Genomic DNA, 72,089 nt, shown 5'->3' with positions numbered 1-72,089 from the left:
GGTAAATACCAAGGAGCATGACTGCTAGATCATAGCCTCAGAGAACTTTTGGTTTTGTAAGAAACTGACAGTCTTCCAAGTGGCTGTCCCATTTTGCATTCCCACCAGCAATGAATGAGAGCTCCTGTTGCTGCACATCCTCACCAGCGTTTTGTGTTTTCAGTGTTCTGAATTGTGGCCATTCTAGTAGGTACGTAACAGCTTATTATTGTTTTAATTTGCGTTTCCCTGATGACATTGATGTGGAGCTTCTTCATATGCTTATTTGTCATCTGCATATCTTCTTTGGTTGAGATCTTTGGCCTATTTTTCAGTTGGGTTGTTTGTTTTCTTATTGTTCATCTTAAGAGTTCTTTATATATTTTGGATAACAGTCCTTTATCAGATCTACCTTTTGAAAATTTTTACAATGATTTTTGCTCCACTCGTGAAAGGCATGGATTTGGACAAATTAAAATCCTCACAGACATCACTTTCCCCCATCTGCAGCATGAAGCTAACGTAACTCACTGTCTATGGTTGGCAGTCTATAAAATGGTTCCCAATGGCCCCTTCTTGATATTCAAACCCTTGTGCACTCTCTTTCCCTTCAGTGGTGGATCACTTCCAAGATTAGATTATAAATTAACTGTGGCTTCCATTTTAGGTTCTTTTTCATCTCTGCCGGATCACTTCACCTTAGAGAAACCAGCTACCACGTGGTGAGCAACCTGTGGCGAGGCCCACATGGCGAGGAACTGAGGGCTGCCAACAGCCATGTGTGCCATCTTGGAAGTGGGTCCTCCCAGAGTCGAGTCTTGAGATGCAGTCCCTGCCAATGCTTCGGTTGCAGGCTTGTGACAGACCTTGTGTCACAAACCATGTGACTAAGACTCTTCCAGGTTCCCAACTCATGGAAACCCACAAGAAATAAGTGTTTGTTGTTTTCAGCAGCCAGATTTTGGGGTGACTTGTTACACAGAAACCAATAACTAATATATTTGTCAATGGTATTAATATTTAAAACCTATATGCTAAGCCTTTGAGAGAGAAAAAATATATAGGAAGGAACAGGCCTTGGGAAACTCACAAAATTAGGAAAGGATACAAATGCAGACATATGTCAATTTTGAAGCATACCTACTGCAATTTTCTTGTAGTTCGCCAGTTAGTGAGGTGCCACTTTGCTGATGTGTGGGGTTTTAAAGAAAAAATGGCAGATATTTCTGTTACAAAGATATCTGCGAGATGCCGAGCTAAGGAGAGTGCCTAGTCATGTAGGTCTCGATGGCTATGCATTCATTGAAAGGACTGATTACCGCTAAGGGTTACCCAGTAGGTCATCTGAGGTCTTTGTTGAATCTCTCTTAATTTTATTTCCACTTTTAAACTTGCATGAATAGTTCTGATGATAATTACCAAACGTTGATATGTATGGAAAATCAGCATTCCACAAATATCCAACTCGGGCAGCTTTCATACACGTGTGGCTGCTTGAAATTCAGCAAATTTCATTAGAATCACATGTTTGCTTAGAGAAATAGTAACCAAAAACTGTACTGAGAAAACACACACACACACACAAACACACACACAAGTAGATGCAGAAAAAAAGAAGAAATGTTGAACTTATAAGAATTGCAAGCTCAAAGTTGGATTTTCTGAGATCCCTCTCTGCTACCATTACTACTAATATATCCTGGATAGATCTCTTAATAATCTGCCTCCGTAGATTGCTATATTCAATGAGACAATAATATTACAAGATTGCTCACTGCCTTACATTTTACTTATTCTTTTATGGATTCTACGTTAAAGAGCATCTTTGCTCAATTGCTAAAATATTATTTTAATTATTACCAAGTAAATATATTTAGTCTCCATGAACTACTGCTTTCAAATGCTTTTCATATATATACATACATATACATTAATATCCATATATCCATATATACGTATATATATCCATATCCTTTTCCCCATCATACACTAGCCTTTAGGATGTCGTCAAGAAAACTTGCCTTATTCCTTACAATTTCACTTCCTTCTTCAAGTTTTTCTTCCTAAACCAAAACCCGGCCCTTGGCTCTAATAACCTCAAGAATCTTGAACAAGGGTAATGTTTAGAACCCATATTGCAACCTGAGGCTCTTTAATCTTAATACTGGTTGACCTTCAAATCTTCTTTTGGCCTTCATTCATGCTTTCTTCATGCTTAGAACTCATCCACTTTCAGGACCACGATTAAACTTAATGTGCCAAAAGAGAATTCTTAATTTTCTACCACTGCTCACACCCTTCAAAACCTACAGCTCTGTAGTCTTCCCCATCTCAGAAAAAAGGGTCACCTGTTATTTAAGCAAAACATTCTGGAGTTATCCTTGAGGCTTCTCTTCCTTATGTTTATTCCCTGAACGTAAACCTTTCTTGTGAACTCTTGTCACGTGGCTGCCTCCTTCTAGTCATTCAGACCTTGGCTTACATGTTCTTTCCTCAGAGACCTTCTTTTTCCATTCAATGTATGGTAACCATAACCACTTGTAATCACATCACTATATTTAATTCATCTATACCACCTGATATTTTCCCCTTTTAATTTTTATTATTTGTCTCTTCCTGCCTTTTGCCCTTACAGCTAGCATATAACTCCAAAGGGGCAGGGACTTTGTGTGTCTTATTAACCATAATGATCATGCACATAGTTGATGAGAAAATTTTAGGCCTCTTCTCTTCCAATTGCAATAAAGGCCCCTTGTGGGAATCTCGTGAGCATGTTCTACTCTCTCATTGTGACTTGTTATCTCCCAACATATTGCTAATTTCCCAGTTGTCCCATTCACTTCTGATCCTGACATGACCCTATCAATGCTTCTTTCTCTAAAACTCTGGACACTTCATATCCTTGACTTTTCTTCCTACTTCTAGTGCTAGCCTCTGACTCTTGCTTTCTCTTTTCCTACTCCCCAGCAGCCAATAGTAGCTCAAGAAATTTACAACCTGGTGCAGATTTGATCCATAATAAATACTCTATCTAAAGCCAGTTAACCCCTCACTCTTTCTTAGTTATGTTTTTTCAGCTTGTTACCTTAACTCCTGCGGGGACAACCACAAAATGTTATTGCTCTTTATAATTCTATTTCTTCCTCATCTCTTATAGCAAGAGGTTGGAGTCATCTATGAGGGCTTCTTTCCTACCTTTTCACTTTTGACCTTCCTATTCTTGTTGCTTTGATGTCTCAGTGCCTTTATCCCTGAAATCCTCCTTCCTTCTCTAAGGAACAGAGTGATCCCTTTTACTTTCAAAATGTCTTCCTCGACATCCCCACCAAGGTTCCCTTGGCATTTTATTGCATCAATTACTTTTTCGTCATGTATCATGAATTTCTCCCCTCCCTATAAATGTGTTCGGATCTCCATCATTCTAACAAACATGAAATATCTTACTAGCATGGAATATCTTCAGTCCTTCCTTTTACCTTTAGAAAGATAATGTCTATAGTTTTGGCCTCAATTTTCTTACAATCAATTCATTCTTTGAACCTGGCTGCTGTACTTTATTGATCTTCTTGACTATTTTGGAATTCCTCTTTCCGTTGAATTCTGTCTAATTTCTACCTGTTAAATTTCTCCAATGTTTTGTCTTTAATCCCCTCTCCTTCCTCCTTTCTCCCTTGGAGATTATGCCCACTCCAATGGCTTCAGTTATTTTCATTTGAACAATTCCAAAAGCTACGTTTGTGGTTCTGATTCTTAACCTTAACCTCAGTACTATGCCTACAATTATTCACCAAAGATCTAATCAAGGATGTGCCTCTAACATCTTAAATTTATCGGATTTCAATCCAAATATATTATTCTTAATTCAAACCTACCTCCTCTTCTTCCTAATTTTTATTAATGGTTCTCTCAAATACCTGTTCATCCAAGTACAAAACTTTGGAGTGATCTTTTACACTACTTTTTTCTTCTAGCCTCATAGCCCATCACATTTTCAGGTAAGCCTGAAACCCACAGGTTATAGATGCTGGTCTCAGGACAATATTGGACCTGTATATAGTGGTTACTGGTCTGTGATGCAAAGAGAAAAATAAGACAGTCCAATTAGTTATACACAAAATTAAAACTTATCAACCTAGAGGACTCCCCTTTGTTCTGAGATTATGTTCTTCTACCTTTTCTTGTGTTAAAATGGCCTTATTTTCATAAAGTAGAGTGACTGTAGTGTTTAATTTGTTTTAACATCCTCATGTGGCTAACTCACACAAGGTTTTATTTTTTAATCCTATGTTAAATCTAAAGATTAAGGAAGTTCTGCTCTACATTCCTCATTTGCAGTCCCTCTTTTCCATTCCTACTGCCACCACCTAGTTCAGAACTTTATTATCTTTTTTCTTGATAGTTACAACAATCTCCTAACCAATTTATTGGCTTCTATGGCTTTACTCTTTTCCAAGTATCCTACTTACAGACCAGTGTCAGAGGAAACTTCTAAAACCATGGCGTTGGTTGTGTCACTCAACATCTCAACATGCCCCAACACTGCCACCACTATGGCCATCTTTCTTGTCTGCTGAGATTCAAGACCAAGCTCAATACAAGGTCTTGCATCTACAGCTCCTTATGGTCCCCACACTTCCTTGTCAAACCTTACCTAGTCACTCTCTCACTCACTACCTTGCTTTATTTTCTACATAATGTTTATCAGTATCTAGAATCTTCTCATGTATTTGTTTGTTTACTATTGGCTCCTTCCCACACGTGTACTAGAATAAAAGTTACTTGAGGGCAAGAATTTGATTTTTTATAATTTTATCGAGGTCATACTGGCTTATAACACTATGTAAATTTCAGGTGTACATTATTATATTTCAGTTTCTGTATAGACTGCATCATGTTCACCACTAATAGTCTGCTTTTTTATCAGTCACCATACATGTGTGCCCCTTTATCCCTTTCATCCTCCCCTCACCCCCTTCTCCTCTGGTAACCACTAATCTGTTCTCCTTATTTATGTATTTGTTTACCTTCCACATATGAGTGAAATGATATGTTATTTGTCTTTCTCTGTGTGCCATATTTCACTTAGCCTAATACCCTCATGGTCTATCTATGTTGTCACAAATGACTGTATCTTGTTTTTTGTATGGCTGAGTAGTATCCCATTGTATATATATATACCACATCTTCTTCATCCTTTCATCCGTTGATGGGCACTTGTGTTACTTCCATGTCTTGGCTATTGTGAATAATAATGCTGTGTTGAACATAGGGATGCATAAATCACTTTGAGTTGTTGATTTTCATGATTTTTTGGGTAAATACCCAGAAGTGGGATAGCTGGATCATATGATATTTCTATTTTTAATTTTTTGAGATATCTCCACTGTTTTCCATAGTGGCTTCATCAGTTTGCATTCCTACCAGCAGTATATAAGGGTTCCCTTTTCTCCACATCCTCTCCAACACTTATTATTTCTTGTCTTGTTAATTACAGCCATTCTGATGAATGTGAGGTGATATCTCATTGTAGCTTTGACTTGCATTTCCCTAATAATTAATGATGTGGATGGAACATCTTTTCAGGTGCCTGTTGGCCATCTGTATATCCTCTGTTCATATCCTCTGCCCATTTTTTGATTGAGTTGTTCATTTTTTTATTGTTGAGTTGTATGTGTTCTTTATATTTTTTGGAAATTAACCCCTTGTTAGGTGTATGATCTACAAATGTTTTCTCCCAGTTGGTGGGTTGTCTTTTTGTTTTGTTGGTAATTTCCTTTGCTGTTTAGAAGCTTTTTAGTTTGATGTAGTCCCATTTGTTTATTTTTTTCTTTTGTTTCCTTTGCCTGAGTAGATCTGGTGTTTGAAAAGATACTGCTAAGACTGATGTCAAAGAGTATCCTGCCTATGTTTTCCTCTAAGTGTTTTAGGTTTCATGTCTTACATTCAAGTCTTCAATCCATTTTGAGTTAATTTTTGTGTATGGTATAAGATAATGGTCTACTTTCATTCTTTTGTATGTGGCTGTTGTTTTCCCAACACCATTTGCTGAAGAGACTTTCCTTTCTCCACTGTATGTTTTTGGCTCCTTTATCAAAGATCAGTGTCCATAGATGTGTGGTTTTATTTCTGGGATCTCAATTCTGTCCATTGATCTGTGTGTCTGTTTTTGTGACAGTACCACGCTGTTTTGATTACTATAGCTTTGTAGTATACTTTGAAATCAGGGAGCGTGATACCTCCAGCTTTGTTCTTTTTTCTCAGGATTGTTTTGGCAATCTGGAGTCTTACGTTGTTCCATATAAATTTTGGGATTCTTTGTTCAATTTCTGTGAAGAATGTCACTGGGATTCTAATAGAGATTGCACTGAATCAGTAGATTGCTTTAGGTTAATATGGACATTTTAACTATATTTATTCTTCCAACTCATGAGTATGGAATATCTTTCCATTTCTTTATGTCTTCTTCAATTTCTTTCAATAATCTCTTGTAATCTTCAATGTACAGTTCTTTCACCTTCTTGATTAAATTCATTCGAACATATTTTTTTCTTTTTGTTGGAATTGAAAATGGGATTATATTTTTTACTTCACTTTCTGCCAGTTCATTATTAGGATATAGAAATGTAACTGATTTTCGTATGTTGATTTTATACCCTGAAATTTTACTGTATTTGTTGATTATTTCTAATGGTCTTCTCATGGATTCTTTAGGGTTTTCTATACATAGAATCATATCATCTAAAAATAGTGACAGTTTTACTTCTTTCTTTCCAATTTGGATCCCTTTTATTTCTTTTTCTTGCCTAATTGCTCTGGCTGGAACTTCCAGTACTATGTTGAATAAGAGTGGTGAGAGTGGGCATCGTTGTCTTGGTTCTGTTCTCAGAAGGATGGTTTTCAGTTTTTCACCATTGAGTAAGATGTTGGCTGCTAGTTTGTCCTATATGACCTTCATTATGTTGAGGTGCTTTCCTTCTATACCCATTTTATTCAGAGTTTTTATCATAAATGGATGCTGTATCTTGTCAAATGCTTTCTCTGCATCTGTTGAGATGATCATGCGATTTTATGCTTCATTTTGTTAATGTGATATAGCACGTTGATTGATTTGTGGATGTTGAACCATTCCTGCACCTCTGGAATAATCCCACTTGATCCTGGTGTATCATGCTTTTAATGTATTGCAGTATTCAATTTGCTAATATTTTGTTGAGGATTTTTGCATCTATATTTATCAGTGGTATTGGCCTATAATTTTCCTTTTTTGTGTTGTCCTTGTATTGTTTTGGTAACAGAGTAATGTTGGCTTTGTAAAATGAGTTAGGAAGCGTCTCATCTTCTTCGATTTTTCAGAATAGTTTGCGAAGGATAGGAATTAAATTTTCTTTGAATGTTTAGTAGAATTCACCGGTGAAGTGTCCTGGACTTTTGTTTTTTGGGAGGTTTTTGATTATTGTTTCAATCTCTTTACTTGTGATTGGTCTATTCAGATTCTTTAATTTTTTTTGATTCAGTTTGAGAGGTGTATGAGTCTAAGAATTTATCCATTTCTTCCAGGTTATCTAATTTGTTGGCATATAGCTTTTCATAACATTTTCTTATTATCCTTTGTATATCTGCAGGATCCATTATAATTTCTCCTCTTTCATTTCTAATTTTATTTATATGAGCCTTATCTCTTTTTTTCTCAGTGAGGCTGGCTAAGGGTTTGTCAATTTTGTTTATCTTCTCAAAGAACCAGCTCTTAGTGTCATTGATCCTTTCTATTGTCTTTTTAGTCTCTTTTTCATTTATTTTGAGAATTTGATTTTTGTTTACTACTGATCCCTAAGACCTACTCCAGATTATAGGTCTTCTATAATTAGTTGTTGAAAAATATATATGTGAAAAAAGAATGAACAACCAAAAAGGAAGAAATAAAATCTTTCCCACTTTCCCACTCCCAACGCCACTCCTTCGGTCAGCAGGGATAATTTTGCTCCCAGGGTCAGATAGGGTGCATCTCTTCCGTTCTATGGCAACAAAGGGAAACTCAGCAATGTGTGGAGGAAAATCAGCACCAAATGATCTTTGTGAATATCCATTTCAGGGTACAAATAGTGTCATTTGGTACTCAGGGGCCATAGGGGAATAGATTTGTTGGTCTCACTACCAGTAGTTGAGAGAAGTCAGATAAGTTATGAATAAAAATATGCAAAAAGGGTGAATGTGTACAGAGAGAAAGGAGTAGTCAAAGAAGAGACTGTTACTCTGGAAAACCAGTCAGCCCTTCAGCAAAAGAACTCACAATGAATCAATTGTCAGTTCAGCTAAACTATTTGTGAATGGAATGCTTTCTCTTGAATGAATGAATGCAGTTCCATAATTTACAATGTCTGACTCAAAATGGGCTCAGGGATATGAGCATGATTTGACTGGGCAGTTACTATACATTTTCCCTCCTTTCAACCATAGTCATCTTGGTTTCACTCTGTCACCTAGAATTAATAAGCCACAGCCAGGTTGTAGGAGAAACCTAGTCATTTATAATGTGACTAGGTAAGTGTCCATTGTCTATTTTCCACACTGATAAGCATTTCTGATCTGATGACTAAGGTCTTCAGATCAACGAAGACCTTGTCACTTACAGCTTTCTTCCACTCAGAAGAATCTTATGGCACTGCATTGTGCAATCCTAGAATTAAGAAAGTCTATAAAATGTCATTTAGTTTTCTTTTGTTGTCTTTTTGGCTGCATCCAGTTCATTAGGATTATGCTTATAAGAAATATGATTAACACTTTCTGAAAGGGACATCCTTGGTGCTTTTAGGTAATGCTTCTGGTCTCTCAAGTCTTACAATCAGAAAGCTTTTTTGTTGCTGTTTTGTTGTGTTTTCTCTCCTATATTAGACTGACTGATCCCCTCTCTGACTTGTTCTTTTTTCTCTCATTCTCTGTGGAGCCGGCAGAACTACTGACTCTTATTAAGGAAAGAGGTGTACAGTATGGCATTTACCCTACTAGTTCCCTCTATCACATGCAGATTCTGTTTAGGGAGTAGGTTTTATTTCACCAGAGGTGTTCAGCAGTTTTACTACAGCCTCATTTTCAAAGTATAGTTTTACATAGTTTTCAATCCTTCCAGAAATAAGGAAAAGATGCAGAGAAATTGCCCTAATATTCTCAAGACATTTTATACTCATAAACTTAAGATGCAATCTATCCTTACGTTTATCCTTAAACTAGAAGCTTACATGTAAAGTAAAATTGAATCCTTGTAAAAGTTCCATCTCCAATTGTCTTCCCAGTCTGGGTCAGGGCGGAGACATGTGTTCTAAAATCATGCCACTAGAGGGAGTACAACCCAGCAATCTGCGCAGTGCTACGCCGCCAGAAGAGCAAGGACGGCTCTTTACCTTTCTCTTTAAACAAATGATCCCCAGCTCAGTTGCCCCAGAAAAACACCAGCATCTGGTGTGCTGTGTTTATTCTGAGGTTACTCTTTCTAAAAATAGTTTTCTGAAAAATTGCCCTCACCGGCTGGGAAGCACACAGGCAGAATGGTGAACGAGAGTGGGAGGTTCTCCTGCGGCAGAGGGACCCTGGAGGCTGGGAGTGCGGGACAAGATTGTGCCAAAAAAGCTCAAAACTGTTTTTTTACATGTGAGGGCTCCAGGTGCCCATGAAGACCGTGGCAGGCCAGATTCACCAAACCTTCTAGAAGCAGAAGGTTGGCTAGGAGCTATGAACATCCTGCTGAGCCCCAGAGGTGGTGAAGCAAGCTGAGGCTGTGCTGCCTCACACAGCTGGCAAGTCGGGGGCAGCTTCAGGTGAAAGACTTGCTTCAGCCAGAGGGTGGCAGATCAATGAGGCCTTGCCAACCTCTGTTGGTTTTCCAGACAGCACAACGGAGTGTGTGTGTGTGTGTGTGTGTTCACATGCACAAGCTAGAAGGTGGAGAGTGGAAACAGCCAAAATTTTAGGAGTTCTCTGAATTTTTCCTCTCCCGAGTTTTATCCCTATCCAATCTTCCAGTTGCTAGTAAAGTGTTACCATTTACAGAGTCATTTTTACTTTTCTGTAGATTCCTGTCTAAAATACCCTAAAGACCTAAAGTAAAGAACTTCAGTAGAGGAATTTCTGAGCCTCTCAAGGGTATTTGGGGCGATATTGTTGGCTATCCCAGTAGGGACGTATGTACTCTTTCTCCTCAGAAACCAGCCCTATATCCAGTAGCTCCAGCCTTCCTTTCCTGTCTGTGGTCCCCATGTTCCCTTACGCTGGAGAGTTACACCTGGCTGGCCTTCAGTAGATCGGGGACAGGCCACAGCAGTCAAGTCTTGGATAATGCCATGTCCATGGGAGAATCTGGTGCACAGATCACACTCTAGAGCGAACTCAGCTGCTTCCCTCTCACACAGACCTCACGTCATGTAGGAAGCAGCTCTATTTGGTCTCCTCCGAGGCGGGTTCTCTGTGTTACCCCGATGAACCATGGGAGAATTTAGTCTACATGGATACTGGAGAAATCCGCTATTTGAACTTTCAGGGTTACTGCTGAAATTGATAGTTTCTGAGTCTTTGTGTTAAAGCAGAAGGAATACCAGACTGAGTGTTAAGAGAATTCTGGCTTTTGGTGCTTGCTCTGTTCATACCCAACTCTGATTTCAGACAATTCGTTGTCCTCCTTCAGATCTCAGTTTCTTCATCTACAAAACACGAATGTTAGATGACACTTTCTGATTCAAAAGGTCCATGATTTCTGTCTGTTGAACGTAGATTCTTCTGCCCTATCTAGCCTACTGCCTACACCTAAGAGTCAATAGAGAGAGGTCTGGGGTAAAGTGCGCTGCCAACCCCAGGGCACAGAGCCATGCTGTGTGGGAGGAAGCAAATTTAGAAGGAAACAAGCTTCATTTATTCTGCCTGATATGGTTATCTCTCTGAGGCTTGTGCCCAGGCAAGCGAGATGAGGTGAGGAGCGGGAGGGGACACACTGCTAAATGTCAAATGTTTAGCAAAGACTTTGAAGTCTGACAATTGAGACGTCCGGTAACTTTTGTCTCTACTTTTGCAAAAAGACAGGGAGGGAGGGAAGAAGAAGGGAGAAAATGGGGTGGGGAGACAGAGAGAGAAAGTGAGAGCCAGAAGACAACAATGGATCCAAATGTGAGACGATAATCATGTTGGTTTCATGCAATGATTAGACAAATAATATCTAAATTACTTGCAGGTAATCTGGGACTCTCTTGTTTGGCTGGCTGCCTTTAAGACAATTCCTGGCTAAAGCTGTGAACTAGCACTGAATTCCAAGCTATCATGACACTCCCATGCAGCCATGACACTTGTGCTGAGCAGAAGCATGAACGGCCCAACCTGCTGAGAATTGTGCCAGTGTAGGATGAGAATGTCTGAAAGCCTTTTCCCTCAGGGGCCATGTAGTTGTGTGAGGAAAACAAGGAATACACAACTAATGAACTGTGATAAAACACAACAGTACAAAGTTTGATACAGGGCTATATTTTATGTAGTTCAAACACGCATAAATAGAAGACACATCTGTGAGTTATGGTGGTCTAGGAAATGTTCACGGGTGAGGTGGGAATTGAATGCTGAGGTGGGTATGAGCTTGTGTGTATATACAGAGAGGTGTATTTTGAAGAAGAAATCATTAGAAAAATTGCAACTTATCTACAAGTTTAGCCAACCAAGGGCATAAAATTTACCATTCTGTGGCCCAAGTCTCCACACAGTAACCAGGAAAAGGCCCAGAGAAACCTTATTCAGTTTAAATTCTGATAATTAAGTGTGGAAAATTGGTGAGATGGTAAATTAATTATGTATGAGGTTCCCTCATTTTGTCTGTGAAGCTTGGGCATGCCCAGCTACTGTGACAAATGGCCAGGCAACCATTACAACCACTCTACGTGAATATGATGTGTATAGGCAATTACAGGGCCACCTCTCTGGGATTTTTTTAAATACTTCAAATACATCATTGAGTTAGTTGGCTTCTCCATCAAGAGGACAGCAATGCATGGTAAAAAATTGCTGGCCCCAGGAGGACCTCTGAGACACCAGGCTTGGTTAAATGTTGGCTTCAGAAAAGAAAACTTGTCGGAAACTTCACATACTGGAGGGTTTCGGGAAGGGAGGGCCTCATTTGAGACCATCGAGGGACTGCCGACAGTGTTCTTGTTCATGACCCTCAGTTCAAGGAAATTGACATTCCCAGAGTGCATGATGGAGAAAAGGTTCTTAACTATTTCCTCTGGAAATCACCGCTGAATGATTGCCAGCCTATTCTAGAATCTCCACTCACTGGTGCTTCTTGCCTGTTGGATGAGTGAAAGGTGAAGTACAGACCTGATAGAAAAAAATAGCAGAGACCATGGCTATTCTTCTAAACCGTCTACTCAACTGCCAACTGGAAAATTCTCCTGTGTCAGTTCCCATAAGTTCACAAGGATTTCTCATTCATGTAGACCAGAAAAGAAGCTACTGTTGAAAGGCTAGAGGAGGGGGTTTCCAGTGTGGTGTGATTTCAGGGACCCCTTCTGCTCCACGAAAAGTAGTTCACAGTCCTCCAAATCCTCTCCCAAAGAGACAAGGGCAGAAGCTGCAGATGTCCCATTCCAGTCTTGTCCAGACTGCCTGTGGACTGGAAAATCCGTTAGAAAATTCCTGGGACTTCAGGTTTCCATTCCTTCTCTCCTTGCTCTGCCTTAGTACCTCCTCAGTCCTTGCAAGAAAAAAATAAATAGTTCACAAACAAAGGAAGGTGAGTGGAGGTGTGGTAGATTGTGAGCAGGTTTGCTTGGTGAGAGGAGGGATCTGTGGAGAGGGTTCGGGCATCGAGGTTGGGGGCATGATGAGAGGGAGTGGGCCTCCAGAGCCAACAGGGCCATCCAGAGAGCTTGGAGCGATACAGGTCCCAGGAAGTCTCAGGAGCAGGGGGCGAACTCTCCAACCGCAGGGATCGCAGAAGCCCCCACTGGGGTCCTGGCCCCAGAACCTCCAGTCGCATCCACTCCACCCGTGTTCCTTTGTCTCCTGCTCCCTGCCTGCCCTCTCTGCTCCTTGCTCTGTCTTCATCCTGGGGAGCCAGCTGCAGCATGTAGGAGAAACGGGCCCTGTCACGGCTGTCTCTAGTGTGTTATTGTTAGTGTTACATTACAAATCCCGTTTCCATGCAGGGGTCCCTCGGGGGTCATAACCAGGAGAGGCCATGACCCTGTCAATAAACAGAACCCCAATCCTTAATGTAACCACTTTGCATTCAGTAAGCCTGCTCCATGGGTTTATATATCAGATTCCTCTCCCAGACAGAATCATTTCAGAGAGGCTCCCTTAGATGTGCAAGATATAGGGCACATGGAAGTAGCTCAGATGCTGATCCTGGTGGCAGGTGGAAGTCAAGCATAGATTTGGCCCGTGCTCCCCGAAAGCCCCCCACTTATCTTAGCAGGGTGTATTACCTGTATTACCACTAATCTGAAGTTTCTCTTGCTGCTGACTTCCCGCAAGAGTAAGGCCAGGACATCAGTCCTTGCTAAAGTTCTATTTCCCTTAGAAGACCCTCTACAATAGAGAGGCCTTAGCTGACTTATCAGATGTTGAGCATGCATGAGCGTCAGAACACTGAGCAAAGAAGAAGCAGAGCATGGAATAATCTGGCACAGAGACGTAGTTGACTTTGGCCTACTCTCAATCTTTTTTCCAAATTAATCTACCCAACATAGTGTGTTTTCCCTCCCAGAGCAGAGCTGCTGGAGTGTGGCTGGACAGTGTGACTGGGGCTATGGGTTGGGGAGGATTTTTTCTTTTGGTTTTGCATTGAACACCCAAGTATCTCCAAAGCTCTTGGTGTCATTACCTTGGCCTTCTTAGCTGTAACTCTCAATCAATCCCCTGGCTAGGCCTAAAGAGAAAAACATTGTTGATTGTCTGTCATAGGGACTGAAAGATTGACATTTACAGAGAGGAGTAGTACTAAACTTTGCTAACAAACATAGCTTCGAAGTTATACTAACATTTTGTGGCTTGTTTCTAAGACACCACAAAGTGTTTACTTGGGTATGGAGGGGGAGGATGATGAGATAGTTGAGCTAAATGGGGTGGTATTATTTCTGCTCAGTTAATTAGACTCAATTCAGAGCTAGAGATCTAGAGTCCAACTCTCTTCTTACAAATGTGGAAACTAAAGTCTAGAAAGAGAAAGGCACTTGTCTGTAGTCACAGGCTCAGTTCCTGGTTTTGTAAAAATGTGTAAAGTAGAGAAAGAAGCAACTGAAAAGTTGTGGAAGGAGACAAAAGGAAGGAGCTGGTGGCCAAAAGCAAGCTTTGCTTTTTTTGTCCTGGATCTTCCCAGGAATCCTAGCCTCAGAGACGAAGGGCCATCTTTGAGAAGCCGGTGATCTCCAAACTGAGACCTCAGAGGTGTGGGTTTACTAGAAAAGCATGGAGTTTGTTCCCTGACAAACCCCAAGCGTCTAGAACAGTGCCTGCCTACAGTGGGTGCTTAGTAACTATTTAGGAATAAACACAGCTGCCTTGGAGTTCTTTCCTGGCCGAAGGATAGAAGTGAGGAGAGAGAAAGAGGAGATCTTAAATAGCGCCCCCTCTGTCATTTATCCAGAGCTTCTCTGAGGACATCCATTTCACAATTTAGGCTTCCAGATCCACCTCTGTTACCAAGAGGGATCTATAAAAAACAACCATTTGAACCTGTGGCTCCCACTCTGAGAGGCCGCAACTACTGGGGGCTGCAGCTATTGCATGACTCGCCAAACATCGTCTGTTGTCTGATAAGTAATGTCTCTCAGACAAAACAAGCATGACTATTTAAAAAAAAAATGTAAATAGGGCGGGGATTAATAAATATTAATCCGTTTTTTAAATTACATAATATATAGAAACCGTTTGTCATTGCGTATCAATGAACACTGCAAGTATAAATCCAAGCAGGTATTTTATTATTTTCTTGATATTCAAAAGGAATCCCCTGCTCACAATGTGGGGAAATCACTGCTCTGGACCTATCCCCTCATTTCACAGGTAAGGTTTTATAGATTCTTCCAGAGAAGGCGAGGGACTGGTCCAGTCACTCAGCCCTTTGGTAGCAGAGCCCGGTGTGAATACAGGTCATCTCCGTCCTTTTCACTACACCGCATTCCCTGAGGGGGCATTTTCCCTAACACCTTGATCTGAAAGGACCGTCCAATTCAACTTATTTTATTTCTGAAACAGAAATACTAATAGCACGGACTGTGTGCCAGGCACTGAACGCTTCACGTGCCTTATGGCCATGGCCCTCACATTAATTCAACGAGGCACGTGCCATTGTTATCCCCGTTTTATAGGTGGGGAAAAAAAAGGGACCTGGAGGAGTTACAGTTTGCACAAGAGACGATGTGATTAGTAAGTTGCAGATATGGACTGTTTGACCCCAAAGCCCAGATTCTCAGGCTCTTTGCTAAACACAACTTAAGGGGTAGACATTTGTGGAAATCACCGGTCTCAGTTGAAACAAAATCCAAGGGCATCGAAAGGCAGCGCTCAGTAGTGCTAGCTCTAGTCCCATAGCAATTGCTGTGGGCCAGGAGGGGCAGGAGGCAAGGAGCCCTAGGAGAGACCAGTCCAGACAGCCATAGCTCGAGTGGAGAACATGGAGACTCAACAGCAAACCACTGAAGTGTTTCCTAAAAATCCATTCCCCAGGCCCTACTCATCAGCAATTCAGAGATTCTCTGGTGTAGAGCTGGAAAATCTGCAGTAATTACAAACATCCCAGCTGCTTTTGAGCACACCCAAGTTTGAGAACCAGAGGCCTGGGAGATCCCAGACAGCGGGGAGAACAAAGCAACCCAGAAAGCAAGGGTCAGCAGCTGGACCACCTCCAGGCTCAGAGGAGCCTAGCTGAGCCCCAGAAAGCGTGCTTGATATTTCACACACCAGCCGCTTCCCTCGGTCCAGTTCTCTGAAGACGGGAGGAGGGGCGCCTGTCACGTTTCTGGGTGTGCAGAAAGTTTGCGTGTGTTTGTTTAGAACAAAGCCTATACTTAACTGGCACAAGTGAAACAGATTTTATAAATAGATGTGAGCATGAATGGTTTTTATGATTAGCTTGTTTTCAATCACCATGCTTGACCGGTGTCTGTGTTCAACTAAGTAAATATTTCTATGGTGATAGTATACACAATACAATGGCCATTATTTAATGTTAATACAAGTACCATATGGGAGGTCTTATCATGCGAGAGCCCCAAAGCATAATAAAAGCAGATATGAGTAGATAGGCAAGGGTGGGCCTTGCCGTCCAGTAGGCTTGATAAAACATCTGTTCTGGCAAATGTCGGCCATGCGAGTATTTATGCAGTGATGGTTCTGCCTGGGGGATCTTTAGGAGCAGCTCAGATTGCCAGGCGCTCCATTTTTTTCTTCTTACTCACTTGGTGACCTTGGATAAGTCTCCATGCTAATTGTTTAAACATTCATCCCTCAAATTCCCAATTCTTAGGTGTTTGCATGTCTCTCCTGAGAGTAAGGAAGATTAACACATGGTGGAATCTTGAGTTCTTTATTTAGAACAAAGAGACGGAGAAGAGTGGCACTGAAGTAATGCCTCATTATTTTAAGCTGTACAAAATATAAAAGGGAGATAATCTAGTACATTTTTCATTTGCAACTGGAAATCTGAGAAAACTTGAAGTTTCCCGAGATTAGTAAAGCATCTTCATAAAGAACAAAGCCTCCCAGGAAATGACTTTCCACTCAGGAGGGACAAGTGTGATGACACAGGCGTGAAACCAGGATTATTCTCCACTGGCAAAGGGCAAATGAGAATGTTGAAGCTTTTAGTGTTGTGGAAAGGGACATTTTATCTTTTCACAAAAGCCTTAATTCTTTGATATGTCTTTTGTGTCTTAACCTAAGAATACCACAATTTTAGTGCGATGGAATGTTCACAGTCTGTTTATATATTATCTGGTGTCACCCTCAGAGCTTGGCATGAAGAGATAACAGTGTTCAATTCTAGGCCTTAGTGTTTTGCATCTATATGTCCTACTGAAAAATATCAGCAATAAGGGGCTGGCCCCGTGGCCGAGTGGTTAAGTTCGCGCGCTCCGCTGCAGGCGGCCCAGTGTTTCGTTGGTTCGAATCCTGGGCGCGGACATGGCACTGCTCATCAAACCACACTGAGGCAGCGTCCCACATGCCACAACTAGAAGGACCCACGACAAAGAATATACAACTATGTACCGGGGGGCTTTGGGGAGAAAAAGGAAAAAAATAAAAATCTTTAAAAAAAAAAAATCAGCAATAAGAACTGTTAATATTTGCTTTACACTTTACGTCGACAAAATGCTTTCACATCCTTTATGTCATCTAGTCCTCACAATCACAGCAGGTGGGCACTCTCAGCATCCCGTTTGAATGATGAGCAGACAACCTCAGAAAGTTACGATTGGTCCAAGTGCAGAGATGAGTGAATGTCGAGCTAAAACTCAAACCCAAGACTTCTGCTCTCTAAGCCTCACGTTTCTGAAGACTCTTCTCATCTGTAATTTAGAAATCAGAATTTGGCCTGGGGAAGAGGAGCTCTCCTGAGCAGTCGGGTGTGCTCTGATGAACTCTAAGATTAAGTTTGAGGGCTCTTGTTTCCTTCCTTCTGGAAAACCAAGCCCCCGTCAATGCTGGCCTCTCACAAGCACTCTGCCATCTCCCTGACTTCCCTGGGAATCAGTCTGGCTGAAAATGGAGCACAAATTTGTCTCATTTACTATCAAAAAGGAAGTTAGACATAGGTGAGAAGAGACGCTGCCTGACAAATGTTTAAGGAAAGAGATTTGAACTCCCAGCTGTATTATCTAATGCAATGGGATTCCTTCCAATTGATTTACTTCAGTCACCATAAATCTAGGAACAATATGTTCTTAAACATTTTTGGAATGGCCACTAGGGAAATTGGTTAATACAATATATAGCATGTGGGCTAAGAAGGGAATTACACGCATCTCGTTAACCAACTGTTCGATCTGAATCCCTGGCTTCCATGTGCTAGTGAAAACTGAGGGAGGGAAAGGCACATTTACAGGTTCCAGGCAAGACCGTCTTCCAGTCCCTGCCCTGAAGCCATCTCCCCTCATGCCTCCTTCTGAGCCTGGAACCAGGAATATCACCCCATCTGACCCAAGAAACAGCTCACCCTGGTCAGGACCAGGGGCTCCTTTAAATGGCTGTGGGAATTCTGTGTGCACATGTGTTCACATGCTTGTGGCCTGTTTGTTTAGTCACAGAAGGAAAGGGGAGGGGATGGCAACTCGGGGTCTTAACAGTAGAGGCTGAATAGTACTGGCCTGTCTGTTGCTGATTTCGACTCTACTCTGCTTTCTTGACCCAACTGCCATGCATGTTTCTTATTATTCTGTGGATTTGTCTTGCACTGATGGGTGGGAAAAGGCTGGTGAAGCAATAATCATTTAAGTGAAAGCAATGACTCTCTGGTGCCCTCTACAAATTTCCCACAGTCTTCGCTAATGCCTTGGGGCCCTTCAGGGTTTAGAATTACAGCTTTCAGTAAATATTCTTAGACTCACACTCACAGGGGCTGCAATGAAGCAGCACCATCTGTCATGACAAGCCTTCATGAAGCTGTGCTTCCAAACGTTGATGAGAACTGAGGAACAAGCATCAGAGCAGCACTAGCGTTTAGCACATGGATGGCACTATTCTAATCCCTCTACATGTATTCACTGATTTAATCCTCAGCAGCACGAGGAGGGAAGTGCTATCATTGTCCACTGTGATAAATGGGGAAACTGAGATACAGAGAGGTTAAGAGACTGCCAAGGTCACACAGCTAGTAAACAGAGGAACTGGGACTCAGACTTGGACAGTCAGACCTCAGCATCTCTAAGCTTTATCTCTTTTCAGGAAGCTAAGAATGGAAAAAGAACGAAGTTAAGAGTTATTATTTTGCACTAACCCTAATGTCACTAAGTAAAGAGATGAAACACTCATTAAATAAGTACTCCTTCCTTTACAAATGGGGACATTCTGAAGTAAGACTTGTGCTATGTTTCTATGTCAATACCGTTGCCAGCCATAAGCTCATGGGATGATTATCGTATTTCAAAGGGTTTGAGTGGGAGACCTGTGGTTTCTCCACTGAGTGGAGAAAGCTGTTGTGTTCTGTGTATCAAGATGACACTCCTAACCCAATGTAACTTGGGCTTCTATGCTACGTAATTTTTGTAGTTGTGGTGACAAGTTGTCCTGAGCCAGTCAATCCCATCTTTTCTTCCATGATAACTGGCTGGGGGTGAGAGAGAGGTGACCTGGGTCTATGGAGGAGTCTTTTATTTTCTTCTAATCAAAGTAAATAACCCAAATGAGGTGGCTTTGTCTTTGCTAATTCTGTGTTCTCACCAGCTAAACCATCATCCTGGCTTTCATAAGAGAAGAAGAAAAGAGAAATTTGGGGATGATGGCCAGCAGAGTCTCTCAGGTGTAGAACATAAGCAGGGCGCCTATGGGAAGCATTCGGAGAAAGGTGGAGGAGGTAAGGTTGGAGAGTCCAGTTAGAAGGCAGAAGCCACTCTCTGAAGACTGGCTTGCATTTCAGTATTTTCACACAGATTCTCTCTGGCCCCTTTTTAAAAATAAGGATATATACTTTGAGGATTCTTTTCTCATAAGTGATAATATTGATTTAACTCTCACTGATATAAATATCCTGAAATGATACTATTCTGACCTGATTCTAAAGCTTATGTTAAACAAAACAAAGTGGTGCAGTGTTATAACAATCAACTTTGGGGATAGATCTGATGAGTAAGTTACTTCCCCTAAATCCTTCTTATTTTTTAACAGTAAGTATTCTTAAATGTTAGGAAAATGTGTGTCGTGTCATTTTTCAGTTATAGCCACACTTCTCTTAAACTAGAAGATACAAGGCCCATCTATATACTGCTAGCAGAAAAATAGATTGCATGATATTCCCAGAAGACAATATCAACAGAAGCCTTAACAACAAGCATAACCAAGAAAGAAGGGGGAAAAAAAATACTGTGGAGTTAGCCTAAATATTCATTAATACGTGACATATATTACACATAGATATGATACATAAATATAATGAAATAATATATAGCCATGAAAGATAGAGAATATTTAAATAACATGGAAGCATGGCCTGCTATACTGTCAAGTGAAATAGCAAGTGTGTTGTGTATGTGTTGTGGTTGTAAAGAAAGACAAACTCAAAGGGTACCTAGATAGAACACTGAGACAGCGGCTTTATTTCTTGGTGGTAGGACTCTGTGATTTTTGCTTTTGTCTCTTTTCTTGTTTATATTTTATAAATTTTTCACAATAAAATATCAAATAAATACAATATGGTGATATTTAGAATTTTATTGTGATGTCTCTACTGTACTCCTTAGTGTTGATATAAAGCTGCTTACATTTACCACCATAATTAATTCCACACATTTCTCCCCACCCCACCCCCCCCCACACACTCATTTCTATTTAACATTTCTTATCCTGACCAGGCCTTTTAATAAGGAGGCTGTTATCTGACCAGCTGGATCATTTAAGTTATTTCTTCTGTTATTATTTATAATTAGGCTTCCATAAACTAATACTTGTCATTGGCATTTATGATTCTTTTTTGTTTTTTCAAGGTTCATTAAGTCATTAATTAGTCCATCTTTGCAGTATGTTTTCCCACGTCCTGAGCTGAGATTTTGCTTTATCCGCAGTGTCTTTGAGCAATATCTCCTCAAATCAACACAGTGATTCAATTCAATAAATAGTTTTTGAGTATCAACAAGGTACAGAACATGACACCAGGAAGAGTGGGAATGCACCAATGAACATGACAGAGCAGCTCAAAGTCTAGGGATCGAGAAAACACAGACGTAAGTCACCCCAATGCAATAATTTCACAAGCAGTAGACAAGCTCCCACTCCAACTCCTGGATCCATCCTGCACCTCTTCCATCTTCTTACTAAATGCTCACTTGCTTTATTCCTGTTAAAATATCACAAGTTGGAAATAACAACAAACGGGAAAGTGCGATGTTATACATCTTTGATAGATCTAAATTCCCTGAAAGCAGGAAAGTGGTTGCATTTTGATGGTGATTTCCTAATTAAAATCCAAGCCATTCGCTAGGAAGCCAAGCTAGATAAGTTATCTCTTTGTGTCATCCAAGTTCACTGGCTTATCCCCGAGTGTACACCCTCATGAATTCAAGCCACGTAAACATTTCATTTCACTTTGCAGGTGAGGAGTGGGAACACAGGGGCTACAAATTGTCTTCTTTCCCCAGAAGCCCATTTGGAAGTCCACATTAGGCCACAGGATTACTGCTTAAGGGGTGGGGTCCAGATCTCTCAGGTATTTTTCCAAATGCAGGCTGCCCTCCACTACAATTAGAGTTTGGGGCTGGAGACTGGATGTGAGATGAGCTTTTGAGGCAGGGTTTACTCCAACTGCTGCTACACCATTGGGTAGATGAAAAAACCAGGCTTACTGTTTGTCACCAGTGTCTTTTTCCATCTCTTACATGTACAATGATGATCGGTATCTTGTTGCCTTAGAGACTGTCAGGCCTGGCATCTCTGTTTATCTGCAGAACGCTTGGTGGTTTCTCAAAACAGGTGTGGCCTGGTTGAGCAGAGCATAGCCACAATTTTTTTTTTTTTTAAGAAGTTGCTTTGACTCTAGCAGCTTTCACCAACTTTCCAAATGTCACTACTCTCCTTCAGGGGCTATTTGTCAAAGTTGCTGGTAAACTAGTCTCCTACCTGTTTTTTCTCTGTATTTTAAGAGATGCAATACTAGATAGACAAAAAGTTTATTGAAGCAAAAACTGGTTCCAAGTGACAAATTAGTTGTGGCCTGCACATTGACAATTAATGGTCCTCTTGCTGGTGATGTGGCTTCTGAGGTAAATTACATGAAGCAAACCAGTTCTCATTTGGTAAACTCCAGTGGGTTACAGAGCCGAGGGAGCTGATCTTATCACTAACCACCATATATATAGCCCCACTAGTGTGGAGCTTGTGACCAGTAAAAGCACTGAAAATGTGTTAACATTGGGTCAGCTTAAGCAGGAAAAACAGACCCAATTCAGCAATGGACATTTCACTAAAAAAGGAAAAAAACAATGTCCAAATGAGACACCATCTGGAGAGAGGCCTGAAGATCAGTGGGTATGGAGAGTTGGAGGCGCTGCGTATGCTTTGCTAGAGAGGAGGTTTTAAGAAAGCTAAGAGAGTTGACTTCAAATATGGGGAAAATAATATGGGAATGCACAGGTAGCCATATTTGTTAAGGCGCCAAAGGGCAGAACTAGGTCAGAAAGGCAGACTTACCATTCTAACAACGAGAACCCATCTTACAGTAGTAGAATGGTTGCCTCAAGACAAGTGAAAATCCCTATTCCAGGAGCAAATTTGTCAGGCTTGCTGTGGAAGGAATCCCATACCAAGAGGGAGATTGGATTAGGCCTCTAAGGTCCTTTCCAAATGCAAGATGCTGTCTGTCTAATTAATTGCCGGTCATAGGCTCAGGTGTTGTCCTGACCTCTCATCTCTGTGTCATTGAAACTTGGATTCACTTCTCCTTAACTGTTAGATAATCAGTGGCTTCACATCTTTAAATCAGCAGTCTGCAGGAATAGAGATGGAGAATAGCTAAATTCCGGGACTTCCAACCTGATTAAATAGCGCCCCAGCGCCTTGGCTTAGGAAGATCCAGGAGATCATGAGGCCAGTCAGACGTGAGTGTTAACACCATGTGAAAGCAGCCAGGTGCCCATCTGTATTTGCCTCCTCGAAGGAAAAATTAATTGCTATATTTTCTGGGTGTTTGAATTAGAGATGTTTTAATCTTTAGTAGGGGTTTTTGTTTGTTTGTTTTTCAGCCTGGAGTTCCAAAATGCATCATGATAAATACTTGGGTGGCCAACCCTCTTTTGTCTCTGTTGTTGGTGAGAGTTAAAAGTGTGCAACCTGCAGTCAGGTTTTGGTCTCAGCCCAGTCCCCTGTGAACTGTGCGGCCTGTGCATGCTGCTTCACTTCTCTGGGCCTTCATTTTCTCATTTCTGAAATGGAGTACCCACTATTTTCCAAGTTTACAGGAATCACATGAGAAAATACATGTGAAAGCCCTTTATATGCTTTGAAGCACCTTTCAAAATTTAGCTAGAGTTATTCAAATTTTCTCAACCATGTGTTGTGGTCAGTGTAAAATATAAAAAATTCATTTTTCACTCTTTGCATTAGTCTTTTTTTTTTTTTTTTACCTCAGAAGCAACTCTTCTTGGTCTTGCAATAAGTTCTGTAGAAAGACAAAAGATTGATGAGAACCATCGTTCTGAGTTTACACTTGTAAGTGAAACAGAACATGAGGTGAGCATCTGGAAAATTATGTTTTCCTCAAACTCTCAACTTTAGGTTGGCATAGATGAGCAAATAGACAAGCACATTAGAAACTGGTTTATTAAGCAAGACTAACAACTAAGGGAATAAGCCTGGAAATGCACAGGGAATGGAGATTTTCTCTCAGTATCAAGTCCCATGCTTCCATTATTTGTGGCTATTAATTATGAGGACCTCACATCCCATCAGAATTTGACCCTGAGGGTAGAATGTTCATAGAGAGTCCCTCCAGTGCCAAGCAGAAAAAAGAACCTTCCCCAGAAGAGATTTCACCGAACAGGATTTAGTAGAGCTCATGACCTTCTGGAAATAAGGCTGTGTGACCATGCTATATTAATAATCTCTGCCAATAACTATCTTGTTTCTTGATTCAGGCCTTTTCTGCATAACATTGAGGCTATATTTTTTGTTTTCTTTAAGCACAATCATAGAAGATAAGGAGCCACAAAACTTCACTCTATTTTCAAAGTTGCAGTCAAAATATTACACTCTACACTGTGGCAACGAGACACGCCCTGAAGACAGAGAGCTTTACAACTTCACAAGAAAACAGAGAAACCAAGATATCTTGCGATATCAGGTACATACCAAGAAAAATATGTCCTAACCTTGAAATCCCATCTTAGGGGTGGGCAGGACCAGGCCATGACAAAACCGAGAACCTGGTTCATCCTCATCCACTTTCCCCCTTTTTTCCAGAAGGACACTCAAGACTTGGAGCTACTTCACCCAACAAGAGTTTCACACTGGGGTCTCCCATCTCTACCTGCTCAATACTTCAGGCCCATACATTTCCTGACATCAGATTCTTCACCAAGAACCTTTTTGTGGTCCATTCTCTTAGGGCACAATTCTCTAGTGATAGGAAATGATCCTGTCAAACCATCCATATTCATTAACCTTGATGATGATACCTCTGTTAGGCACCTGCTTTGTGTGTAAAAAGCGAACTTCTGGAGATACAATTGTACGTGAAAAGACTATTTCAGTTGCAGAGATTTCATCCATAATGGCAAGCTGGCAGAAAAAAGCAGTTGCTAACAAAACTTTGGGGACCTGTAAAATCATGCCAAACAGAAAGTGGCCCGCATTGCCCAGGCAGGAGTCAGTGCATGGGGAGGATATACTCTTCCACTTTTGCAAGTTCCTGCTATGCTGGTTCACTCATAGGAAATGGGCAATGCTTTTTTCTGACACTTTCACTCCAGGTCTCCAGCCTCTGGAGTGTAAAACTAAACTGAACGCTAGGTAATCAGGCCTTTATAAACAAAAGCAGAAAATATATCTTGGCACACAAATGCTCTCAGTTTTGTTTCTCTCTCTCTCTCTCCATATCTATTAAACACTTCCAGTGGTGCCGATGTATGAGCATGGCAACTGAAAACTGGGCTTAAGTTGAGCACAAAATCGATGCATTTGGGCATTCAATCATTCATTAACTTAATTTCAGTTACTTAAGCATGTACTCAACAAAAGCTTACGGAGCCTTTACTATATGCTAGGCAGTATGCTGGTCCCTGGGGATATAGAAAGAACAAGGCATGGCCCCTGGCTCCAGAAGATTTCAGTCTATTGGAAAAATGAACAGCAAATTAAGATGCAGTTGTGATAAGCTCAGGGTATTATAGAAACTTAGAGCAGGAGCATCTAGAACAGTCTTACAGGGTCAGGAAAAGCTTCATAGAAGACATGGTATCTAAGTTGAATCCTGAAAGAAGCAGAGAGGGGCAGCCTATGAAGACAGACCAAAGGTTTACATTCTTGGCAGTGAGTCCAGGCTAAAAGTAAGAGAGATCAGAGTTTATGATAGGAACAGTGAGTTTTTCAGTATGACCAGACACAGAGCAGGACAGGGAGAATTGAAAGAGATGAATTTGGAGAGAAAATCATGAAGAAGTTCATATGGGATCTTACACATTTTTGGTATCATTTACAGCCAAAGGCCCAGGTGGGTAGAACTTCTCTGAGGGTGCCACTTGAATGACTAAGGTCATAGAACTATAATATTGGAAGGAGTTTAGAGGTAACGTAATATAACAGCTGCCGCCAGTTCATAAGCACTCTGCAAAACATCTAGACAGGTACCCAAGCAGCCTCCCTAGTGAGTACCTTCAATAGGAGGAATCCACTACTTGACAGAGCAGCCCTCTCCCTCCAAGTCCAAGAATCTGTGATGTTCTTCCATCTTTCTTTAAGGAGAGATCATCTGATGGTTCCTGCCTTCAAGGGATTTACATTTTAATGATTATGTGAATGATCCATCAATTGCTAGATAAAATAATCTGGAAATAACTGAACTGATAAAACAGATGATAAAATAGTAGACTAGAGTGTAGTATTACCAGAAAACCTGAAAGCAGCCCAGATGTCCTTCAGTAGGTGAGTGGTTAATAAACTGTGGCGGGACATCCAGATAACGGAACATTATTCAGTGCTAAAAAGAAATGAGCTATCAAACCATGAAAAGATGTGAAGGAAGCAATACATATTACTCAGTGAAAAAAAGTCAATCTGAAAAGGCTACATACTGTGTGATTCTAACTATGTGACATTCTGAAAAAGGCAAAACTGTGGAGACAGTAAAAAGATCAGTGGTTGCCAGGAGTTAGGGGAAGTGAGAAATAAATAGGTGGAGCACGGAGGATTTCCAGGGCAGTGAAAATGGGCTGTACGACACTGTAACGATGGATCCATCACATTAAATATTTGTCCAAACCCACAGAATTTACAAGATCGAGAGTGAACCCTAATGTAAACTGTGGACTCTGGGGGATAATGATGTGTCAATGTAGGTTCATCAATTGTCATAAATGTACCTCTCTGATAGGAGATGATGACAATAGGGGAGCTGTGTGTGTATGACGGCAGGGCTATGTGGGAAATCTCTGCACCTTCTGCTCAATTTTGTTGTGAACCTAAAACTGCTCTAAAAAGTAAAGTCTTTTTTTTAAAAAAAAAATATAAGTAAATAGGTAAGAGCAAAATGCAATTCATGTGCATGAAAAATATGGTTGCATAGAAACATTGGCCATCTAGAGATAAAGGCAGAAAGTAAAATAAGTTCAGAAATCCTGGGCAGTGCCTGTCAGGACTACCTGCAGGGAGGCTGGGAGAATAGGAAAGAGACAGCTGCAAGAAAGGGTGAATGTGGGCTATGTAGAAACGGGGTCAATTAAACAAACCTTGTTGACTCTGGGATCTGGCTGCTCCATCTCTTTTAGGTGCAGTTCAGGGACTTCCCACTGGGTTTGGGAAGGAGCAGCTTCTGCTGGAGAGCTTGTATTCTGGATATCGCGCCAATCCAATAAGGTCTTGGAGACCTATTGATAGGAATGACATGAAATCTTTTATAAAGAAAATCACCCTCCACAATTTAATAGATGTCTATATACTTTAAGTCTGATTAAACAGAACAAACTCTTTTATAGCAGCGATATTCTCTGTAAATGATACCCAAACTACGGAGACTGGGGACACGCCTTCAACCCAGGTACCAAGACAGTCAGGAAAGGAAGATTTGAGGAGTAAATCGGACTTTAAGAACATATCACGCTTCATCCCATAGAAAGCTGCTCATAGGTCCCATTCTGTACCTTCTTTTACTCTCATTTTGGGTGTGAATTATGTTCTTATTCTCTTTTCCACATCCATGAGTCCTTTTTGGCTTTTTAAGGCCAGGTCTGTGTGGTCACAATTAGCAGGGGTTTCAAGCTCTTAATTCTGTTCTTCTGCCTCCAGGGAAAATTGTTTTCTATTGATTCTTAGAAAACTCAGCACCTCAATTTGTGCCTCATAAAGCAGGTATCCTTCTTCTTCTCAAATAATCCAGCTCTTCCACGCCAGTGTTCTGGAACCATCACTGTGTGACATTTTGGATTGTCTATGTGTATTGCCAGCCCCTAGGGTTGTTACTGAGCTCTCTCAGGCTTCCTTGGGACCTGCTACCTTGCATTCATTTCCTATCGCTACTGTAACAAATTACCAAAAATCAGTGATTAAAACAAAACAGATTTACTATCTTATAATTCTGGAGGCCAGAGGTCCTAAACTCAATGTGTGACAGGGCTGCATTCCCACTGCATTCTATGGAGAAGTCATTTCCTTTTCTTTTCCAGATTCTGGAAGTTGTCTGCATTCCTTGGTTTGTGGCCTTCTCTTTAATCTTCAAAAGTAGGAGTGTAGCATCTTTAAATCTCATTCATTCTCCTTCTGTCTCCCTCTCCTTTTTATGAGCCAAATGGTAAAAACATACAGTCTATGTCCTCGAACCAAAATACACTTATTCTGGAAGGCTAGAAAAGACTTCTGAGTCTCTTATATTTAGCATCATTCTATGCCTCAGTAGCAGCCTTTTCTTCAACATCAGCTTCTCTGGGCAAAGGAGTAAGCATTTGTACAACTTTGCAGTCAGGCGCCACAATTCTTGTATATAGCACAATGCTCCTGAAGATTGGTCACCCTATAGACTGTGTGGATTGTTACTTCTGTGTCAGCCAGTCAATCAGTTCTTTGGAATCAAGAAATATCTATTAAGCTCCCGTTATTGTGCCAGGTACTCTGCTACATGCAGGGGAGACAGCAGTGAATAATATAGATGTTCAAGTATTACCAATGGAAAGCATCAAATAGGCAAACAGTGGAGCAAGAAGTGAAGCACAGCTGTTTGTTAAGCATGCCTTGATGAGCAGAATAGCAGACTGCAAAAATAACGTAATGCAAAGGAGGAAAGGTTGGAGTCTGGCTGTATAATAAAACTCTACTTTACTGTTGCTCAAGAATAATCAGTAAGAATTAAAAGAAGTAGATCCCACATTCAGAAAGTTTTCAGTGTAACTGGGAAGACAGAATGTTATATGTAAAATGACATGAGAAGAATTACTCAATTATAAGCATAAATCAAGAGCAGGAGCAGGGGTCCAGAAGGAAGAATAATCTAACAGAATGAGGGGCAATCAGTGAAAGGAGTGGTTGGAGCATTAATGGAAGGAAGCTGAAGAGCAATGTATTGGGAGCAAAGGAAGATTTGGACATTCAAGAGAGTTTCCAACGCAGAAGAGGAATTGCTGGTGGTGGGATAAAATCATTCTGCAAAGTGCATCCACATGGTTGCTGGCAAGTACAGATGAAAGTTGCTAAATAAATGTCACCTGTGGTTACAAAATTTATGCTTCTTGAGAGATGGGACTGTGTCTTATGTACCACTCTAGCAGTAGAACTTGAAGTAGTGCCTGGCACAGAGTAGGCAATCAGCAAATATTTGTTGAAAGAATAAGTGAATTAATAAATGAATATATAGATAAAGGGACCCATACGTCATAGCACTTTAGTTCAGGGACAGTAATAGATAGACTTGGCTTACCTCTCTGGAAGGCAATAATAAACACCTGAAAGCAGGCGATTATCACCTGTCTTTGTCTGCGTAGGGAGCCAAAGAAACCAAGGCCCAGAGATGGCCGGCCTTAAGTCACAGTCACAGCTTGTGCCTACAGATCTGAGCAGGAATGGAAGCTCAGGGCTCTTTCTATTACATACACCCCATAAAAGTTCTTACAGGTCTGGTTATAGAATCCCACAAAAACAAGAATGAGTAAAGAAACAGGATTGTTTCTAGGAACTTCTCTGTTTTTACAACTCCCCATCCTTATCTCTTTCAAGTCATCTGCTCCTCCCCACTGTTTTTTGTGGCATCAACCCCCACCCCCTGGCCCGGGACTGAGAGCCACTGGCTAGACCAAGCCATTAGCTGATGGAAGAAAAGCCTGCAGACAGGGGAACTGACAGAGTGAAGTGCATTAGACTAAATATTCGCTCCAAAGGAAGTCCCAAAGCAATTAATTGCCACACTCTTTATGTAAACAATTTTCTCTTTCCTTCACTTTACCTCAGCAGGTCTTTCAATATCTTATGCTGTCCAGAATACCTCTGAAAATTGTCCTCAGCTTTTCTCAGTTTGGTCCTTTAGAACTGGGAATTTCTTTTAGCCATTGTCGCAATTAATTGGGGCTCTTAAGATGGATTTTGTGAATAAAGTGATTTATGAAACACTGTTCTTCCAAAGAATAATTTTCCATCTATCAGGCAGAGAAGTTAAAGTGGGAGAAAATGGTGATGACGGAACCAGAAGGGTCTTGTTCCTCTGTCTCTGGTGTCCCCTGGAGTTTACACCTGAGCAGCTCCACCTCTTTTCCAACTCTACATTCCCTCACCGGGAGAAACCAAGATGGTCCTCGACAATGCAGAGCGATTCTCCGGCAGGGGACAAAGAAAGGAAGTAGAAATGAAATATAGACTGGGACAAGAGGGGACAGAAGAGCAACAGTAATATTGTGAACACAAAAAAGAGCTGTGGCCTCTCAGATCCCCATCCCCAGATGTCTCTTCCCCTTTCTCGCCCAGCGCGCCAGGCAAGGCAAGGGAGGCAGCTTTGAGGGTGAACCCTGGGATGTGTGTTGCTGAGTGGAGTGTTAGGTGGCAGGGGGCTTTGTCCGAAAGGAATGAGTGCTGAGGAGACCTGCTCATCATGGTCGGTGGCAGAGAATCAGATATGAGAAACTAACCAGGGAAGTCCATGAGAGAAAGTATGACAAGGAGGGGTGGTGAGAAGGGAAAGAGGAGAGCATAAATGGGCACTCCTGTGACACAGACCAATTTTCTGACAAACATTTGCTTAATCTCCCTATCTCTAGAATGATGGATGAATGGCTAACTGAATGACTCTGCTTAATGAATGTTCAGAAAAAGGAAGTAGCAGCCCCAGCAGAAAAGGGTTCCATCACTCTTTGGATCAGAACTAGCACTTGGCTCTGGCCTTGGAACATCTGCTATGACTTTCATCTCTTGGGCATGTTAAGGTTAGAAGGTCAGCAATACCTCCCCTTGCTTTGACTTCATTGGTCTCCAGCCTCCCTTATGATGGTGCTATTAAAGGGGGTATAACGTTGCCCCTCTTGGCTTGCCTACTCTTTGGGGATTTTCCTATAACTTTGAAGCATTTTTAATGAAAATTCAGTTAGGTGTAATCATGTAATTAAAATCCCTCCCAAGGAAAGGAGAAGGGCAAAATGAGGTCCTTGAGAGTCTTCTGCTTTTTGACTTTTAGTGGGTGTGCTTCTGCCTGAGGCTCTTTCTCAGGTAATTATCCTGGTTGACTAAGCCCAGTGTTTTCCTCCTCTTCACCACATACCCCTACAGGACTGCCAGAGAAATTCTTCCTTTTTTGTATACTGAAATAAGCATCATATAAGCCTAGGTTTTCAAATAAAATAGATAGCCTGAGAATCATTTCAATTAAAAAGTAGATAGCCGGGAGGTACACTGTATACATTTAGCTCATGAAAACTTACAAGGAGATGAAACAAAGAGAGTTTAGGGTTCTCAATGAGGAATGCTCTCTATGGGGGTATCTGTCTTTGCACACTGAGGAAAGCCTGGGAGAGCACAGGGAGACAGCCCAAGCACATCTGCTCCCAGCAGGTACTATTTGTGTAGTATGTGAGGTTCCCAAAGGAGCAGATGGACCCGAGAATGCAGTAAGGTTGCTTGGTTCAGGGACAACCTGGAAAGTAGAACTTCAAGGACACTCTACAACTATTTCTGTGGCCACAGTCACACAGGGCATCTACTCAACACCATTTCAGTTCAAAAGACACACTCCCTTATGAGCCTCAGTGGGATAATGCACCTTGTGCTTACACGAGTAAAGGGGGAAAACACTAATCAAGGAGTAAGGGGGCCAGGAGCACATGAGCTCCTGCATCACACTGCTGAGGTTCAAATCATAGCTGAATATAATGCCCAATTCATATAATGTCCAAGAATTGAGGCAAGTTACCTGATGTCTATGTCTTAGTTTGCTTCTTTATAAAAAGGGAAAGATCACAGTGCCTATGCTCTAAGTTTATTGTGAAGGTTACACAGAAAGACATACTTAGAATAGAGTTTAGCCATAGTTAGTATGCAATAAATCTTAGCTATTCTTATTGTTAATCTTCCCAGTAAGATTTCCGGTATAAGAAATGTTCTGTTATAAAGTTACTCCAAACTCTGTAGCATCATTTTCTACTTATTTTCGAGCAACAGAAAGCTTCAAAAGAACTCTTTTAACATTAAAGTCTTCCAAATCTCTGTCCTCTGTCCTGTCTATTAGGCTCTAAGAAAATGTTAGATTACTCCTTATCAAGTTTATAGAATGGATTAGGTTGTGCCACTGAATGTGACCCCCACAAGCATAATATAGAAACTACATTGATCAACTGTGACTTTCCAAGAAACTTAACAACATTACATCTTGATCACATTCCCATTTAAAAGGAATCTTTTAAAAATGGGAAAACCAGTTAGTGACTGTCTCCTGCACTCTACTCACTCTCATAAAAAAAAAAAAAAAGGAAGCCATCATAAGCAGAAGTGAAACATGCAAAGCAAGTTATTCAACCCATAAGGCTAAGGTGAGGATTCTAAGTTGTCCAGTTAGTCCCGAGCAGTCAAAATTCCCTTTTACACCATCTTGACACTTTCCCTGGTTAGACTCTGTCACATCTGTGTCTCATTAACTTTTTCGTTTACAAGCAACGTAGTCCGGCTGCACCATCTAACAGCCTCTTTTCCAAGAGCTCAGATCTTCAGACTGTCCCTCATCCACCTCACCTGAATAGTCACAGTATCTAAAAGCCCCTCCATTCTCCACCATGAGGAACTGGTTGTCTGAGTTCATGAGATGTACGTTCTGATCCTGAACTGAGGACAACTCCAGGCACCTATGTACTGGTCTCTGGCCAGCCCTCCAATCCACTTGCCACAACACAGCCATCATGATTATTTCAAAAGACAAACCTTACCAAAAACAAACTACCTTAAGTGGTATCCCACTCTCTTAGGATAAAAAATCAAATTTTTAACATGGCAGACAAGTCCTTATAGATCCCAGCCTAAACCTCATCTTCATTTTGATAGAGCTTGTCCCTCATTCCAGCCAGACAAGCTCTATTTGTGTTTCTTAAATACGCTACCAAGAGTGTTTACACATGCTGTTCCATCCTCCTAGAATGCTCTTTCCACTGCCCGCCTTCAGTTTTGGCTCAGGGAACTCACGCATCCATTCAGTCTAGCTCAGGTCTGGTTTGGGTCCTTTTGTTTCCTGAATTTATAGCACTGATCTCACTTTTTAATTACATATTTATCTTTATAAGTATTTAATTAATACTTTAATACACTCTTTAGGATACAAACCCCAGGAGAATAGAGACAGTTTTACTTATTTTTGCCACCCCAATGCTTAGCACTCAGTTAGCCTTCACAAAACGTTTATTGAATGAAAGCAGTTTTGTTTGATTCATTTAGTCTTATATACATGAAAGATTTAATTTAAAAAGTTAAATCAGATTCACTTACACATTTCATCATCAATCTTCTTTACTAAAATAAAAATGAAATTTACCCAAGACTGTGATTTTCCTAGAATATTACCAATGCGAGAATCTTTAACCGAATATTACCTTCTCAGTGAGACATTGCCCGACAACTGTTTCTAAAACTTAAATTCCTGCCTGAAAATTCTCTATTCTTCTTCACCCACCTTAATTTTTTCCTTAGCATTTATCAACATTTAACCTAAACTCTGCTAATTGTCTGTCTAGTTTATTGTCAGTCTCCCACTACTGGAATGTTAGCTCTGTGAGGGAGGAAATTTTAACTATTTTGTTCACAACTATATTTCCGTGGCCTAGAACAAAGCTTAGAACACATTAAAAACTTATTAAATATTTGTCATCAAATACTATATCTTAACACTACAAGACCCATCAATTCTGATGCTAATATCTTCTCAACAAAACCATATATGCTATAAGGAAACAGATAGCTTTTTCTGATGTGATGGGCTTTCTGGACTGATGCTGTCCCCTGGCCACATGTGCCATGGAGCAAAGAAATGTGACTAGTCAAAACTGAGATGTGCTATAAGTATAAATCATACACTGAGTTTCAAAAAATTAGTATAAAAAAACAATGCAAAATATCTCACAAATAGTTTTATATTGATTGCATGTTGAGATAATAATATTTTGAATAAACTGCGTTAAATAAAATATTTTATTAAAGTTCACCTTTTTCTTTCCTTTTTTAAATAACACTACTAGAAAATTTAAAATTACATATGTGGCTCATATTACATTTCTGTTGGAAAGTGCTGTTCTAGAATATAATATTTCAATACCTAAAAACATTGAGGGGAGGATGCTAAGATAAAAATCAAAATGTAAAGAGCCCAATTTCTTACTCTTCTTTAAGGAGTTCGTATTATTTCCATGTAAGGAATAAAGATTTTATTTGTCCATTTTCTGGCATATAATTATTATTCTGATTTTCTCAGGCTTGACTGAATTCACGGGTAAGATTGACCCGTTTTATCTTACGTTTGCATTATTGTAGCTATGTTTTAAAGTTGTAGTCCTCCTGAAAAGAGATGTGTAGGTTCTTTAGAGGTGGTATCTCCATTTTATAGTCCAGACTAAAACGCTTATTTTCTCATGGGCCATTCATCTAAAAAGACTGGATTAAATCAAAGAAGGAAACACCTAGTCAAATTCCTCAGTAAGCATTGCATAAATCAATAGAGGTAATATATTCAACACATTTGTTAAGTACTTTTTGCACTGGTCAGTAGGGCTTTAAGATGACAATATGCTGAGCCTATCTTTGAGGAGTGTATAGTTTAGTGAGGAAGAGGACACATAAACAATTAATTTCAAAATCATGTGGTAAATTCTCTGATAAAGAGAAACACTGGGTGCAATAGATGCCCCCCCAAAAAAGAACCAGACCCAGCCTGGTTAATGCCAGTGTATGTGTGTGTGTGTGTGTTGTGGGGTGATGTGGTCGGGGGAGAAGTAGTCAGGGAGCAGCTAATGCTATGTCTCCAATTACAGATTGATGTTATTGATTACTTAATTGTTAGGCCTTCCCTGCTTATCGCCACCTCGTGACAGATATACTAGATTAGTTTGAATGTCATCACTTTCTCCTTATCATGATTTTCACTACAATTGTCCCGAACGGTTTGTGCTAAAAAGGAGTAACGAGATCAAGGGGATAAGACAGCTGTGATCAAGATATTCTGCATTTCTTTACTTTCTAAGAAACTATCTGCCATCAAAAAAGGGAAGATACCTTTTGTCCTTAACTCTGATGGCCTGGTTTGCTGTGGTTACTCAGCCAACCATCCCTGCCGGTCTGTACTACCCACTCAAGCACCTCTCTGAACAACGGAGCAAATCCAAGATGACGTCTTGAGAAAGTCTTGGACCTGCTTGCAGGATTCCTGTAGGGCCCATCTTTGTAAGGATCAGAAGACCATTTTTTAGGTTAAAGAAGAGGCAAGTCTTCTCAAATGCCTGATGGAATGTCCAAACTTTGTCATCTGCATATCCAGTATCAAAAGTTTGTGGAAATTTCTTCCATTAGGAAGCAGCTTTGGATCTGGCCACAGACTTGAAATGTAAATTAGTGAATTGCAATTCCTATCCAGATCATAGATACATGAATTATTATTCAAGGAGAAGGAGTTCACATAAAAACGGAGAGTAGAGTGGTGGTTCCCAGGGGCTGGGGGTGGGGGAATTGGAGACCTGTTGTTTAAGGGGACAAACTTGCAGCTCGTAGACAAATAAGTCCTGGAGATCTAATGCACAGTGTAGTGAAGATGGACAATGATATTGTATTATAATCAACAGACTTATTAAGAGACTAGATCTTAATCATTCCCACCATATACACAAAGAAGAAATGATAACTAAATGACCTGATAGAGCAGCTAACTGTAGCTAAATGGCAATCATATTACTATATATGAATGTAGCGAATCAACATGTTGTACACTTTAAATTTACACAACTTTTTATGTCAAATATATTTCAATTGAAAAAAGGAACAGGAGTTTAAAGAATTCTAAATGTAACGATTTTTATTAAATAGGATTATCAGAAAGCAACAGGCCTGCACCCCTTCTCCAACTGCAAAATGTCTTTACCTGAGATAAGTTTTCAGCCTAAGTCCTTGGCTTATACCAAACATTTAATATAGTTTATAATAATAATAATTATTATTATTCTACATTTTCTATTAAGCCAGCATTAAAGAGATAATTCATTATGTAGTTCAATGACCTTCTTGCATCCAAAATTTCATTTTAACTTAGAATCTGAAAACAAAAAAGAGCTTTTTATCTGATGAAAAAATGAGAACCCATCACGTTTCTTTAATTGCCTTGCTGGCCAGGAAGCCCAGGCGGAACTAATGTTCAAAGAAAGCAACTGTGTCATCCTGGGTTGGTGTGTCCCAAAGGGTGCTCTGCAGATCATTGCTGCAAGACGCTTTTCAAAAATGACCAAAAGTGTGAGAAAAGAGTAATCCCATTAGTAGATTAACAATTTTAAGAGGCTTGACAATGAATATTTTAATTTTTTTAATCCAACCTTTCCTAAATTTATTTGATTACAAAATTCTGTTATCCCAAAGCACAGAAAGTTGGGAAAGGCTGACGCAGGTCATTGACTGATCTTTTTTCTCTCCTTCTAAGAGGTACTTTTTTCCTACTTCTGTATCTACCTTTCATGTCTGTATTATAAGGCACAGATAATAAATAAATTGTGAGTGTGGATGTGTCTGTGAGTGGATGTGCGTATGTATATACAAAGACACATACACTCACAGGAAGATATGACATCTGCTCTGCTTTTTTCCTTCCTTTCCCTATAGCTGTCCTTTGTTTATGTTTTGCGGTGTGTGTATTTATTATATAGAAGGTCTCGGTTTCAAATGGCCTGTCTAGCCGTTGATCCCCAGTCTGTTCCTGGCAGGATCTGTACATGAACAAGAGCCTTCTAGGGAAAACCCAAAGCCCTTCAGGAAGTGGTCTGTGAGGATGTGCTGTAGTAGCTGGTGAGTTTCCTTCTGAGTCAGGGCCGCCACAAGGGGGTCCCCAGGAATTGACACCTCTCAGAAAAGATGTAAAGATGCTAGTGCTGAGGTCATGACCGCCTCTCCCTTTGTGAGGGCCCTCTAGGGCTTTTCCCAAGTCACTGAGATTAAAAGAATCCAAACCAGATTTCAGCCAGGTCCTCCCCTCTCTCAAAATTTCCCTTGCTTCCCTCTTTTAATACTTCCTTGGAGTCTCTTGGGTTGCACGGTTTGGGTTTCACATGCTTCTACCATGAAGGCACATCCCTGTGCTACATCCAAAGAAGCATCATAAAGATGTCCCCTGGGTTCCTTTTACATTTTCTCCCAAATCTTGTTCATGAGAAGACTGAGTTGAAAGGATGCGTAAAGAATACCATATGTCTGGGGCCGCAGTAATAAAGCTACTTTACATGTTTATAGACCTTTAAGCTCTTCTTCATTATACTTAAGTCTCACTGCTTGTCTTCAGAGGCTCAATTCTGTAGGGGTATGTTGGCCTGGTTCCTACAGGGAAATACTCCCGTGCTGCTTTGTAAGGACCTGATGCTGCTGTAAAAGGATCCTAGAACTCTTGATATTTAGTCAAAGCCACGCTCAATTCATGCCAAAATGATCTGCAAATCGTAATAACCATCGCTCTCAAGTGTGTGTACACTTGTACTGTTTCTTTCACCAGACTGCATGTGTCTTAAGGGTGAAGTTCCATTGACCAATTTCTGCAAACTCATTTCCTAGTAGAGTCCAGGTACATACTTAGTTCTTAATAAATGTGTGTTGAGTATATGAAGAAATAAAACTAACACTAGTTACTTGGGAAACTACAGCAGATTCATTCACTTGGGAAAGTAAAAGCAGGGCACTAAAGATTCGGGTCACCCACTGTCACATCAGGAAGTGCTTCCTCAAGTCTAACATCTGCAGACAAAGTATATTTCGCCTGAGTCTGTGGCAATGGACGGCAGACATCACCTGTCTGAATGTATTCTCACAGTGCCAGACAAGCAAGAGATGCAGAAAACATCCAGTTGCATTCCTTTCAAAGCTTCTGTGTTAGTGGCTCTGCTTCTAAAATTCCAGAAATACTGGCCAATCTTTCTTTTGTCAGCAGCTCTCCGGAAAGTTCTTACCTAGAGAACAACTTTATATCCTAGAGCTTCTTCTCTCTAGAAGACTCCAGATAACTCTCAAGCCATCTATGCTATCCATTATTTTTCTTTGAAAGTTGGAGAAAATTAGGCTCAGTGAAAGGCAGTGAATCTTGATAGACTGCCATTGAACCTGTTCTAGGCTCAGGATACAGACCCTTAGTCTAAGGCTGACTTTCTCTCCAACAGGCAGCATTGCTTCATGTTCTAAATTTTGTCTTAAAAAAAGCAATGCTTCGAAGACCTTGGCCCAATGAACCAGAATCTCCTGGGGTACTTATTAAAATATTACGTTTTAGCGGAAAAATTGGTGGTCTGAATAAAGTCAGCAGTTTAGTGAGTAGTAATGTGCCATGGTTATATAACAAATTGACTTTAGGCTTCTGAGTATATACCTGAAAAAAGTTGAAAGCAGGGACCCAAACAGATATTTGTATGCAATGTTTATGGCAGCGTGTTCACAATAGCCAAAAGGTGGAAGCAACCCATGTCCATCCAGGAAAGAATGGGTAAACAAAATGTGATGTATAAATACACGACAGATTATCATTCAGCCTTAAAAAGGAAGAAAATTCTGACACATGCTACAACAAGGATGAACCTTGAAGATATTGAGCTGCATGAAATAAGTCAGTCACAAAACAACAAATATGGCACAATTCCACTTATATGAGGTATCTAGAGTAGTCACATTCTTAGAGACAGAAAGTAAAAGGGTGGTTTCCAGAGGCAGTGCAGAGGGGAAAATGAGCAGTTGTTGTTTAAAGGGGACAGAGTTTCAGTTTGGGAAGATGAAATGTTCCAGAGATGGATGGTGGTGATGATTGTACAACTATGTGAATATACTTAATACTACGGAACTGCACACTTAAAAATGGTTAAAATGGTAAATGTTCTCTCTATTTTACCACAACTCAAAAAAAAGAAATTAACATTAGGAGAAATGGGATGGAAAGTTACTGAATTCTGGTTACTATCTTTGCAAGCTTTTTGTAAATCTAAACTTTTCCCCTCAAAAAAAGTTTATTTCAAAAAAACATAAAGACGATATTGGCTGATTGGAAACACCAACAATAAGGACAAGAAAAAGATATTTCCGGCCTCCACCCAAAAGTGTGTCAGAATGACTGGAGTTAGGGGATGTCTAAGAAGTCTCATCTTTAATAAGTTTTAAAATTTAAGGACAACTATTTTTTAAGACATTCCTAATGACTGTTTTTCAAATTATCTTCTTTCTTCCTGCCTCTTTTAGTCAGTGACAGAATAGAGTCCATACTAGAATTCCGGGGCAAGCAGTTCCTTACGTGGGTGTCGCTTTGTCCTTGTGCCTTGATTAGGCTGTGAGCTCAACATGAGCCCCTGGGATTGCCTGTAACCCCAGAACTAATGGTGTTGCCAGGTGTCCGTCCCCTTCCCTGGATCCTTTCTCCGTGTCTCCTGCGTGCCCTCCACTTCCACTTCTCAACCTTGTAAAAAAGGCTCCATTCCTGAGAAACTTAGTAACCATGGACTGAGCGGGTCATGACCAAGCTTATTTCTCTCTCTCTTTCCTTACCCACTTTCAATGACCCCTTTCAACAAGGGTCAGAGCCAGATTTGTAACCGAATACAAGAACAACAAGCAGGAAGAGGTGACGAGAGCATCAAGCCATGGAGGACTGCTTTAAAGCCTTCTTGTTCTGATGCTACACTCAATAAAAAGAAAGAAGAGGCCGCTGTAATGTGGTGAGCATGTTAGGCTGGGGGTTCTGAGGCCAGAGAGCAGGCTCTGCTTCCCCTGTGAAAGCCAAGTCGCCTCACTTCTCACTGCCTCAGCTTACCATTTGTAAAATGACAGAGTTAGAAGAGAGAGACCCTAAGGGCATCTCTAGCCTTGAAACTCTGTGATTGAATAAAACGAGACCAGCCTGGTCTAAAATATTTGAATGGCTGCTATCCTTGTGGGCGAGACTTGCATTTTTTTGCAGCTCAAATTTTTTGAATAAAGATCTGGCACTAGTGTGACTCAAACTAAGCTTCTGAAAGCAAGGAGGTCATGTAACTTAGTCAACTTTTCCAACTCCTGTGAAAGGGAGGAGTGTTGAGAGGAAACAGAATCTTAGAGACGATCAAAAGTGGCTCCATTCTTTCGTGTGTGTGTGTGTGTGTGTGTCAATGGCCCCTATCCTATTGATTATTATGTACTGAAGAAAAAGAAACTGTGGCAAGAACAAATTAAGTGTTCAGAGAAGATGAAGAGGGGTTGATTATGCCCCCATGCTGTCTCCTCACTTTCTCTTGACCAGTAATTTCTGACCCTTTTATCGAGCAAAAACTCCTCTGAAGAATCTTACGACCTGGATTCAGCTGGTCCAGTGTTTAGAAGTCTGGAATCTGGGATTCTGAGATTTGGAAGCAGCACACTTGCTTCTCAGGGTCAGAAATGTGAAGACTTACTAAAGTTTGGGAACTCTTGATCCAGCAGTGAGAAACAGTGCCCGAAATCCACGCTGAGTAGCATAGAGATAGCATCTTTAGCTCAGCCTAGAAAGAGGGAAACAGGCCAACTACGAGCTGACCTAGAGAGGCCAAAGGAGGGTAGGGCAAGAGGACAATGCAAATCTCAGGATGAGGGGCTCCGTTTTGCTGGAGTTGCCCTTCACAGGATGAGCCCAACAATATCTCAGAATAGCGATTTCCTTAAGTCTCCCCAAATTCCCCTTCCTGGGCTCTGGGGTATAGAAATCTTTGAAGCACTCTTCTAAGCCTCCAAGAATTTTGTCCACCACTCCTCCTGTTACTTTGGTTCTCTTTTAGAATCGGAAGGTCATTCTGCCTGGTGTATGGACCCTTGATTTCATTCTTATTGTAACGGAGGCTGCTGTGATGGTTGGTGGGTTTCTTTGGGCCCTGGAGGATGGCCAGGGATGCTTTCACAGTTACTAACAGGGTAACCTAAGGAGGGCCATATTTCTCTAACTCTGAGGATCAAAGGAAAAAAGTGCATATTAGGCCAACGGTCTGTGGCTAAAGAGAATAGCTAAGCCTGGGGAGAAGTGGGTGGCTGTGGCCAGTGCATGAAAGGAATGCAGGAATGGCTTGCAGGAAGGGCTCCAGCTTCCCAGCCCAAACTTGGGAAGACTCCAAAGACGGTTCAGCTCACAAGCCGGAAACACGCTCAGGCAGAGACCCTAAGATGGGTTGTGAGTGCTCACCGGGCAGAGTTAGAGCCTTGTCTGCCTCTTTGCACTTTAGACATGGGGAGGCAGCCTGGGGTGACAGAGTCACGCACAGCAGCATTTTCATCCCAACTCCACTATTTATTTGCCCAGTGATCTTGGGTAAGTTACTTAACCTCTCAAAGCTTTCAATTCCCCATCTGTGAAATGAAGCTCCGAATACCTCATTCAAAGTTAAGGAACTTGGAACATTGCAAATGTTCCATAAAGGCATTTCTCTCTTTTTCTGCATGACTCTTGATAATTTTTGGCTTTCAGTGTCTTTCTGAAAAAAATTCTAATGAGTAGCTTCTTCTCATGAATAGCCATCTTTCATAGAGTTAGGGGAAAGTATTCCCGCTCCATGGCACCTTTCTTCTGTTACCAGTTTTGTCACTGACCCACTGTGTATCTCTGATCCAGTCAATTTTCTGCTTCTTGCCTTAATTTTCCCATCTATGAAAAAAATCCCCACCTCCTACCACCCTCAGTTCAACTGAGCAAAAGTCCCCTGACCTGCCCACCACACCAGGCCAGCCTGGATCTCACGTCTTCTCCTGAATACAAATGATTTCCACATGCTCCTTGTGTCTGGGGCTGTCAGATTCCTGACAGTGAGCGTTGCACTATGGGGCAATGTCAGTTAGAGTTTACTGAGTCTGACTTTTGCAATAAAGATGAGACCCAGATAATCCCTGCCCACAACACGATTAGTATGTAATTCTGTGCCAATCAAGGGCTCCTTTTCTCTTTTGAGTCACAAGGAATCCTTGTTACATGAAAAATAAAAATTTGAAAAGACTATCAGAAATACCACCACACGCACCACCCCCTAAGCGGGCTGCAGGGGTGGTGAGTTCCCCTCGCTTTGGTTTAGATGCTGACATCTGTTGAGCTCCGCCTGTGAGCTCAGAGGCACAGACATTTTCAGAGCAGAGAGGTGGCTTCGGGGGAATATTTATATGTTTGTATTTATACACGCCTTAGCGCAGAACCTGGCTCAGCATAAATGCCCACTACAAGTGAAATTTTTCCTGATTCTTATTCCTAGTGGGGAAGAAATAACCAAGAATGGAAATAACCAAAGTGACAAGATAAAGGAAGAAACCTATTAGAAGTTTCTCTAGGCCCACTTCCGTTTCTGAAATTCACCCTTGGACCCCTCTGGAAACTCAGCCTCCCACCACCTCCTGGAGGCAGGGTGCTGAGTGAGTGTTGGCAGCACAAGCAAGCCCCCGTGAAGGAGCGCGCGGTGCTTACCAGCACCTCCGTGCACAACGAACTGAGCATGCCAGACCGCTTGCAGCCCTGATGGTTGATCTTATCGGGTCCTGTCAGGGAGGTGAAGTGCATGTGTCAAGGGGTTCGTGCCTGTTCATCATTGTGGTTGGCCCGAAGTGGAGCAGGCAAGGTAACACTTGAAGCCATTTTTGCAGAGAATTGCATAAACAGCAGCGGCTGTTGAGAGTCAGTGGTTCCACTTCAGTTCGAGAAAACACCCACAGAATGGTAATGGCTGCTAAAGAAACACCACAAAACACAGAGCAACATACACACATACACACACACACCAAAACAAAGTTTAAACCAAAAGTCCCCGGGGCTAGAGGAAGTGCTCATGTGCCAACAAAGAAGCAAGAAACAGAGATGAAAGAGTGGTGGGATGGCAGGAGGGTTGGAGACTGAGGTTATGCTGCATATGTATGGACGCTGCACAGTTTTCTTTGAGGAGAGCAGTTCTGAGAGAAAAAAAAAAAACAAAACTGACAGTTCTTGAGACTTGAAACTGAGAGTTTCTACTTCAGAAAATCGAAAACAATTTTTTTCTTAAGGTGAAGGTACTTGGAGCAAGGAAAGTCCAAAATCCGTGTCTTCAAGGAGGCAGTGGACGTTTTCAATCTGCTAAGCAGTTGAGCAGGCTGGAACTGACAAGAGTCGATAATTCTTAGAATAATTCTGGTATAAATGAGATTTTTGTATAAAGATCTTGTATAAGGAAGATTTTTTTTCTCCAAGTAGAAAAGCAGATCACGACTTGGTTAAGGAAGCCTTTGAAACATCTAAATTTATGCCACAGTTACCACTATGCATTCATCTACTTGGCAAACACAGTACAAGAGTGAATGAGACAAATCTTGTCTTATTCTCATACAGTTTTTTTAATCAACCTGGAGAAACAGACATTAAAGAATTGGGCACTGAAATATATGGCTACAAATTGTGATTTGTGTTTTGAAGAGAGAGTATGTAGAGATATGAGAGAGAATATCTATTTTTACCTAGAAGTTTGAGTCTATGCAATAACCATTTTAAAAACAGTTATTATGTGTAAAACTATAGAGATGTACAGAAACAACTGAAATATGATCCTTACTTTTCCAGGAGCCTAAAACCTTATAAGGGACTCTGGCTTGTGGACACATAAATGATAATATTTGAAAGTAGAAATGAGAGAATTATCAGGAACTTATTTTAAAAGCCACTTTTTTTTTCTAGAAAAGGATGCAAGTAGGTTTTGTCTTATATATGTATACATTTGTGTGTGTGTGTGTGTGTGTGTGTGTATTTGCTGCTTCCTTCAGTTATCCAGGTCTGTGAGATTCTTTATAATTAAGAGTAGAAGACATAAAAGACATAACCACTTAGCTGGTGGAAACCGTCCAGCTCGCAGCACAGTGTCTTAGAGCAGCATTTCTGAAACTTTAATGTGCATACAAATCACTTGAGGATTTTGCTAAAATACAGATTCTGATTCAGTCGTTGTAGAGTGAGCCCTGAGATTTGGCATTCTTTGCAACAATTTTGCAGTTAATGAGGATGCTGGTGATCTCTGGACCGCATTGTGATTAGCAAGGTCTTAAAGGAAGGAATCAATTCTACAACATTATATTCGATTAGCATTCTTTCATTCAATGTAAATTTACTGAGTACCAACTATGAAGTTAGCTTATATTAAGCGTTAACTAGCACTTTTCTATTAAAAAAAAAAAAGTGTTCACAAACTAGAGATTTAGCAGTACAGAGTTGTTTGGAATCCTGGTAACCATTTTATATCTGGTGTAAATACTCAAAGAATCTGTGGGAGGAATCAACCAAGATGCCAAAGGCGGCATCAAACCTTCTGGATCCCTAGGTAGCTTTATTAATGGTTGATGACATAAATTGACATGGACATAAATTTATACGGCAGAGGTTGTTCTGGAACCCAACAAGGCTGTGTTCTGAGCTCATAGGTCTCTTAGTTACTCGCGGGTGAGCAGAGACCATTCTTAGAGAGCACAGAATGCAATTTGTCTTTCTTTCCAACTCATGGCCTATTCCCCTGGAAGTCCTTTCGTTCGGCCATCTTGCAGGCAGGCTGCCTGAGAAAGGCTGTGGGCATGCTGCTGTCCCTGTCCACAGTGACATTTATCACGCAAATGAAACTTGACACTAGAATTGTCATTTTTGTGAGAAGATGATAAAACTCATTTAACCTTTCCACTCAATAGGCTGATAATTCCCTCTGTGCCTGATGAAGCTTTGTGAGGTTTGCCAGAAGAAGAGACTCAAGTTACACGGGGCATGCTGATGTGTGTCTTTCCTTTTCACATTTGGAGTTCATTTCTACCCGATCATTTTCAAACTTCATGCAAATGGAATTTCCAAACTCAAGTTTGAAGAAAGCACCTTGATTTCCTCCCACTCAACATCATGAAGAGCATCAAACGTCTTGATAAATGATGAAAGAAGGTAATATTCTAGGCATAGAAAAAGCCCTTTCTCCACTGCTTTTCAGACTGTCAAGGAAGTAATTGACGTATCTCCCAGAGCAGCATAGCTTCACACCACCAATACCCTTCTGTCCTGGTGGGAATTAACCCTGTCACTTTGTCTAATTCTCCAATGGTGAAAAGCATTCACTGCCAGAGGCTTGTCCTTGGGGCCGTGATTACTTGCACTCGATGGCAATTGTAATATGTAATATTCCTCAAATGAGGGACAGTCCTGAGGATATAGGAAAGGATGACACATTTTTTAAAAAGAAACAATAGCTCTTCATTCTCTAACTCCAAGCGAATTGTCGTCTACACTGCCTGAACTAACGATTCAAATCCAATTCTTTGTAACAGGAAGAGCCAGTCAGAGATTTGGGAATCCATTTGAGTGAAATGCTTCCAGGTATGCTGTTGTTCAGTCCTGTTACAAATATTTTTATGAAAATTTCCTGTGGGAAGGCACTATTACAAATCCATCCATTGTTTTAGGGGAAAAATACTCAGAAAAGTAGGAGTAACAGCTAAGAGAAGAAGTAAGAGAGATAAAATGCAAAAAGAAGCATAGGATAAAGTAGCAAAAGCCTTGGGTTGGGGGCGTGGAGCTCTAACACTAGTTCTACGCTTAGCTGGCTGTGAGAATCTGAACTGGACTCAACTGGCTTCTAATTTCCTCGTTTGTAACTAAAAGAACTGGGTCCTTGGTAAAGCTAATGTTTTATGGCTTCATGTGATTCAAACTTACCCATCTTGAAGGAAATTGTGTATCTCCCAGTCCTTTGTCTTGCACCGTGATTGCTGGCTTGATACTAAACCACTCATCTGAGAGACCTGGGGGATGCGACGTGAGCTTCATCATCAGATCTCTCAATATACGTTCCGTCTGTCATTGTTTCACAAACCAAGGGATAATCGTACACTATCAAACAGGCATGTCTAGATATATCCATAGATATCTACAGAGGGCATACCTCTTCTGCTTTAAGAAAACAAAAACTAACAAGAGGACCAAGGTCAAAATAAAGTTACATTCTCCCATTAATTTTACTCTGAAATAAATTTGAATACTGGGGCAAAGCAGCTAGAGAAAAACGTCGAAATTTTATTCTGCATCATTTTTGGTTTCTGAGTTTAACAGAGTAGTCATGGAAAGAATGTAGACATAATACAAAATTGCATTCAAATTATGACTGCTCCATCTCCTTTAACTTTCATAATAATACTATGATGTAAATTATATTCTATAATTTATAGACAAAGAAATTGAGCTTGGAAAGGTTAAATTATCTCCCAAATACCATGCTGCTTATATAGAGAGACAAAATTTGAACCCAGATCTAACCCTTGCTATTCAACCTTAGATATCTGCCTGAGCTTACTTCCTATAAAAATGCATCAATAATACCAAAATCACAGTTTTGCAGAGAGGGTTAAATGACATGATGTCTATAAAATGTTTAACTCAGAGCCTGTGGCATAACAGGTAGCAAACTTTATGGCCTTCTCAAATACAAGGAAACACAGGTCCATACTATGGGATTTAAGAATAAACATTCTCACTACAGAACGGCAAAGAAGAAAAAGAGCAATGATGAAGCATTTGGATGAACTCTTCTAAGCCCTTTCACCAAGTAAGTTATCTGTCCAAGGTTCCTGTTATTGCTTTCTAAAAGACTTTGTGCTTATGAAGCAGATATGGACTGAGAAGGGTGGGCCATCCCAATGGTCACTCTGCAGCCTTGCTTGTGTTGGGTCAGCAGGCTAGTCCTCATGGCTCCATAGAGGGTGAGCACCCTTTCTGGAATCTTGGCAGGAAATGCACCCCCCTTTAACTCCATTGCTCTTTCCAGGAGTCACGGGTGATGAAGATGTTTCCTGCTATTCTGTACGGGACAGAGAGTCACTTAACCCTGGTTTCATTATCAGCGGAGTCACCAGCAATTGGACCTCCACCCCCTAGAGTGAACAAGCAGCCAGGACTAGCCCTTTGGCATCACACCGTCTTGGTTGCAAGCAAGCAAACTTGTCACCTTCCTGTTTTATCTACACATGGTGTTTGCTTCCTTTGACGTGGATTCTTACACTCAGGGTGGGAGGGATTTCTTGAAAAACAACATTTGTCGTATGCCACTGATTCCGTCTCCCCACCCCTTTCTCTTTCCTTTTCAAGGCTCCAGGAATTGCTAAATGGCACGTCCTGAACACCCAATACTCTCAGCTAAAAATACCAGAGCATGTGCTTATCTACATCAGGGCTTCCTCTCCAGGGGCTTTACAGACGTTATCTCATTTATCCTTAAAAACACCCTGTGAGGTAGGATATGGTCAAATAACGCTATTCCAGAAAGATGCGGGAGGCTTTAGGAGGAAAAGTGATCGTTTGAGGTCCTATTCTGAGGTCCAGTAGACAAGCTCAGGTCTTTAACTTCTCAGCTTAAAATTCCAATCACTCTGCATTTCCCCCTTGGAACTGTGGGAGTTCATATAGAGTAAATTCAAACCTAAGACTTTTGGCACATAGAAAGTGGCCAGGTTTAGATAGATTTGGAGCCCATCCAAGAAGCGCTGCTTCTTCTGGGTGCCTTTGCTTTCATCACATCTTTAAAGACTGGAGATCCTCCAGCCCTTAGTCACTTCTTCACATTGCTCTTCATGTCCTCCCCGATTTACCTCATCTGCCACCATGGTTTTAACTCTCCCCTGTGTAAACTCATGGTAAGTACCAGTTTTCTATATCTCTCACACTCTCTCCATAGTTGAATATACAATAATTACATACTAGAAGTTTTACATGCATTTGTCATATGCACTTCAAAGATGCATTCCAAAGAGAACACCTCATGTTCTTCCTTACTCTGCACATCTTCCTGTATTCCCTGTCACAGGACCTAGAAATAATGACCCACACCAAAAGCCTAGAACTCATGGCAGATTCCACCTCCCTCTTATTGCCATATGTGAATGGTTACTGAACTACACACTTCCCAGATGCCCCTCCAAATCCACTCCACCCTCCCAAACACACGCCCAAGGAGACTGACTGAAACAATAGAGCTCCCTTGCCCTCTGGCCACCAGTTGGGTTTGGCCTTCGGTGAGCACCAGCAGGAGATTAGAGAGAGGCAAGAGAATGAGGGTGCTGCCCATCAGGCTTGGAGGTGGTAAAGCTCCTACCTCCTGATGTACCAGCCCCAGGGCACTGCTCAATCTCCACTGCATTTCTTAAGCCTCGCCTACTCACTCTGTAAATAGTCCCTATGTCAAACTTATTACAATACCCAGCTGCAGAGTACTATCTCTTTCCTAATGGAACTCCAACTATTATGATCACCAATTTCTATCTTTTCTATCCAATTCAGACAACTGTATTTTAAACCCTCACTACGTCTGACCTGATTGCTATGTTACCTCCAAATCTGTCTCTCTGCAGTCTCCTAGCTATAGTTCAGATTGTCCAAGTGTCTTTTCCAAAATTAACATGCAATTACTGGGCCAGTCACATGGCCAAGTGGTTAAGTTCATGCGCTCTGCTTTGTGGCCCAAGGTTTCACTGGTTCGGATCCTGGGTGCAGACCTGGCACTGCTCATCAGGCCATACTGAGGTGGCATCCACATAACACAACCAGAGGGACCTACAACCAAGAATATACAACTATGTACTGGGGAGCTTGGGGAGAAGAAGGAAAAAAAAAGATTGGCAACAGATGTTAGTTCAGTTGCCAATCTTTAAAAAAGACAAAACATGTAGTTACATCAATCCTGCCTGAACTCATCAAAGGTTTTCAGTACCCTTCAGCGTATCATTTACTTACTTATCTATCTGTCTTTCTAGAGTAAGCCTTTTATCTCTACTTCCAGGGCATCCTGCCTTCAATAAATATTTATTAAACGAATGAGTATTGAATGAGACTTTAGGTCTTCAGGGAAATATAGCTATTTCCTTTTACAATATTATTTTCTTTCAAAGTTTAAATTCTTGTCCTACTGAGTGAGTCTCCTGGCTATGGGAATACAAACACCTGAGCATAACGTACTGCCTTTCTATTGTTCAGAACTCTTATCAATGAGGGGTTATATCATGATGATAAAGCAAAGGCTCTAAGCTAGATTTCCTGGATTCAATTCTTGATTTCTCTACTAGTCCTGGGACCCTGGACAAGTTACTTAACATTTTAAGGCTGAATTTACTAATCTGTAAAATGAAGATCATAATATCACCTAACTCATAGGTTTGCCGCAAGGATTAAAGGAATTAACACACACCAAACACTAAGAGCAGTGGCTGGCATGGTGAGTACACAGTCAATGTTAGCTCTTATTTCTCAACCTACCCTTAGTTCCCTACCATCATCCTACAGTGTCTGTCTGTTTGGAGTTTGTATAGCTCACTCTTTCATGAAAGCAGACGTCTACCTGAAAACCTTCTAATACCAAAGCCCATCACAACACGTGGCAGTAGTGACCACGGGGACATCACCCCAAGTTGCCTTGTGGCTGCCACTTTCCGTAGACTCTGCTGAAGATGTTCTTCATAAATTATCTTCTTTTCCATTCAGGAAAAGAAAAGCAAGGAAAAGAAAAGAGTGCAGGTACTAAGAATGTCTTCGTACATTATAATTGTGATTCCTTCATGATCTTTTCCAAAATCAAAAGAATATTTCTCCAACAACACTGAGCCTCTCCCTCGCTTTTTCCCCTTCTCTTTTTTTTTTGAAGAGACTCACTCCATATTTGTTCCTTCCAGAGACTGACAGAGAAACATAAATTTGGAATTTTGAAAGTAAACTTACCGAAGCAAATCTTTTCGAAAGTTATTATAAAAGAAGTGTTTATAATTACAATTACAATTTTTGAAAAAGTATCAAGAAAAAAATAGAAAACTACCTTTCTAACATCCTGAAAATATTATGGCTAATATTTTATAACATTGTTTACAGTCTTTTTTAGATTTATATGTATTTTTTCATAGTTGAGAATATATTCCATAGCTATTTTGTACCCTGCATTTTTCATTTTGTCAAAAGTAGTCACTAATCCAAACTCTATGTAAAAGTAGTTTAAATGATACCATTAATTTAATTAATTTAATTCAACAGCATCATAATATTCTATTACTTTTTATACCAGTAATTTAATTAAATATCCTGTTATTAGAAAATTTATTTCCTGCTTTTTAAATCATTGCTATAAAGCTATGATAAACATTTTTGTTATAAATTTTTGTCCACATTTTTATGAAAGATTCCCAGAATAAACTCACTGGGTGGAACAATGTGAATATTTTAAAGCTTTTGATATACCTTAATACAAAATTGCTTGCTAAAAGCGTGTATGCCTGTTTATACTTTCCCCAGCAGTATATGAAGATCAAGTTGAGAGTTAGGATACCCTTAGCAGCTCTAATTTATGTGTTGTTTAATCTTCTCTTATTGAAAGTTTAAGCCTATGATCTTTTAAATGTATGTTTTAAAAAATAAGTGTGTTAAAATCGATGTAAAGTGGCTTAATCTCCATTTGAATTTCATACATCTTTCATCTCAATTTGGACAACACTTTAATTAATCATGTATGCCATGAGATATTTAAGGAGTAACTCCTCTGCCATAGAGACACACCTCACACAGCAAACCCTGTGGCCCTAAAGACACGTCCATGCTAGAGTCCTTCCTAGACCTGAGGACAGTGCTGAGGCCCCTGCAACAGTCATGACCCGGGTCACAGCTTCCGATGGGCTCCTGGTGGAGATCATATATTGAGAAGCCACCCTTCAGTGAGATAGCTTTCTTTCCTCTAGTCACTCAATAAATGCTAACTAAGAGCCAATTACGTGGAAGGAACTATGCTGAGCTCTGGGAAAACACATTAACGGTAGAGACATAGCATCTGCCTTCACAAAGCTTACATTTTAGAGAAAGGGATGACTGTTAAATAATTGATTATCCAATTAAATGTTTAATCATATTTACAACTGAGGTGCTGGAAAATAATATAATAGTTGATATACAGAGCATTCAATCTGGTGAGTTTACAATTTCTGCCTGAGGTATAGCCATATTTCACAACTATCTTTGTACGTGGAAATCACTCTATTATTTATAAACACCTGGTGAGATTAAAAACACCTTTTGATGATGACTTCTCTCCTTTATCCTTTGAGTTTCATGCAATCATACATGCTCCAAGAACAAATGGAATATGTGCTAGCTTCCCTAACACAGTCTACATGTCATGATATAAGATGAACTTCCAGTGCTCGACAGATAAATGGCTAGGCAAAGATAAAAAAGAATAGATTTACCCAAAATATTTTTCTTTCCGTAAGTATAGCATCTCATAGACCCTCAATGACAGACCCCATGCAGTGAGAGAAATTAAAGCCCAAAGAATTTAAGTGGTCTTTCCTATTCATAGCTTATCATGGAAAGAACTAGGAACTGTCTCATGAAAGGAATAATTTAGGTTGTTTAGGCAGCTTTATAAATATCCACTCACTCACCTGCTCGACCAGCAAGTAACAGTTCATGCTGGACAAGACAAAGAACCTAACTTTGGTTGATTGCCTTTCCCATAGCCTTTCACATGTTTGGTTTCTCTTGCAAGGTTATATTCTGTAGATGCATCTCCCTATACGGCAAATGAGGGTGATATCCTAATCTATCCATCCCCATCCACCACACCAAATGGATCCAGGGAGAGTACATCAAAGTGCAGATCCAGGAGCATTGCCTGTTGCCCTCTGTCCCCTCCATACCAGGCTCCTTAAGCTTCCTCTGTTGTCTATTTGCTTAAAAGGATGCACGCAAGACAGAAAATGCGGCCAAATAGCCCACTCTCACCACTGATCAGGAATGGCGTCTTCTGAATGCCGGAATAGCTTCCGGTAAATGGAACAAAACAGAGATCTTTGACACGTAGGGGCCAGGGAGAAGTTCTTGCAGGAACAATGGGACACACTGTGCACTATTTACAGAATCCGCTGCCCTGTATTGTGGCTACTGAGTCACCTGGCAATTTGTATTGTTTGGTTCACAATCTCCAGGCCTCGCTCTGTACTGTCCCCCTCCCAACTGCCTGCTCAGCTATTGTCATTGATGGAACCATCCTGGCCTTCCATACTCCCCACACCCACTGCCCTCCATCACCATTCCCCCTATTGTTTGCTGGGCCTGGCCCTGACCCCTGAGTATTTATAAAGGCCACTTCCCGCTGCATGATTGTGTGCTCAGTGGCCCTCAGCTCCCCACGTTTCCTGACAACGAAGGGGGGCTTATTAACAGCCCAAGTCCAGCTCCTGACTTCCTCCATGTCCTGTTTACTGCGTTCAGCAAGCATCTTTCTAGCCACTCCTCAAGCAGAGTCCCCCAGCGCTGATTTATCCCAGCATAGCCTGCAGTCATATTCCAGTCTAGCAGTTTGCTTACAGTAAAACAGCCCAAAGGGTGAAGGGCTTCCATGGAATGGACTGCAACCTCGAAAATTGTTTCAAGGTTCTGGATTAAGCTACTGGTGTCCTGAGTCAAATTCAAAGATGTTAGACTTGGAAAGATACACACACAGTCTCTCTCCCTATGTTTCCTAGTATGTGGAACTGATGACAATTGCAAGCCCCATTTTACTCTTTGGGTTTCTGGAGTTTGGAGCTTGAGGGTATGTACTGCCAGGACTATCATAAACTCAGACAAAAAGCCCTGCTCTTCTGGGCAAACATCAGCGAAAGCAAACTTGTCCTCTACAGAAATATGGCATTTCTGTGTTTTCTAGGGTTCCTTCTCTTTTTTCTCATCTTTCTCTTGCTCTTCATAGAAGAACCATCTCCCCTTGCAAGATGAATGCATTAAATCATGTATGTTGGTGAAGGGAAAGAGTAGTACTTTTGTGTGTCTGTGACTAGAATATTTCAAACTTTTCAGTTCACCATCTGTTTTCAAGCTTAATTTGATAGGGAGCGCCTTCCATTTCCCACACATAAGATGAGAGAAGCAGAGCTCAGTCAGTGTGATTAAGAAACTTGTTCAAGGTCACAAACCAGTTGCAAAGCCTAGTTCCTACCTAAAAACACTACTGTTTATGGTTTTGGTCATTTGCTCATTTTTGACCTTGTCCAAGCGATTTCTCCCCTCGGGGTTAGTTTCTCCTGCCTCGGCATCTCCTCCTTTCACCATTCATTCACTCTCGGGAGCGTGGGACACCTGAGGCAACATCTACCAAAACTCATGATCTCCTTTTAGAAGGGTTTGTTGTTGAGCCCCCAGACCCACAGCTGTCAGAGAAGAACTTCCAAATCTCCATCCACTGGGATGAGCTCCTTATTAAATCAAGATCTAGTCTGCGCTGGCTTTTTGTGATGTTTGATCTCTCCCACTATGGAGCTTGTCAGGATCTGAGACTTTGGCTGCTCCTTATTGTTTATTATTGCAGTCAGAGCTCTGCATTGAATGGGAAACACACGCAAAGGTGACCGGAGCCACCAACACATCAGTCAAACTGCCCTTCATGCCCGGATTCTTTGGTTTGGTGAAGCCATGATCTGTTCCTAGTGTCCTGGTACCAACAACCAGAAATTTTTCTCCCAGGGGCCCAGCTGGCCACTCTCTTTGTCCCTGATCACAGTGCATCCACATTTCCTCAGGCTCTCAAGCTGAATATGTACGTGTGTTTGGTTTGGGCTGCGTCAACCTCCCAGTCTGACGGTCTCCACCCTGCCCTCTCTCCCAGCAAGCATCCTATTTCATTTCTGGCTCAGCTGCTGCTCCAGAAGGTGGAGTTCCCGGCAGGCAGTGGGCCAGTCTCGGGACTGGTGACAGGGTGAGTAATGCACAGGCCAGAGAGCAGGTCAGAGGGCAGCTGCTCCTGGGATTGCATGTCCTTAGATGAGGAGGCCTGCTAACTGTGATCACCCGATGGAATTAGTTCCCAGAGCTGATGGGCAAGATAAAGCACATTAGCAAAATGTGCCCTCTTTCATTTTATGCCATAGCGGGCAAGAGTGTGCCTGGAGGATTTGAACTCACCACTGACCCTCTCCTAAGGCTACTGCCTTACGTGATCATCCTCATCAGTACCATAGTCATCATATAACACTAGAACGTCAAAGCTGGAAGGGGCGTGGCAAACCCTCCTCTATTAAATGAGGAGACAGAGGTCCAAAGGGTTCAAGCAGCCTGCTGGAATCTGCACCCAACTCTCCTGTCCATCCCAGTGACTTCTTCAACTACATTATGCCGCCATGTCTGGGAAGGCCTCTCTGGGGCAGGAGGGGGGGTTGGAAGTATGAGCTACAGATATGGGGATATCCCTATTTCTCAGATTAGCTTCAAAAGAATAAAAAGAACAAAATGCTATGCATGAGCTCCCCACCCCAGCAGACACATCTTTACTTGCAGGTAGCGAGAGACAGCGTAGACCACAAGTGCCGGCCATGGGGACCAGTTTCCTCTCTACCTCTCACTCTAACCTGCTCCACAGAAAGCTAAAGTCATAGAGTCATAGCAATAAATGCTAGAAAGAGAAAAAGAACATGCAGAAAACCAGCATCATCACCAAGTAACCCTGGTTGAACCCCGAAATATGTTCAGATTTGTGTAGTCACAGCATCTCTCAACTCAAACTAGATAGGCACAGTCCTTGACATCTAATATTATTCTTTCAGTCAGTCAATCAGTGAGTCAGTCAGGTATTCTTTCATTTCTTCACACAAGGCAGAGACATCAAGGTTCAGTCTACATTTATGCATAACATGCTTTATGCCAGTCACTATGCTACGTGGAGGAGTAATTCTTCTGAGGAACAATACCTTGGGGCCTATAGTTTGGTGAGGGTAATAGACATATTAAAAACAGTACAGCCTGATGTGAGAACACACACACACACGCACATAAAATAGAAATATACACAAACAACCTACAATTGCTTGGATTGAATGAGGAGAACAGCAAAAGTATCTTCACGGAGGAGATAATATTAGAGCTGGGTTTTTAATGATGACAAACTCTAAGCATGTAGGCTGAGAATTAGAAGGGCATAGCAGACAGAAGCTATAGCCTGTCAAAAGGACAGAGGAAAGAGGGACCTTATGCTGCTCAGAGAGCCATATGAAGTGCGGCACAAGTAGAGTAGGAGATGAGCATGGTTCATTGGGTAGAGCCTAGATCCCAGGAGGCCTTGAATGCCAAGCCAAAGAGCATGGACTTTATCCTGAAGGCAGTAGAGATCCATGAAATAATTGAACAAAGGGAATAATAGAATTATGTTTGCAATAAAGAAATACTCTGGTTCCCAAGGGAAAAATAAATTGAAGGGAGGTGAGACAGGCAGCAAGAAGGCACTGGAACAGTCTAGATGAGTGTTTCCATCTGTTGAATGCCTGATCAGTATCAGAAACTGAACTTATCACTATACATAGTCTGATCAGCATTTCCGTCCAAAAATGTTAACAAGAAGCTACTAGTCCCCAGGCGCTGTTCCAGGCACTGTGGACACAGGGGTCAACAAGACGGACAGAGTGTTCCTGGCAGACTACCTTCTGAGATCTTGCCACGCATCAGATGAGTACATTACATTACACGTAACATGACACTCAATCTCAAAGGAAATCTCTATGTGTGTTACTATTATTTTTCTAATTTTCCTGTTGGGGAAATCAAGGCTTAGAGAAGTTAAATAACTTGCCTAATACACACAGTTAGTAACTAGTAGAAAATAGATTCAAACCCACACACATTAATCACTAGACTTACAGAGATAGTCACTATTCTATCCGATTCTTCAGTCAGAACTCTTCAATGCTTGATCATCAAACAGCTTTGTCTTTTAAGACCTTCACAGGCCTTAGGCACTTTCATTTCTGTAGACTTTATCTTACATTTCATATTAAAAAAAACCCTAAAACATATATTGAATATAACACACATATAGCTATATGGATTAAGTTGCAATAGTCTAGGTTTAAGTAATATGACACTTTGTAGATATTTAATTAAGCATTTATTAATTTCGAGTTGGCACTAACTTCAGATGCAATCGAATATAATAGAAATTAGACGTTGCCACAGGAAGTTTAAAAGCAATGCACCCAATGCAAATTGGTGGAGTTAGGGACGGCTTCTTTGGAGATACATCTGAACAGAGTTTGGAGGGTTGAAGAGGAGTAAGTCAGACAAAGAGAGACGACAGTCAGTCCAAGAAGAGCCCAGGAAGGCTGTGACGTGTGCGTTGAGACAGGTCTGAGGAAGCATGGTGGGTCTGGGAAACTTCAGGAAGACATTTGGACCCTATGGAGATAGCCATTGCTCCAAACGATATTTCCACGTAGAGAGAAATGTAGCTTATTTCTTATATGGAGTTTTGTTCTTTAAACCAAGAGTGCTGGAATGAACCTACCAAGTGAGAGGGTTCTACTCACAGAGGCATTCTGTATGTCGTTCAGTGGCGTTCACACTCCACGGGGCAGTCTGACACCTTATCACCTAGAACTGCGTCAAATCCTGAAGCATACTGTTCCAAATATCCTTATTCGTGGTTCATTTTTATTTTTTCAGGTATAATTTGGTATATGAAGACAGCCTAAATCTCACTCAGAGCCCAGAATAAGAACACTAATAGCAATGACGCAGGGCAAGCAATTTGGGGTCAACAGAAGAACAAGCCTTGCAATCAGAAGTTTGCCGGGTGCTTTCTGTGTTCCAGGTACTATACAAAATGACTTTTCTCCTTTAAAAAAAAATCCTATGAAGTCAATACGGTTACTTTATTCCTACTTTATTAATGAGAAAAAACGTTCTGAGGAGTAAAGCACTTGCCGCAGGTCATATAAAGATTCGAACTGAAAGTAAGTCTGAACCCAGGACCCAAGCTCTTAATCGTTTTGCTGTTCTACCCTCCACAATACAAGACAGTGACGCCTCACGAGGCAGACCTGCAGCTGGGCTATTGAAAAACTTTCCTGCGACTTAAGCGTTATCACTGCTGGAGGCCCTACATCATGATACATCAAACAGCTGCTATCATATCTATGGCTTACATATATATGGCTTAGAGATCATCTCTGTGCTGAATCGCTATAAGCTATTTGGCAAAATAATCCATTTATTAATTTTTATTTCAAGGTTTATTTTGAATTTGGGGACCAGTAATTATTTTCTAGTCTCAAATGTTATCTCAAGGCCTTGACAAACCTGTAGACTGCAGGGGCACTAGAGCTCCAGTGTCTCGTCTAGAGTGTTTTCCGAGGAGGGGCCCCAGAAAAGTTTAAAATCCCCACAGTTGGAATAAGTACATAGTCTCCCAAAATGAATACTGCACTTTGAAAAACAACCTTTAGCCTCATTATTTAAAAGCTTCAAAATTCAGAAGTATGATATATCTCATACTCTGAGGAGATGCAGCGGCCAGTCCCTGGTGATTGTTTTGGTTGGGTCTCCTAGGCCTTGGCTCTGTTGCCTGCAACGCAATCCAGTGTCTTCTTTCAGTTCATCTAAAAGCCACTCAGAAACCAGAAAGCATCTCCCTACCACTCTGAATTATTCATGAGCAGGGCACAGAGCACCCATATCCCAAATCACAGTTTAGTTTTAAGATTCATACATTTTACCCTCCCCCCGCCACGTATTTTTAGGAGCAGGGCAAGCCTGTACTGTGGCTTCGTTTATTTTGCTTTTGAAAATGGAAGGAGATTTCCCTAAGCACTGGAAAGAATGTGAGATACGAAAGAGAACACCAGAAGAGAAACAAAACTTCAGACAGAAGTGTGGAGGAAGGAAGTGGAAACAGAGACCAGATGAATTCTGCTCTCCTACTTTCAACCTGAGACTGCCTCCCAGAGCTGTGGGTTCCCTAGGCCGGCAGGTCCTCCAGCCAGGATCAATGTGCTCATTTCCATATCAAAGGGAAACACACAGACTGCAGAGGTCCTCAGTGAGAGAAGATCTAAACTGAGAAGAAAGCGAAGTGAGGCTCCATGGCACACATTTAGAAATAACTTTAAGCTTGACAGCTCAGACCTCATTTTTCTCATCCCCAATTACAGATCATCTATTGACCCAACTCATCAAGCCCTCCCACGCTCACTTTCACTTATCCACTGTAAGAAATACATTTCAGGAATGCTCGGCACAGTCCACGAGCATAGCTAAAGTAAAACATCTTAGAAAACATAAATTGGTTCTACCTTTCAGGTCTCAAAAGCAAAACTAATGGCTTCCAAGGCCACTGGGAGGAGAAAACCTTCCCTCTGCTGTTCATATGCACAGGAAGTTGGAAATGGAGAAATGACCTATTTTCTGGACACAGAAATCTTCGGAAAGTTTTCCTCACCTCCAACCCAAGCTGAACCCTGTCATAGTAGGAATCACAAAAGTTGGAAGAGAAGTGGGAAACAGGATAGGAGCAGGGCACCAAGCCATGGAGAGTACCATTTACCCGGCTCTGGACATGGCTCCCCTAGGGAGAACGCATTGATGGGGTGAGGAAGCATGGGCATAGCTGCTGTGTGTTGAGGTGTAAGGTGAGTGAGCCATGCTTGGCTCCCAAGGAAAATCTGCTCCATCAAGTGGCCTTCCCCTCTGGAAGTCACAAAAATGAACTTCAAAATAGCCTCTGTAATCAAGCTGCATGGGTGGAGTAGTCCCCCACCAGCTCCAGGAAGTTCCCTATCCAAAGCTATTCATTATCTGGAGCTGTGCAAATAATTAGTCTCCCACGTGCTGCATAAACCTCCCAGGCTGAGAGCCCAGGCCCTGAGTCCAGGTGGGATCATCAGGCCGCATTTGGGCAGGCGGCTCAGGCATTACCATAGAAACAAGAGGTTTTATTTATTCTACTAAGAAGAACAAAACAGCAGACGCCCGTCCTTTAGACAATAGGATCACGTCATCTGAGCCCTCATGCCCAGGTGACAAGCCCAGCCCCCATTTCTCTTTCCTGGGCCTCCCCACACGCATTCTGGAGGAGGCGAGCCCAGCGGGCTGCTCTGGGCCTGGCAGTCTGGTGCTGAGAATGTGTCACTGTGAGCTGCCCGCGCAGATGTTTCCTGGGCTGGGCCTGAGCAAGGCTGAGAGCAGAGAGTTTGGCAGCAGGAGGCAATGGGAGGCAGCCGTGAACTCTGAGTCGTGATGGCCCTCACTAGAAATCTGAGCCAGGTGCAGGGAAGATAAAAATGCCTGGTACCAAAGGATCCGAAAAAAGTTTTTGTTGCTTTAATTAATAAAAGGACTTAGAGATTGAAAAGAAGTACCATCTTTGTGGCTGACGATGGGTAGCACTATTTTGATGAGTGGCTCTGAAGAGATCTTGAGGAAGACATAACATAATATGCCCTCTCCTCTTGTCTATCATTCATGATCCAAGCTCCTGCCCTAACTTCTTCAGGAAGCTTCTCTCCGATCCTCCAGTTTACACAGAACTCTCATTTCTCTGAATTTCAACATTATTTGTCACAGCAGTAGTAGTAGTGATTATGAACTCTTACCGAGTGTCCACTCTGTGCCAGGCATTATTCTAAACGTTTTACATGAATTAGCATGATTAGTCCTCACAACAACTTCAAGAGATAGGTACTAATACCATCCTCATTTTAACAGTAAGAATATTGAGGTATGGAGAGATTAAGTAACATACTTAAAGGTCGCACAGCTAGTATTGAGGCAAAGCCTGGATTTGAACCCAGACATCTGACTTCAGAGCCCTAATCTACCCACTTCACTTACTATCTCCCAGTAATTAATTAGTTAATTCTTTCTTTCTATTATTTTTTAATTGACCAAATATTCTGGAATGTCCAATATGGCAAGACATTAAGTGAGAAATGAAGATGGACACAAAACAATCTGAACCGTGTACTCAAGACCCTTACAGCCTCCAAGTGTGTATAACACATTCCAAAATAAGAATATTGTACGGACAGGCGAGATCTGCATCATAGTAATGGTTTCCATAGGAGGTCTGTTTTAGGCTTTATGAAGAACCCAATACTTAAAATAGAACTTGAGAGAAATAAAGCCAAAAGAGAAAGCATTTCTGACAGAACAGTTTCAAGCATAGCACAGCAGAATGCATGTTTGTAGAGAGTGACTTTTTAGATTGATAAGTGTGACATATGTATGAGCGGAACTGTGGGTGATCAGGAAAAAATTGGTAGGTTATGGCCAGAAAATGAATATTACTTAATTTAGGGTTTATTTATAGACCAAAGGGAGTCAATGAAGGTATTTGAGCAGAAGAATGATGCAACAAAATTGTGCCTTGGAGAGAGTTGTCTGCAGTGTGCATGATGATTAAGATGAAAGAGAAGAAAGGAGAACCAATTGGATGACTATCACAGAGCAGGCAAGAGACATTGATAAGTTAGCTCAGAATGAGATGGCAATGGGAGTATAGAAGAAGACTGATGGGGAACACACGGGGAAGTGGAATTAAAGGACCTGTTGCCATGCTACATATAAAGGCCCATGGAGGGGTACGGTACCCAGCTAGGGGGCTGGAGGAACATTGTGCCACTAAGAGAAGGAGAAAAGTTATGAGGAGGATCTCACTGGCAAAGGAGAGGGGGAGGTTGATGTGGATAGAGTCAGAGAGTTTGAGCCTGAGATACATAAGGAGAAAGTTGAAAATCTTAGATCACAGCATACGAAAGATTTCAAATGTCATGAAAGAGATTTAAGCATCATCCACATAATGGTGGCAGTTATAATGGGAGACAAAGATGAAATTGACACAGTTATAATGGGAGACAAAGATGAAATTGACATGAAAAAGAGTACAGAAGTTGCAGTAGATATTTTATTATAGAAAGGAAAATAATGTAGGCTCTAAGTTCCCTGAAGGTGTCACATTTCCCTGATGTATACCCAATGCCTTAGACCGCAGCTTGGTATAGAATAGGCATAAAATAGATATTTCAGGAAGGAATAAAGCTTTTTTGACTCAGGGTAAATTAGAAAAATAATCTGTTTGGACAGTTGCAAAAACTTTAAATTCTACCCTGTACAATACACTAGTACATAAACTAAGCCAAGGTGGTTTTTTTTCAGAAAGGGTATTGGGAGCAGCCAAATTAGATCGAGAATCTCCCCTTATGGTGATGGCTTCAAAATTCAGAGTAATGGGAGCTTCCAGGCCACACAACCATAGGACTGAATATCAGTGGGCTTATGTGTGTTTTTCTCCTCTAAGCCCTTGGCAATTTTCAGCTCTAAAATGTCGGTGCTTTCAACGTGGTAGACATGTTGTGCTCCCCATCTCCACATCCTGTCTATAAAATAGGGAGAGAATTTTCAGCTTCAGCTCTGCAAGGGAATATCTTTTGAGACTCCTTGCAGAAGAATTTCAGGTATTGTTCTAAACTGCAAGTAATTATTAGATGATGTGTTTAATACTTTTTTAAAATCCCTTTTATCTCAGGAATCTTTTCTAAGAATTGTTTGCCCTGGTTTACAGATTAAAGAGGGTGGATTCTGACTTAGGGTTCCAGCCAGCTTTCACCAAATCAAAGATAATTAAGTAGGAAGATTGTGTGTACACTAGAGATGGGCAGATATTCAACAATGGCCAAGAGCACACTCTGAGCAATGCAGTGCTCCAGTCACGGAATTTCCATTGTAATTTTCAGGTCAGCTCTCTAAGATATATTTGGGGCAACATGATGACTGTGCAGTGGTTTTTCTCCGGTGGTTCTGTTAGATTGAGGGATGGTTGAGGAGATAAACAAGGAGAGAAACAGTGTTACCACAGATACCTGAATTTGTTTTTTCTCATCAAAAGATATACACCGCACACTAGTTCTTTTCATCTCTTGCCAGTCCCTATCAAAGGTGTTGACTTGCACCCTCACCTAATTCTCAAATCAAACTTCTGAAAATTTAACATAAAAAAGGATTAATGCACTATTTCATTTCATATTTTTAACTCTTTCTGTTATTGTCTTTACATCTCATGTTTCCCTGTGAAGTATATGATAAAATTGCCTCACCTCAGCCTTATCTGCCAAGGCAAATGTTGAAATTTGCTATTTCTTGGGACCTAACACCCAGATATAGATTAGTTTTATTGGTCGCGTTTTCAGACCCAACGTGAGATGAGCAGCCTTAACTAAGATCACCCAGCAACCGCGGAGCTACTGTGGGAAATGAAATTCATAGCTCTCATATCCTAAGAACACAGATTACGAGAAAAGAAAAGACCATCGCCTCATTATCCTTAGCTCCGGTAAGTCACATGGTTAAAGGGTTAGAAATAATAATAATGAGAAAAATCTTTTAAACTAGGTTAAAAGAGGAATTGGGTTCATTGTGTTTTCATAAAATTCAGTTGAGAAAGGGGAAAGGTGTGGTCCCATAGTATACCTCCACTCCAGTCTAACCAATGTGTCCACACTTCTACAAACAAGACCTTCTCCTCTCCACTAGGTGTGAGAAACACCACAAACCAGAAGCACCTAGTCAGGCTGAATACTTTGCCCCATTCCCTGTCCGTCACATCTAACCAACTTTGTCAATCAATGGACCCACGTTCAGTTTTAAGTTTGCCCAGACTAAAAAAACAAACACACACACATATATGCACACACATACACACACACACTCCTAGCTACCTATCATGTCAAAACTACTAACACCAAAGGGAAATTTTGACCCAGAGAGAGAGTATTTTGTGTATTTAGGCTGCTATCACAATTATATAATCAAGAATAACTGTTGCTATTTTATCAACTTAAGACATGATTTCATTAAAGATACTCATGACCATGAGTAAATGAGAGTGGATCTGTTTTTCCAGGAGGATGTTTGAAATTCTTTCAACTTGGATTTTGCGTTGAAGACCCAGGTTCAATCCACAGTTTGGGGTGAAGCCACTGTAATCAAGACATGGAATCTTGTTTGAGCTAACAATCAATAATCCTACCCAAGGTAAAGAGAAACTTGAATTTTCCCGTTGTTATTTGGGGCAGAATACACATAGCATAACTTATGTTTCCTACATAGTAAATACCCCAGAGCTACACTGAAATCCAGTGTGGGATTGCTTCCAATTTATTGTAAGGAAGCACCAATGACAAGAAAGAGCATTTGCCGATTCATATTCCACTTCCAGTCACAGCACAAATGATCACATGTCCACACCCACATGTACTCTCACATATTCTCAGTTGAGAGTGGTGAGTCAGGAGCTATAACTTTGCACCCAACCTGCCAATAAGAATGATGCTGTTAGAAACTCATCAGCTTTTATTTGCACAGAAGTTTTAGCCTTATAGGCCAAGGGTTGATCTGAGGCAGAAGCAAGCCCTGTTGTTACCTCAGGGTTCTTAATACAAGAGCAGTTCACCATAGAAAGTGCATTTATGACAGAGCTGTGGCAGAATGTGACATCACCCACGTGCCTAAACCTCTGCCTATGCCTGGAAACACCAGACCACATGGAACAGGCTGACTTCAACGTGCGAAAGCCTCTATTCTGTTGAAGAAGAGCCTGAGGATGTTGGAAGTGTGGGTGGAGCCTGAGAGAATGGAAAAATCTACCTGCCCCTCCTGAATTCTCAGAACACAACTATAAATACCCTCAGGGTTTATTTGGGAGAAGAATGTGTATAAGTTAATGAGCATATAGCCTGTGGGTCTAAAGCAAATCACATGAATCAGATCTCATCCATGTGTGTGCTAACAAGGGCCAGACGTAGTTCCCTAGAACCTGCACAGTCTCGGGCTTAAAGGAGACGTCAAGTCACGAAGGATGCTGCCTGGCAGAGTACAAGCAGCACTCGTCTTAAATTTAGAAAACAAAGGTTGGGACTCTAGCTTTGCCACTATCTGTGAACTATTTTCCCCTTCTGTACTCACTTTCCTTATGGATAGTGAGGATTAAATTAGTTGACTTTCAAAGTTCTTTCTCATGTGGAAGTTCTACAGCTCTACGTCACTAAGTCCAGCCATGCTACTAAGACCCCAATATTCTAGGCTAGTGGACCTCAATGTTCCCCTCTCCTTCAACAGGGGAGACTGACTGTAATGTAAGTCTCTTTTTCATTTTCTTTGATTTGGTTTTTATTTATCCAACCATCTCCATTCAGCAAACATTTAGGCAAATGCAAGGCACTGTGCTAGAAATGGAAATAGCAGTAATAACTTGTACCCAGCTAATAATTCTCCACAGCCTTTCATGTGTGTTATTTTCTTTAAGCCTCTTAATAACCCTGTGAGTGTAGGCAAGTGAAGCATGCTTATTCCCATTTTAATAATGAGGATACTGGGAACTGGTGAGAATAAGTGATTTGACAATGATTACACGTCTATGAATTATGAAAGATGGGGCCAGTACCCCATCTTTTGACTCTTGGACTAATTTCTGATCCAATATTCTAAACAACCTCACCAAAACAATATTCTGCATTTTTAACTGAACACTATTCTCTATAGAATACTTTCCAAACAAAAATATGTATTTTCATCTTCAAAAAACCCCCACAAAGTTCTATGAGCATGAGGTTCAGCCAACAGAACAACATTTGAAGTAAAGACTTGAGACAATGTTATGGTTAATTCAAGTGCTATCAGGCACAAACTTACCAGAATTCTCACAGGCCAAAAATAAGGGAGATTATCAATCATCTAGTTTCTAAGATATATCAGGCAGCCATTGTACTACTTATTTAACATGTATCTTTTTTAAATGCCTACAATAAATTTCTGAAGTAGGTATTATTATTTGACAGACACAAAAAGTTGAGGCTCAGTTAAGGAAAATGCACAAGGTCACGGAGGTAATAAGTGACTGGAATGAAACTCAAGCACAGGGAAGTCCAAGCCCTTCCCACAGTTCATAGGGAGATTTTATGATTCCAAGTTGATAAACTCTTTTCCAGCTTACATCAAGCAATTCAATTGACCTCTATCCTTCAAGGAATAGTGATTCTGAAGAAGTGCCCAACTCAGTTACATCTGGATGGAAAGTGTGGAGACGTGAAATTTGGAGAAGAAACATATTCAGAAATAGTATAAGCAAATAAATTGGGTGGTTAAAACACAGGATCAGTAAAAGCCTACCATGGTCTTTCAGAAAGAAGATATCCAGCTGGCAGGGTTGATATTCTTCCTTAAATGTGTCACACAGACTCCTATACTGGGAAGCTCTTCTTCAGCAAAACGATACTAACCAATTACATTTTTGAGATTTCAATGCTTGAAGCTGGAAGGTTCCTAGCTGTTTTTGGATGATTATGTTACGCTGCAGGAAAAAAAATTAACCCTCAAAATCTCAGTAGCACAACAACAAAGTTTTATTTCCAATTATGCAAAGTCTTCTGCAGGCCCAGTAGCTCTCCAGGACACTCTCTTCCATGAGGTACATCAAGCTCTAATCCACTTCTCCAATCCTCTTTGACACACACGGCCTCCAGGTTGTCAGGGCAAAGAAAGAGAAAGCCATGGGGTCACGTGTTGTACCTTAAATGCTTCAACCCAGAAGTAACACACACAGCTTCCACTCACTGTCCAGTTTTCAGAACTAGTCATATGACCTCACCTGGCACAAGGGGGTTGAGAAATTTGGGGAGCACACGAATATTCAGGAAGCTGTAAATATCTCTCTCAAACTACTTTTCAAAGACTGCAAACCCCATCCCCAGCCATAAGAAAAATGGATTTTTTTCCCCCTCAAAAGGTACTCTTTGCTCTTCTTCATCTTAATCTGTGCCCTGGAAGGCTGAAGCACACACACTGCATCAAATGTTCACCTGCCCTTTGACTTCTTCTTGTGTTTGATCAATAGGGAGTACCTGTCGGAGAGGAGAGTGAGGTCAAGATAATGATTCCTTTTTATTTCTGTGACATCACCAAGAGTGGAGCTGAGGTTCTACCATTTTCCACTTCAACTCTCTCTTTCTGGGTTCCAGAAATCACTCCCACTCCTCATCCCTATAGGGAGGCCAACAACCTACTCTGATGAAGCTGAAAGTATTACACTATCTCTTGTGCTTTCCCCACACTCTGCCCACGTCTTCGTAAGTCATCTCTCCACTAACTCTAATTGCCAATTTAAGTAATCCTTCTGTTTCCTGCTGAGACCCTGACTAACAAAAGAACTATGAGACAGGATTATACATTTTAACTATTGAGAAGAGCCTTTATTATATTTACCACTTGAATTAGAAATTTGTTACCCTTTAATAGAATCCACCTACAATAGCCTCATAAATTGGTGTTCTTTCTCTATTTTCATCCATCCTCAACATGCCCTGGAAAGTTGTTTATTCTTTTTTGATTGTTTATGTTCTAATAATCCTCCAGTGGCTTCCCATGACCATAGAAATGTATTAAAATCTTTAGCCCAGATTTCAATACCCTCCATTAGTCAGTCAATTTTCAGCTCACTCCAGGTACATTGCTCTCAATTCTCCACATCCAAATTTGTCAAACTATAGCCCCTGGACCAAATCAGGTACTTTCATAAACACGGTTTTATTGCAACACAGCCAGACTCATTCGTTTACGTATTGTCTATGGCTGCTTTCAGAGTCCAATAGCAGAGCTGAATAGTTGAGACAGACTATAAGGCCTGCAAGCCTGAAATATTTACTATCTGACCCCTTACAGGAAAATTTTACTGACACTCTCTCCATACCCCAATATCACCATAAACATTCATGTATCACACTGTTCCTTAGCCTAGAATGAGGAGTGTCTCTGGCACCACCACCATCTACAAAAATTAGGCTCAGATCTAATCTGCAATCTCACTTCCTCCATGAAGTATTCCCAATGGTTCAGCTAGATTATTCCAACAGCTTATTTGCAACTTTACTTATCATTTATTACATGTACTAGTCAGAGTTCTCCAGAGAAACAGAATCAATAAGATATTTATAGATGTATATAAGAAGAGGTTTATTATAGGAATTGCCTCACACAAGTATGAAAGCCAAGAAGTCCCACCATCTGCCATCTGCAGGCTGGAGACCCAGGAAAGCCAGTGGTGGAATTCAGTCCAAATCTGAAGGCCTGAGAACCAAGAGAGCCAAAGATGCAAGTCCCAGTCAGAGTCCGAAGGCCCACAAACCAGAAGCACCAATGTCCAAGGGATACAACAGTTCAAGTGAAGAGAGCAAGTCCACCCTTCCTCCACCTTTTCATTCTATTCAGGCCCTCAACAGAGTGGATGATGCCCACCTGCTTTGGTGAAGGTGATCTTCTTTCCTCAGTCTACCAATTTAAATGATAATCTCTTCTGGAAACACCCTCACAGGCACACCCAGAAATAATGTTTTACCAGCTATCTTGGCATCCCTTAGACCAGTCAAGTTGACACATAAAATTTACCATCACAAGTCCACCCCTTGTCAACTTGGCATCCACACCCTTTTCCTTAAATTATACTTAGTCTCCAAATAAAGACAATAACTCGGTCATAATTCTACCTAATATGATACAACTATCCTGTGTACAACCAAAAACACACTAATCCTTTCCACAGAAGAGGAAGGAAATTCCTTAAATGATGTTTACTTAATCCTGATATTCCATAACTTAAATATTATGATGAAAAATTAACCACACTTAAATACTAATATAAAGTCAATACATCCTATGTTACAATGTTACATGATGAAGGAATAAGAGAGTAAAGAAAACAATGATATTTACTTAATACCTGTGTGCATATATACACACAAACATATTCATAACAAAATAAGGAGGAAATACTCATGACAATTCCAGTCCTCGTTTCTATAACTGGTCACCTGGTCGTGGCTGGTATTTATAACTATCTTTCTTCTACTACTCATTGTGTATTTCTTTTGCCATTAGCAAGCACCTTAGCTGGTCATGGTTCTGTACCTGTCAGAATGACGCAATCTTCATTCCTGAAGGGTCCAGGACATTAGTTGTCCTGCCTGGATTGGGTTGTTATAGTTTTCCTTTGGCCTTATTCACAGGACACCGTGAAGCCCTAAGGAATCTCTTGTATTCCAGACATACTCTCCCTTACCCCCATTGTGGAGTAGTGGTCCAACTTGTCCTTGGTAATCGGAATCAATTGCTCCAACCAATATTGTAATTCCCCTCTTTGTCTGTTGATTCAGAGGCATGGGGATCCCATAATGGCTGGAAGGCAGTTTTAACTTCCAGTTCAATGGAGTCATTATTGCCTCTCCTGATGGAAGCATTTCTCCCTCCGCGGAACTAAGACCCCTAGGCTAGTAGGGCAAATTTGGCTAGTGGGTCACTAGGGATAACAGTGAGTGGTGCCTCTCCCATTTCCACTCCTCAATTCCTGGACCCATGAATCCTGTCTATTAGTGAAACAGCATCATCTATTGGACGCTGCTTCAGAGCACTCTATCTTATACCTTATAATGGATTTAGCTGTTTTTGTATCTGTTTCTCCTCATTAGATTTGAAAGAAACTTGAAGACAAGAATTGCATTTTAAGCATTTTTATATCTCCGTTGATACTTTCATAGTGACTGGCACTCCATAAATGTTGAGTAAATATATGTTGAGTGAATGAGTGTCTACAGCAGGAGGAAGTATCAACTGCTCCTGTAATCAAAAGATAACGTGGGGGTAGGGATTGGAGGAAGATGGTCAAAAGGCACAAACTTCCAGCTATAAGATAAACAAGTACCAAGGATGCAATGTACAACATAATGACTATAGTTAACACTGCTGTATAATATACAGGAAAATTGTTAAGAGAGTAGACCATAAGAGTTTTCATTACAAGAAGAATTTTCTTTTTTTTCTTTTTATTGTATCTATATGAGAATGGATGTTAATGAAACCTATTGTAATTATTTCACGATATATATAAATCAAACTATCATGCTGTACAACTTGCACTTATATAGTGATGTATGTCAGTTATCTCTCAATAAAACTATAAAAAAAAAAGTAACATACTCCTGGATCCTACAGATGGATGAAGAAATTGACATCATTTGCTTTCTCAGGAATCTAAGGGGGAGACGAGAAAAAGGTAGAAATTTTACCAGTCTTCAACATATGAGGATTGCCTGTATGAAGACTGATAACCAGCTCTTCCCATCTACATCAAGGAAAAGACAACACAACCTATATTTACTCAGAAGCAAAAGCAATTTATGTTAATGTTGCACAATAACACCAACACACTGAGGAGTTGTGTGAGCTGGAATCAGTCAGTTAGGTAACAGTAGGTAACATTGTGGGATGTCCCATTATTTAATATCACATATCACATCCTTTTTATTATCAACCTCATCAATAATGACAACACCACTTTTCCTCCATTAATAAAGTTCCTTAGGGCTTTTGATGCACTTTCACACCCATTTCTTCCATTAAACATCAGAACAATCTCATAGTTTAAGCACAATCCTGTTTTAATGTTGGGAAACAATAGAAATCATGAAAATACGCTCTCAATCAAGTGTTCTCTGGTGTTAAAAAAAAAGGTTCATGTAATAGAAAATGGACAGTGGGCATAATTAGGAACCTCTTGTCTGTTCCATTTTTAAGTTATTTGTGGAAGTGAAAGGCATTCATCTTCTGAACAAAAAGAAATCTTCTGAACCAATCAAATACTGAGAAAAACTGCAGACACTTCTTCCCTTCAACCAATTCAGATGAAGCCAAAGGAATAAATTTTTCTTAGGGAAAAACCAATACACACAATATGGAGGATGTAGATTATTAATAAGGTTACTTACCTGGTTCAGATTTCAATTCATTTCAAACTTCCTTAATTTTTCCATCGTAAATCCATCTGTGAAGAATTGCTTTTCTCCTTTCCCTTTCCCAATGACTATATCCATGTTAACAGGAATGAATAGATGACAGAAAGATGCTGAGGACTGTGTAACAGTATAAAACTTTGAGCTATTATGTAGGGTCATTTCCCATTGCTCTTCTCTTGCACCCATTACCCTCTCCACTTTCCATTGCGTTTATTGTCATTCTACTAGCAGTAATAACTTTATAGACTATCCTGTGGAGAGCAGTTGATTCAGCTAACATGCAAAAGTCAAATTCAAGCTTTAAATTTGAAAATGCCCTTAAAAGTCTCTATCAGCGGTAAAAGTATTGACAGTCAAAACTTTCAAATACATAAACCAAAGTTTTGAGAGGCAAGGGAAAAAACAAGAAAGAATGCATTATGATGTAAAGACATTTTTTCCACTCAAAAGAAGATAAAAATCTGACCATGGTAGGAAGAGGAGAATCTGAGAAATGTGACTAGAATTTTGATACCTGTAGTTCTCCGAAAAGGATTCCTCCCACCTTTTGCAATAACAACCAGGGAGAGATGAAGCAACCAGAATCCCCAAGAGGAACTTCAGATCTGTCTTCTAGAGGTAGTGAAGGGATGATCCTAGAACAGAAGGAATGACTGCCTACCTTCCCAAACTGATAGCCCTGGGGAGCTGCAAGACTTAAAAAGAAGCCCATTATAGGCACCTGAGCTATAAAGCAGGCATTATTGAGTGTGTTAGTCAGTGACAGTCCCATATATATGACCCAAATCTAAGCCTAAACCCACTGAACAGAAATGGTGGTTATCTAGAGAGCTCATGAAGTCCTCACCCCATTCTGAAGATTCCATCCATCCTTCCCTCTGCCCAAGAAATAGAATTCCCAGGTAATTAGCTAGTTCAAAGCCCTTTCTCTGCATGAACACATTTTATCAGAGAACCCATGAAGAAGCTATCTTCAGCAGTGGGAACCCAAAAACATCTGGATTGCATCCCAAGCTGTCGATCTTGCTAACTTATTAATAACAGAGAAGGATGACTAAAAAACTGGATAAAAAGGTTATCAGCTCCTCTTCTTTCCTCCCTAGCATCTTTCTGATGGCCTTGATTGATGCCAGATTGCCTGGCAAGGAATAGAAGTGCTATTTTTAGTTGGCTCTGAATCTGAGGGACTTTTATTTCTGCTTGTGAACCTTTATAAATATTTAAGAGAAAGAAAAAGCATGAATGGAGGAACATGTGGTCTCATGGATATCCATCAAAGCTGTCTGTAGAAATTATAGACACGTATGTGTGTGTAGCTGGAGAGCTGTCTGGAGGTACAGAGCTGAGATTGTACGAATAAAAGAAAACTCTCAAAGCCTTGGAGAGAACTTCAAAGTTAGAAGAAATCAAGGCTAATAAGGTGCACACTCTGGGCTCTTTATTCAGCTGCCTTCACCACCTTCAGCCTCTGTTCTCCAGTCATAGACCAGGTGTGCTTACCTTCTTCCTCCTAAATAAAGCGAAAGGCTGAGTGTGAGAGCAGTTCAGAGAGTTGGGTTCAAATGTTGAGTTTACAAATGATCCAACACATAAACCCAAGTTTGTGTGCTACATGGGCACATAAACCCAAGTTTGTGTGCTACATGGGCACATAAACATTATGTGTTTGCACAGACTAGCAAAGCATTTCACCCAGTGGGTCTCAGGATCCCCATATATAAAATTAGGGTAGGGCTAACTTCAAATCTAAATCTGTAATTGTAAAGACACCCTCTTCCTTCTTATGACATTTATGCAAATTGTTTCCTTCATTTCAGAGAAATCTCAAATGTCTTGCCTTTTGTTTTCTTGTATGGCACATTAAAAAGTCAATTCAACAGGCATTTCCTGACTGTCTGCTACACCGAAAACCCAGTCCTGGCCTGTGGGAGAAGGGAAGCTCAGGGGAGGATCGTGTTCTCTGGTAAAAGAGTGGGTAAAGTTCTCTGCAGGTCCCTCAAGCATAACTTCAAAAGTTAGGAACTCCCATTGAGAGAGAAGAGTCCATCCTATTCCTTCCTTCAGGGAGAGAGCTCCAATAGATCCAAGTTTTAATCAAGATTTCACTAGTCCTTTCCATCTCTACAAAGCTACTAGTTACATACCCTGCAGCACCAGAAAGGAAAGCAAAGCCAACCACATATCCATCCCACGACTTGTTCAATGATATTTATTGAGCACTTACTAAGCTAAGTACTGAGAATATAGCATCAAAGGAACAGCAGCCACAATCCCTGTTGTTGCAGAATTTACAATCCAGTTAGGAAGAAAGGCATTAAAAAATAATTACAAACTTGATAGGCATGCACAGGATGCCGACGCATGAAAGCCCATAAAAGGAGTTCTAATCATCCAGTACACAATGAATCCCTTTACTCATCTCAGCTCATCCTTGTAGGATGCCACAGGTGATTCTTCAAAAGCATCACAAGCACCTGAAACCAGCCCAGGAAATTCTTCCAGACTGGCCATCCTCTCCCTACATCTACTTCAAACCTCCTGCTGATCCTGATGGCATAGCTCTAGATCACAGATCCCTTTATATATCCATTCCAGGCTCATGCATCCAGGCTGCAGACTATCCCCTGTGGTTGTCACCTGACATCTCTTTAGCATGCCAGTTCAAGCAGCTATCTCTCCACAGTTCAGGTGAGTGCCAGCAGGACTCTACATCCTGCCCCTCTACCAGCCCCAGCTCTGTGGCACCACCAGCCTCAGCCACTTGGCCTCCCAGCTATTAGTCATCCATGCAAGAAGGCAGCATAGCAGTGAAGGACCTGTAAGTGGTGAAATAGGGGGTGTGAGCTCACCCGTTGGGGTGCAGTGGGGATTGGCTTTAATGCCCAGCCCTCAGACTCAGTATAAAACTCTCTGCTCAT

General features: G+C 40.9%; 1 long non-coding RNA gene across 2 annotated transcripts; it reads left to right on the top strand.

The window, feature by feature from the left end:
- The first annotated feature begins 49,039 nt into the window (after window positions 1-49,039).
- Window positions 49,040-71,865, top strand: LOC139041075 (uncharacterized). Of its 2 annotated transcripts, XR_011495617.1 has the most exons (4): window positions 49,040-56,153; window positions 61,525-61,667; window positions 62,238-62,368; window positions 71,767-71,865. It is a non-coding gene; the product is annotated as an uncharacterized lncRNA (long non-coding RNA). The 2 variants fall into 2 exon arrangements; XR_011495616.1 differs by having other exon boundaries at window positions 49,040-61,667.
- Window positions 71,866-72,089: the final 224 nt, after the last annotated feature.

This window comes from Equus asinus, chromosome 20 (assembly GCF_041296235.1).
Source record: "Equus asinus isolate D_3611 breed Donkey chromosome 20, EquAss-T2T_v2, whole genome shotgun sequence".
Lineage (NCBI taxonomy): Eukaryota > Metazoa > Chordata > Mammalia > Perissodactyla > Equidae > Equus > Equus asinus.
This window is presented reverse-complemented; position numbering and strand designations above follow the sequence as displayed.